Here is a 72,089-nt window from a genome sequence, read left to right as displayed (position 1 = left end):
TGCCTGGATCAGGAGGAAACATATAAATATCTGGGAGTAACATTAGATTGCCACCTAAAATGCAAACAATACCTAGAACAGCGGGAAAAAAAGCAAAACAGCTAGTATTTGAATTTAAAACCTTGCATAAAAAACTTAGTGACTGTTCAACAACTCACTTATTAAAGGTTGTGGCAGCAAAATTCTTGCCATCAATCACATATGGTTCGGAACTCCTAACACAAAAGACGCAATCATTCTGAACATCAACCAAACCAGCCTCTTAACAAATCTATTTATAAGTCCGCACCACATTCCTCAAGGCTGGATTAGATTAGAATTTGGGTTAAAAAACCAGACCCTGTCAAGACAAGGAGCGCTGGTGAAATACTATTGGAGAATGCGGGCAGCGGAGAAAGAGTCTTCGGCATACTACTGCTGGCTAGAGGTTGAAAGGTAATCCAGGTTGAGTAACTCGGTTTATCCATCTCTGAAGCAATTGATTGAAGCTCTAAAGTTAGAGGAAGCTTGGCACAGAATACCATCCTATCCAGAGATCAAACGAATAGTCAATAAAATGATCAAGCAAATATTAAAAGAAAAAGATAAAGCCTCATTGACCACGAAAATCAACTCAAGGATGGTGTTGCCAACATATAAAATGTTAAAGCCTCAACCATACCTGACTGAACATTTTGCAAATCTAATAAAGCAGAAATTGATTTTACTGAGACTGGAAGTTTATTCATCTAAAGATCTAATGCCAAAGGAAACGGGCCTGGCCCTCAATGGACTGCCGCCTTTGTGGACAAGGAGATGAATCATTGCTCCACCTACTTTGCATTTGTCCTGTATTATTATCCATATGGAAAGAACTCTTGCGGCCAATAATGAAAAGAGAACAAAACAGGACTTGTTGATCCGCCATAATAAAATGCTTAGAAGGCTTAACAGTACAACTGGCATGTAAAGCAATAAAGGTGTTGAGCTTAGCTGCAAACGAACTAGAAAAGAGAGACAGGGAACTTGAACCGGCAAGGCATGCAAGGTGATAAAGTGCAATTAATCAGTCCCAGCCTCATTGCTTGCAGCATGATGCATTTTTCCTTGGAGAAATAACAGGGATTCGTCAATGGCACCAGCATTTTATCTAAGATCACCAAGCTGAACTTAAAAGATCTCTTACAGGAAATATACACACAAAGACATACTGTCTAAGAAACACACATTATCTTTAAATGAATATCGCCACTTTATTTGATAATCACTCCAGGGCTAGCCCGAGAGATCACTTAATTAACCCTGCCGGACAGCTCAAGTATAACCATCTAAGAACTATGTATTTATAGCACGACTCGCTATCACAAGACTGAAGGAATCAATTGCACTCTGTTTTAAAATGCTTTTATTATACATTTCAATGAGAATTTATCAATTAATTTGTACCTTGCTCGTGAATTTTACGTGTATTAGCGGTTATGCCGCTCTTTTTATGATTTAAATTAAATCAAATAAAGTAATTTCTCTCTCTTGTTTTGTACGAGTGAAATGTCAGCCTAACTATAAAATCTCTGTAACCTTTGTTTTTTTCCTGTGAATTTCTAAGGTTTTTTAAATATATGGCTTAACAAATATTCAGCAGCTATTATGTGCATATTAGGGTATAACAAAACAAACAAATATGTGCCAGTTCCCTTAAGTTGATTTTTAATGGGTGGTGGGAAGAGGATGCCTTCCCTTTTAAATATGACACTCTGTACATACTACTCTATGACAAAGTTGAAGGCTTGTTGCTGAATCGCATAGGTCTTGTTTTTCTCCCCTATCACACAGGCACTTTCGTTTGAAGAATGTAATAGATTAAAAATAATAAACAAAATGAAGAATCCATTTGACTATGAGTGTGCCATCTTCCTAAGCTGTCCGTGTTGGTTTGGAGGTAAGAATAATTGGACAGTGGCTGGGAGCGGGTGTCCTGTAGTATGTGGTGTCAGACCACACAAGACAAGCATCCAAACATGAAGCAGCTTTCTCTTTCTTGCATATTTGGATGTTTTGAAATAATGCCATCTCCAGTGTCATCAGTAAGGGATTCAATTACAGCGGAGAGTCGCAAAGGACCATAACAAGATGGTAGGGGGCCTGTTTGGGGTGGGCGGTGTTTTATCTACCTGGGGGGGGTTCTTCAGAGGAGGCATGTCTCTAGGGTGGGTCCCTGCACATCTCACAACACCATCCCGCCACTATCAATAACGGACCTAGGCTCAAGAGTAGAGAAAAATAGGAAACAAATCGCAGTTTTGACTGTAGTCCGGCTCATGCAATTTCTGGGCAATGAGCATTGAACATTGAAGTTACCAGTGAAATACTGTCTTTGCAAAAAAGGAGTCAAACCAACTAGTTAGAAAATTAAATTAGTGCACTATTGGGTGTGTTTAGTTGGGGAAATATAAACTATAAGTAAGGAGGCTGACTCTTAGGATAAAGACACTGTAATTGAGATATAGTTCACTAATAAGAAGCGGAACCAAATTCATAAGGGAAATATCCAGCATTCCCGGGAAATGGCAGACAGGTGGATTAAATGTGAGCATCTCCTAAAAGAGATGTTTGATGAAAATAAGGACATGTTGAATACACAGGCTGATAGATGCTCTACAAACTCAGGCATTACCAGTACACCTAAACAACAACTAAGGGAGCTGGAGCAAGCGAGGATTATAGAAATAAACAAATGGTGGTAAAGTGTAACTTTAAAGAAATACATTGATTGTACACATGTCCCGAGGGGTTTAAGAATTTGTGTTCTTCCAACTTTCAGTGATTTGGATTCAGATCTATTATCTCAATGACAAACAGACACAACAGAATGCTCCATAAAGCTCATCAATACTCTGGTATACATGCTAAAAGAAAATTAACTCAAGCAATGGAAAATATTTAAATCCTTTCGAAATCACTTTGAAAATTCCAGGAATGTGAAGAAGGGATGACATTTTTTTGAGGAATTGGAGAAAGGATTGGAAACATATGAAAAGTAGATACAAGCTAGGAAAATGAGGAAATTCCACTGTGATAAAGTTGATTTTTCCACTGGCAGAGTCTACACCTTTGCTATGATATGAACTACAATAGACAAACAATGGATCACATAGAGGAACGGGAACAAACAAAAATGTCAAGTGCTGAGAGCAGAGAAGGGAGATATGGGACAAGGGGACTACCAATATTCTACAAAGAGTGGACTTTTCAAGAGAGATGTGTCTCCTCCAGATGACTACACAAGAGAGAGGCCGAGGAGCACAGATGGGGGAAAACAAAAAAATAGTCAGACGGAGCTGTAAAAAACAAAGTAAGGAGTGCCAAAGCTGGAAAGAAATAAAAAAGCTTGAGAAGGATACCAATCAATTGGTAAAAGATGATTTAGTTATCAATTTATCATCAAAGAACTTGAATCAAAAACATCTAAACTTACTCAACAAAGGCTTGACATTTTTCCCCTCAACTGGATTGGATCTAGCTACAACGAGGATGGATCTATAGACATTTTATCATACGTTGAAATTAAAACTAGGGCACCTATGATTAAGTATGTCGCAAATCCCCAAAAACTGTCAACTTTTACATCTGAGGAATAATACCATTGAAAAAACTGTACAGTTTAGAACTTGAGAAAAAAAATCAAGAAATAGCAGAAACAACAGAAGATTTAACAAATGATGAATGTTGTAATAGATTGGGCATTGAAATAATAAAATCTGTAAGTAGTAAATGTAAGAAGAAATCTATATTTTGCCCTCAGCTTCCACATGGCAATTGTCAGATTATGATCAAGCACTCACCTGAAAACCAGGACCGTCTGCAGGGGCGATGCTTGCTCTCCAACCCTTCCGGAAAACCTCTCAAAGCTGCTGGTGCTACAGGAGCTGTGGCAGGTGTTCCAAAGGGGAAGGGGAATGGGATTGAAAAAGAAACAAGAGGTTGAAGACTTCCTTGTATACTGCTTCTTCACACGGACCAGCTGCGGTTTGTTTCAGAATATGTGACGGGGATGACGTCTTTATTTCCTAAGAATAACCATAAGAAAAGGTCTAATCAAAAACTCCTCTATTCTCTCTGTATTGTCTCAGTACCTATTTAACAATAATTATATTCTCAGAAATACCTTCTAGTCTCTTGCACTGATAACTGGCAATACCTTCTTGTTCAACAGTTTCAGAGATCCTCTTGTTCTATAGTTTCAGACCTTTTTTACAACGCTCTTTAGGTACAAACACTGTAATAATATAATTGAAAGGAATTTAGATCAAGGGGTCACATGAATAATCAACCAGTTATGCTGTTTGAGTATGTTGTTCTTACCCTACTTCTTATTTTGTAGATTTATAGTAGTCAGAATCTCTGAACATGCTGTTTCCTTCTTCAAGTAGTTTTTTCTGTTAAAATTGGTCAACATATACTGTTTCGTGAATAGTCTTTATAAGTTACATCACTTATAATATATATATAACATGTATATACACAGGTGTTACTGTTTTAGGTTCTCACAAGGAACAGAACTCACAATTTAACCTTAATTAGGAATCCTCAATAAAGTCTGTCCTTTTAAATACATAAAATACAACAACAGAGTTCTCTTTTTAAGTGCCAGGAAAACAGGGGTTAAATTCCAACAAGAATTGCCTTTGCTGAAATCAAGAGGAATGTAGTTCACTTAGCTCACGTAGATGTCCGTGTCCTAACCCGTTCCTGATGTCCATCGCCAGACGCTGATTCCCAGGACTCCGAATCGGGCAGAAAACAAGAGTCAGAGCTAGCGCTGAATCAAAAGAAGAAGCCGCAATGCCACTCCAAGCCGTACCTGGGGATAACCAGGAAGCCAAGCATCTTTCCGGAAAGGGTCTGGCTATTTATAGGAAAGCTGAAGACGTAACCACGCTCTTATTAAATACTCACAAGTCCGTGCGAGCACTTTGTTTAATTAGCATCCACTCGTAACCTTGACTATTAGAATGCTCTTGGGATTCTTTTTTCAGTGAGCTCGGTTTCAGAACAGGAACCATGATCATTTATTTTCTAGGAGGTCTTAGTTCATTATACCACAATATAAGCTAATAGACTCTTGACACTTCCTCAGTAAGAAAAAAACACCGAAAGACATGAAAACAAGCATTGGCAGAAACAAGTTTGTCTTCTACATGGTCTTTGACAGAAGAAATCACAGGAAATGTTTCTAAACATGTTTATAAGCAAGGGGGAGCATAGAGAACATGATTCAATGAAGTACCTTTACTGTGGTGACAAATGATACAGGCTGTTTTGCCGGTAGCAGGAAAGCGATTTCTGACAGCAATAGAGTGTATATCTTCCTTGAACTCATGATTGAAGATCTCAAGGATATTCTGTTAAAAGAGAAACAGTTGAGCCATTCATATACAAAAAACAGGAAGGCTCAGGATTGGTGGGCCCAAACAGATTTGCACAGAGATGTGAATAGCATTATAAAACCATCAGACAAGGGAGGAATCATTGTGATGATGAATTCTAGAAAAATCACCAAGAAGTTAAAAGGCAACTGAATGATTCTGTAAATGATGAAAAGGATTTTAAAGTTGTATCGCACCAACTTACAAGATTGGGATACACAAGTGCTATTGGATGTTGAGGAATTGCAGTACCTTTTAACCACACACCCTACTAGTCACACGATTTTTGTGCTTCCAAAAGTGCATAAAAAGTATTGACAATCCCCCAGGGCAAAACATTGTGAGCTCTCTTGGCTCCTTATTGGCAAATTACATCAAGGTTTGTGAAATTTTTTTGTTTCCATATGTTGCAAATCTACCATCATACATTTGCGATTCGATTGATTTTTTAAATCGCATTGGTGATATACCTTATAAGAAGGAATATGTGATGTCCACAATAGATGCGTCTCGCTGTACACTGCCATCATGCATGAAGTTGGAATAAGAGCAAGCGAAACATAATTGAGAACACTATCATTGAGCCTGCTAAAACATACACGGATAATTTTGGATATGATGAGCTTCTGCTTAACTAATATATTTTTTATTTTCGATAAAGAGTTTTACAAACAGAGCAGAGGTACGGGATGCCTGGATGCTTGTTTCTGGTTCAGGGAAGACCTGGATTGGCAGTTCGGGCTGGGCTATTCCCATGAGGTGCAGGGTCAAGGCTGATTTGCATATAGCTGGGTCTAAACTGGGGTGATGAAGTGAGCTACAGAATGAAGATGGATTCAACCCAGTTCTAATACTGGGGGTGAAGGGCTGAAATGTTTCAGCGCTACATCCATCTCCTTGTGTTTGCTTTGTTTGCCCTAAGTTGGCAGGGTATGCCCAGACGTGGGTCCCTTACTCACTTTGCCACTAGATTCAAGCTAGCTTGGCTGATGATGGGTGTTATCACAAAACCGGTCCCAGGATGCTTGTTTCCGGTTCAGGGAGAATCTGGCATGGCAATTCAGGCTGGACTGTTCACATGAGGCACAGGGTCAAGACTGATTTGCATATAGATGGGTCTGAATTGGGGTAGCGTAGTGAGCTAAATAATTATTATGGCTTCAACCCAGATCTGTGACTGGGGGTAAGGGTCTGAAAAGTGTATGCGCTCCGTCCATCATTTCCCTGTGTTTGCTTTGTATGTCCTAAGTTGGCAGGGTATGCCTAGAGGTGGGTCCCTTGCTCACTTTGCAACTGGATTCAAGCTAGCCTGGCTGATGAGGGTTGTTACCATGAAACAACTCCCAGGATGCTTATTTCCGGTCCAGGTAAGGCCTGGCTTGGCATTTCGGGCTGGACTTCGACCATGAGGCACAGGTCAAGACTGAAGTGCATATAGCTGTGTCTGAACTGGTGTGGCAAAGTGAGCTAAAGAATGATGATTCAACCCAGATCTGTGAGTGGGGGTGAGTGTCTGAAAAGTGTCAGCACTCTGTCCATCACCTCCTTGTGTTTGCTTTGAAGGTATGGCTATGGGTACATCATTTGCACCTACCTATGCAAATCTGATGATGGAATACTGGGAGGCAGAACATGTGTGGTCAGAAAAAAACAAGAGGAAATAGAGAAAGGGGTGTTTTGAGTTTGTTACTTTGATGGCCTATTTATAATATGGTAATGACAAATGGAAGAACTGGATGGTTTCTTAAAATCCCTTTCTTTGGAATTAAAACATATCACACTGAGAATCAGAGGAGAAGATCAAGAATTGACTCTGATAGAGGCAGAATCCAAGTGGATTGTAAAAATTGGAACTGAGATCCGATGGGGTCTTAACACAGATGCGGAATTGCACACCTTTTTATAAGCAAGATGTGAATGATCAAACTCTTTGTCCCAGGAACTATGGGGTCATTTAGGATGACGGGCAGACTTTGTCCGCCCGCCATCCTATCGGATAATGGGACCACCTGCCATAAAGGTGGGGGTCCCTTGGGGGTATTAGGATGCGCCCGCCACAGTGGCAGGCACATCCTGCATTTTTAACATCACAATGCTAAAAATGCATGTGCATGCACAACGTGGCAGGCACCGCGCAGTGCCCACCATGTTCTGAATGCACATGTAGGGGGGTACCATAGGTACTCCCCATGTGCCTCCCCCACCCCCATCATCCTGGGGGCCCGCAACAGACCCCCAAACTGAAAGACTGCATGCCTTTCCGTGGCGGCAACGCCACCACAGAAAGACACCCTCCTGCCTGCATCCTAATATGGATGGCGGTGTCTAGCAGACATCACCACCATATAAACCCTTTTCCCGACGCGGTCGCAAGGGGACCGGGGTGGAAAAGCGGCGGACGGTGTTTACGTCCACTGCGGTCCCCCGCCATAGTAATATGGCGGGGGGAAATGGGTGGCGGGCGGGCAAGGATGTCGGGCGGAACGCCACCGCCTGCATGGCGGTAGCGATTTGCCCGACATCCAAATGGGCCCCTTAGTGTCTACCATAAATTCCATTAAAATGACTTTCTGGTTTAGTCTCTATTCTATTCTCTGTGCATGCTGTTCTTTTCTTCTCTCTCTCTCTCACAGTTATACACCAAATTTAGCTCTCAGGGTCCATCGTCATGTGCTAGAAATAATATGGTACTTTACAGATATAATTTTGGCCACTGATGAAATGGAGAGGTTATAATCATCATTTTTAATATCATCATCCCCCTTTTTTACCAATATCTCTTTCTGTATGATAAGATGTATAGATTTTAGGTCGCACAGCATTTTTATACATTGTTGTGCTTCCTAATTAATGTAACTTTTAGGTGTAATATCAACACAATGAACTTAGTATGATACAACTACTGGTTTGAATAGGCTATTATTATGAATCAATTGAATTGTATAGGGTTCACACTTGAACTTTTCCATGGTGTTTTGCTAAATAAATGATCTGCAGTCCACCATGAGGGACATTTGAATTTGCACATTGGAAGACATATGCACTTTAATAGCGATCAATTGCAGTATTATACACTGGCACTTTATAGTTAACTAAGTATTTTTGAGAAGTTTGCACCTGGCCAAGGGGCTTGAGAGACAGATGATTTATACTCTACTTAGAAGGATGTGCGAATTTTGCATATTACCTGAATCAAACATTTTTGGAGTCATTATGTGCAATATAAAGCATTAGCACTTTCAATGTACTTTCTATTTTTGCCATATATTGCACATTTAAAAGATATTGTGATGGTAGAGGGTACTCTGAATACCAGAATGTGTGATTTTCCATGCAGCAAAAAGGGTTTGTATTCATGGAGAATAATCATAGAAAAATCTTGCACACTATCAGAGTATTGCATAAATCACAAAGGTTTGGACATATTTTGCGATTTTTAAGCTTTGAGATGATATTGAGAATCTATAGACTGTTATTTTGGGTTGCACTGATATGGCTACCAAGGAGTATGAAAGAAGGCAGTACTAGAGCTTACAGTTAAGATCCCTAGTATAAATTGTGCATAAACTGCAGTATTGTATTGATGTCATCAGTGATGTCACTTACCATGTCATGAGTGATGTAACATGTGAGGTCATAAGCAGTGCATTGCAGGGGCATACGTTATAGTTAGCTCAGGTATCTGTAAATGCTAATTGTCTCTGGTTTTGTATGAGTGGAATCTGAGCCTAACTATAACGTATTGTATTCTTTGTTTTTTCAGTGAAATTCAAAGGTTTTTTTCATTTCATTTCTTAATTATAATGTCTCTAAAACCTTTGTTTTTCTGAGAAAATATCAATGATTGTTTTCTTTTATTTCCTAACTGTAACCTGTCATCTTTGAGAGTTGGTGTGTGAGTGGATGTAGGTAGATGAGTGTATGTGAGTGGCTGCATGGGTCTCTAACTGTGTGTGTGTGTGGGTTTAAAGGTGTATGAGTTGCTGAAAGGGTCTGTGAGTGGGTGTGTGAGTGATTGTATGTGTGTGTTTCCACGTTGTGTAAATGGGTGTATGAGTACCTGTGTGGATTATGAGTGGGTGCTTGAGTGTCTGAGAAGGTCTGTGAGTGGGCACATGAGTGTCCGAGTTGGTTTTGTAACTGGATGCATGAGTGTCTGAGTGGTTCTGTTAGTGGGTGCATGAGTGTTCGAGTGGGTCTGTGAGTCAGTGCATGAATCTCTGAATTGGACTGTGAGTGGGGGAATGAGTGTCTTTGAAAGTCAGTACGTGAATGGATAAGCCCCTGAATTGTTAAGTGAGTGAGTACGTGAGTGTCTGAGTTAGCCTGTGAGTGGATGCATGAGTGGCTGAGTGGGTCTGTTAGTGGGTGATTGAGTGTCTGAATTTTTCAGTCAGTGGATGTGTGAGTCTCTAAGTGGATCTGTGAGTGGGTACATGAGTCTATCAATGGGTCAAAGACTGGGTGTGTTAGTTTCTGAGTGGCTCTGTGAGTGGGTGCATGAGTGTGTGAGTGGGTGCATGAGTCTATGAGTAGGACTGTGAGTAGGTGTATGACTCTGAGTGATACTGTGACTGGATATATGAGTGTCTGAGTGGGGTCTGTGAGTGACTGCATGAGTGTATGTATGGGTTTGTAAGTGTTGTGCGACTCTGTGAGAAGGTCTGTGAGTAGGTACATGAGTCTTTGATTGGGTCTGTAGGAGGATGCATTAGTCTCTGAGTGGCAGTATGAGTGGTTGTATGAGTATATGAGTGGGTCTGTGAGTAGGTGAATGAGCTTCTAAGTGTGTAGGTGACTATGTGTAAGAGTCCCTGAGTGAGTCTGTGAGTGGGTGTGGCAGTGTCTAAGTGGGTCTGTGAGTGAGTGTGTCAGTATTTGAGTGGGTCTTGGAATGGGTGTGTGAGCCCCTGAGTGGATCTGTGTGTGGGTGCATGAGCCTTTAGTTTGCTGCTTTCTGCTCATTACTGACCTTTAATATGCCTCTTTCTTCACTCTTGTCACCTTTATCTAGCCCCTTTCGGCCCACTGATGACCTTTATTATGCCTCTTTCTGCTCGTTTCTGGCCTTTAGTTTGCTGATTTTTGCTCGTTGCTGACCTTTATTCAGCCTCTTCCTTCTCGCTTCTTACCTTTATCATGCCTCTTCCTGCTCATTGATAACCTATATTCTGCCTCTTTCGCCTCATTTCTCACCTTTATCATGCCTCTTTCTATTTGTTTCTGACCTAATTCAGCCTCTTTCTGACAGAAGTCTGTTCCCTTGGGACAGCGTGGTGAGCCTCAAGGCCCCCGCGGTCAGAGTCTGGTGCCTGCCTCCTGCGGGAGCCGGCATTGCTACTGAAAATGCAGCTCTCTGTATGCAGGAGAAATATTTTCATCTCTTTCCCTGCCCTCATGTCTTTGGGCAGGAAAACTGATGAAACCTCCCCTTTCAGCAGGCTGGAGCTTTTTGACAGCACCTGCCCGCTGGAACCAAAGTTTTTAATTTTGCTTCACAGCACCTGTCAGCTCCTGCCAAAACAGCTATGTCCCAAGGGTGGGCACCCCAGAACAAAGCAGAAGCCATTCCTGGGGAGTGGGGGTCCCCAGGGCCACCAAAGGCTCAAGTGGGGGCCACGTGGCCCCCTCTTTTCTTACAGTTGGCCTTGGTAGTTGGTGGTCCCTGGTGGTTGTGAGGTTTGTGTGCACCCCCACATTTAATTTAACAAAATGCCCGTGAGGCAATGTTCCCTGGGGCTTGGGGGTTGCACATGACCCCCCATATTCATTTTATTTAAAACCATGGTGGGGTGGTGGTCCCAAGGGCCTTGGGTACCTGCACAGTGCGTAACATAAAGACATATAAAATACATAGTAAAAAACATTACATGAAATACACATAAAATACAATCCAAATCATAGTAGCATTCAACAACCCAGTACATTCTAGTCAATAGTGCAAAGTGATTTGGTAAATGCGGAGCTGCAAGACCAGATAGCCATTCTCAAAAAACACCAATGTGAAAACCTTTTTCATCAGGGAGTTGTAACTGGAGGCTAAGGTTATCCTGAAGTTCCTAATGTTACATCTTTTAATAAAAGGGAGTAACGAATGTGTCATATACCTAATATAAAACATACAAACAAGTGTAAAATGCTGTACGAACTATCCTGAGCTCCCATCGCAAAGGAAAGTACTTGAATCAAGATTATTTTGGAAGTCCAATGGTAATCACAGTAAATATTTAGCTGTTCCAACCCGAAAATAAAACAACAAGCTACGTTTCCAACGTGCCATAACTCTAGTAAGAAGATTGAGCTTTTGATACCATATTCCTATGGTCTGCCACACTTGTCTTCCCACTCTCAACAGTCATTCTTGCATTATAATCCAAATTATATAAGGCTTGCTGTATTTGTTGTTGTTTTCATATTTATTTTTAAGTTCAAGAAAATTTTATTAAGGATAAGCAGGATGTCAATACAAAATACAAAAACAAGTCATGAGTAAAAAACATTAACAATCAAGTGAGTCGTCCGTCAAAAAGCAAAGAAAAGAAAACCATATTAAAAGAAAAACGGGTTTGAAAACCAAGCAAAAAGTATACAATAGTTGTCGATATTAAACAATGCAATAATAAGGGGATAAAATAGAGTAATGAAGAAAAGAGGAACAGTTAGGGTGATTAAGAGGGTTTGGGGACTTCTTGTTGAGCAGGCAGCAAATGAAAGGAACGTTTGGCACAAACATTGTTGCCATATGGAGAGGAAAAACAAAAGCAGTATCCAGTCTGTGGTTATGGCACATGCCATACCCCCACACCCTAAAGGAGATGTTTGAAAAATCCTTCCAATTGGCTGTAATCTGTTGAAATGCAACGGCCAGTAACAAGTCAATAATTCGGACATTAAGGGAGACATGCTCCCAGCAAGAGAAGAGACTACCTAGAAAAATGTGAGTATAAGAGAAAGAGATATGAGTGTGAAAAATGGTATTAATTTGGGTCCAAACCTGAACCCAGAAATTGTGAAAAGGTTTTCATGAGAATAACATGTGAAATAGAGTAGCGTGTGGGGAGGAGCAAGACCAGCATAGGTGAGGGATTATAGGGAATCTCTTACTAAGGTCAGATGGTGTAAGGAGAAGCCTGTTGTAAATGAAAAACAGGGATTGTGTCAGATTTGCTGCCCTGGAAGACTTACAAAGTTTGGTCCAAAGCTTGGTCCATAAAGACGTTGGCCAAGATGTGGCAAAGTCGCATTCCCATTGTTCTTCCACCTGATCTTAGGCCTAGTAGACGGTGTGTGATGGAGGTATTTGTAGATTACAGAAGCTTTAGACATGGTGCGCAGGAAAGAATGGAGTTGTGAAGCGGAGGTAGGAAGTATGGGAGAAGCACAAGATTGCAAAAGTCGAGTGTAAGTGAGTAGTACTGCCTCTTTAAGCGACAGATATTTTCAGGCAAAAGAGGCAGGCAAATCAAAAGATTGTTGAAGAGTCGGGAAAGGTAAAAATGTAGAGTTGGAGAATAGTTGAGATACCCATATTAGCCCTCGTTGCCTCCATCACTGCCAGTAAAAGGGCTTTTTGTTGATTAAAATATGCAGGTTGTGCCAAATGGTAGAGCGAAGAAAGCCCGCTACCGTAGTGATAGGGAGTGGTGTGGAGGATAAAAGTAATTTGGTGGTGAATTTGTGCAAAGGAGAATCTATTGAGGGTGGTTTGCGGGAAAAAGATAAATATTCAGCAAAAGAAAAAGGGGAAAGTGAAGACCTCTCAATCGTGACCCAAAGAGGACATGGATCGGCAGAGTCTTGTAACCAAAAAGAGGCTTTTCGCAAAAGGAATGATTTCTGATTACCCGGGAAATCCGGAAAATTAACTCCACCGTCCTGCTTTGGACAAATTAGTCTGCTAAAAGACATCCGAGGATTCTTACCATTCCAAAGAAAGGAGGATAAAATTGAGTTAATTTTCCTGAAAAATTTCAAGGGAATGGGCACTGGGATGTTAGAGATGGTGTAAAGAACTATAGGGGAGAGCATCATCTTGATGGTGTTGAGGCGCCCCCACCAGGAGAGATGAGAAGATGCCACCTGGATGTTAAATCCGCTAATTTCTGGATGCATTTGTTCAGGCATAAGGAAACTGTGTCTGGAATTGAGGGAGTAACATGCAATCCCAAGTATTTAATGTGTTAAGAGCTCCAAGTGAAGTTGGAGGCACTAAAATCAGGTTTGAAAGTAAACTTTGTCAAGGGCAAAATTTCACATTTGTCGTTATTTAATTTATATCCGGAGATTAGGGAGTATTCACGGACTACGTTGAGAAAAGCAGGTATAGATTCGGAGGGATTGGATATAAAAATTAAAATATCGTCAGCATAAGTGGCCAATTTGATATGAGACTGAGAGGTTTGAAAACCATGGATATTAGGATGCTGACAAAGTTTGGAGAGGAAAGGCTCCAGAGCCAAATCAAAAAGGAACGGGGACAAAGGGCACCCTTGACGGACACCTCTTCCCAGGTCAAAAAAAGAGGAAACAAAGCACAAACAGCTGCACTTGGATTAGAGTAGAGGAGGGAAACTAAAGAGATAAATTTAGGGCCAAAACCAAACCATTTAAGGGCTGCAAAGAGGTAAGTCCATTCGACCCTATCAAACGCTTTCTCCGCGTCCAATGCAATCGCTGCAAAAGAGTGTTGTAAGCGCGAGGACTTTGATAGGACATTGAATAAAAGTCTGGTGTTATCAGTAATAAAGTGGCCTTTAACAAAACCCGATTGTTCTGCCCCCTATAAGTCAGGTAACAGAACGTCTAATCTCGCTGCTAGTGATTTGGCAAAAATCTTATAGTTAATGTTGACTAGGGAAATGGGCCTATCATTTTTGCAGTGTGTAGCATCTTTCCCCTCCTTAGGAATGAGACATATGTGGGCATCAGAGAAGGAACCGGAGGATTTAACTAAAGTGAGGAATGTGCCTAAGAGGAAGTGTAGTTTTGGTATGAGAAGTTAGGAGAAGTGTAGATAAAATTCAACTGTGAACCCGTCTAGTCTGGGAGCCTTGGGGCATATTAGCAAGCAATAGCGATAATTATCGCTATTGCTTGGTTAGCGAGAAAAAATTATCGCCGAGTTGCAGCGATTTTTAGCTATAATGCATGAATATCGCTGAAAAGTCAGCGATATTCAGGCATTATCGAGGCATTATCGAGCTAATGTTTTTAGCCATGTTATCCACCTACCATTGGATAACATGGCTAAGAACTGCTATGGGGCAGGTGTTAGCTTTTGGAGATATTCGCGCTTAGCGCGAATATCTCCAAAAGTTGGTAATAGGAGATAGCGATGTTAGCGACTGTTTCCAGTCGCTAACATCTTGGCATGCCCACTTTACATGTCATTAGTGATAAATATCACTGACATGCAAAGCGGGGCCAAAGATGGTCGCTATCTCCTACTAGCTGTCGCTAACTGGTGTTAGCGACAGCTAGGTAATAGGGAGATCATTTTATCTCCGCTTTCTTGGCTTTTAAAGCAAAAAAAGCGGAGATAAACCCCCTTGATAATATGCCCCCTTATCTTTTTTAAGGTGTTGAAGTGCAGCGAGTAACTCTTGCTGGGATATATCTGTTTCAAGAGATGTGAGATCAAGGGGAAAATGTTGGGGTTTATGAATACTGGAAAAGAAATGGGACAAGGATTGGGGTGAAGGTTGAGTATCAGAAGAGTAAAGAGTTTTCTAAAAAAGGGAAAATTCCGGTAAAATGTCAGCATCTTTGTGTTTAAGAACAGAATTAGCATCATAAATAGACTCAATATTCAACTTGTTATGTTTAACTTTCAGATAGTTGGCCAAAATCTTCCCAGCTATATTCTTTCCCCCAGGGAATTTTGCACTAGACTTCAATAGATATAGGGAGTCATCATCCGTAGATTTTTTTGTTAAATTGCATCTTAGCATCAACAAGGGCCGTCAAACTATCTTGAGAATGCGACGTGTAATAAGTGTGCTCCAGTCTCTTGATCTTCTGAAGAAGATCGCTCGTGAATTTTCGGGCGTTCTTCCGTTTAGTGGCCACGTTAACAATTACAAAGTCTCTTGCTGATGCTTTGAAAGCATCCCAGATAGTATGCTTGGGTATAGAGGGAGTATCATTAATCTAAAAAAACTCGGTAAAAAAGTCAGTGAAAGAGGCGGCAAACTTAGGGTCCAGTAAAAGAGTATGGTTGAAACACCACCTCCTGGGGCTATCCGCCTTAGGGAGAATATCAATATGAATAAGAACAGGAGCCTATTCTGACAGTAAGATGGGACCAATATCAGCATTAGTAAGAGTCTGGACAATGTGGTGAGAAACAAAAATGTAATCAATCCTCGACTGAGATTGATGGGAAGGGGAGTAAAAGGTGATTTCTTTTGCCGTCGGATTGCAGATGCGCCAAGCATCAATGAGTTTAAGTTGCGAGATTGCCTGAACAAAAAGTTTATGAGATTTGTTTGGAATAAATGAGACTTTAGAATTTCTATCAAGAATGAATGAATGAATACTTTCTTTTAGAGCGCATGGCTACCCTCGAGCATCCCAGCGCTGTAAGACCAGAGGACGTGAAGAAGACATTATTGAAACAAAAATGTCTTTAGTCGCTTCCTGAAAGCCAGTTGGTTGGTTTCATGCCTGATGTTATCTGGGAGTTTGCTCCATCCCTTGGCTGCTTGAAAGGAAAGCTGGCGGCCTCACCCTGGGTACTACCAGCAAATTTCGCTGGTTAGATCTGAGAGGTCTCACCGATTGATAGCGACGCAACAGGGGACCGAGAATGGTAGGGCCGACTTTGTGGATGGACTTATGCGCCAAACACATGATTTGAAACATAATCCTCTCCTGAATTGGTAGCCAATGAAGCGACCGAAGTGAGGCCTTTGCTGAGCATCGTTTAGGGACTTTCATGAGCAGACGAGCTGCACAATTCTGCACAGATTGCAGAGTTTTTATAGGACCTGCTGGGGCCCCCATATAGACAGCGTTTGCATAGTCCAGCCGCGAAAGAATCAACGACTGGACCAGCACGCGTCTGGCTTCAAATGGAAGAAGATCCAAAACTTTCTTAAGGACCCTCAACAATCCGTATCAAGTCGCGGCCACCTTCTTGGCCTGGTATTGGAATCCTAAAGAGGAGTCCAGCCAGACTCTCAAGCTTTTTATTTGGGTCTTAGGCACCAGAGGGGGTCCCAGACAATGTGGCCACCAGGGGTCCAGGTTAATTGGGGCTTTGTAGCCCAAAAGCATGATGTCCGTTTTGGCCCCATTTAACTTTAAAAAAGAGGAGGTCATCCATTCCAGGACTTTGGTGAGACACAGGGTCAAATTGTTGATCCCCTGATCTAAAGCATCGTCCCTCACCAGGGAGACGACCAGCTGCGTGTCATCGGCATAGGTGACAAGTTGGATTCCCCAGGGAAGCACCACCTCAGCCAAAGGTCTCATGTAGATGTTAAACATGGTAGGGCTGAGCGATGATCCCTGGGGAACACCGTGATTCAATTGCAGCTGGCTCGATGATACCTCTTCCTCAAAGACGGAGAAACATCTATCCGATAGAAAAGAATGGAGCCATTTAAGGGCCAATCCGGAAACCTCTGCAAGACATGGCCGGTGCAGCAAGAGGTAATTATTCAGTGTTGAAGGCTGCGCTGAGGTCCAACAGGAACACCGCAGAGCAGCCTCCCGCATCCACAATGCCCCTGGCCGCCTCCACCACTGCCACCAGAGCCGTCTCCGTTCCTTGCTTGGCTCTAAACCCTGTCTGGGTAGGATGTAGTGAACCCGCGGTCTCAGCAAAAGAAGACAGGACCTGATTCACGTGTTTTTTAGCTATTTTGCTGAGACCCGTAGCAGCGAAATGGGCTTGTAATTAGCCAGGTCTTCAGGGTCCAAACTAGATTTTTTTAGCAGAGCCCTGACTTTTGCCATCTTCCAGTTGGGGGCACTACTCCTGAGGCCAGAGACGCGTTAATGACCTGCATTATCGCCGGGAATACCGTCCCCGATACCTGTTTGAGAACCGCCGGAGGCGCAGCATCCAGAGGGGAGCCCGATTTCAGGTTGCTGAGGAGTCTTTCCACGGTAGCCAGATCTAGTAGCAGGAAGGCTTTAAGACCTCCAGACAAGTCTGGGGCTACCTCCTCAGACATCCGGTTTTCGCTCTCCATCCTATCTGGAATATGTGCAGTTGGCGCAAAGCTGGAGTATATGTTAGACACTTTGGCAGCGAGAAAAGGGTCAAAGGGCTGATTACAGTCACCTGCCAAAATAAAGTTGTCATCCACATATTTGGTTATGTGGGCGGAGAACTGATGCCAGAAGGTGGGATCACCACCAGCGGGGGCATAAATGTTAAGAAGAGAGATTGGAACACCTTTTAAAGACAGTTTGACGTGAGCCCATCGACCATCAGGGTCAGATTCTTGTACTAGGACAGTATAGGAAAGGAACTTGCAACACAAAATAGCAAACCCATTGCGTTTACCATCTCCAGGGAAATAAAAGACTTTGCCCACCCAGCCCCTCCTGAGTTTGTCTGATTCTATGTCTGAAGAATGAGTTTCTTGCAGGAAGGCGAAATCAACATTCAACTTAGCTAGATGAGATAAAATTCTTTGTCTCTTAATGGTGGAATTAACATCCTTAACGTTCCATGTAACAATTTTTAACGACATACAATACAATATCAACAATGATGAACAAGTCAAATTAATTCAAAAGAAGGGCAATAATAAACAAATTGAACAAAGTCAAAAAAGAAACCCGTAATAAGAGAACATGCAACAAATGAAACATTGTGAAAAGAAGAAAAAAGGAGAAACAAGATCTGTTTGCTAAAACAGAATGTAACAAAAAGAAGAGCAAGGAAACGAAGAGTAGAAAAGAGAAAAGAAATAAGAAGAGGAGAGTCAGTAGTATGAGATAAAAACCTAGAGAATAAAAGATGAGGAAAAAAGCACAAGAGAGAAATGAATGTACAGATGTTAAAGCATGAGAAGAAGAGTGGCAACGAATAAACATAAGAATGCAAGATAGAGAAGAGTAGAGAAATAGGAGAAGTTGAAGAGGAAATGACACCTTCGAATAAGAGAAAGACAAAAAGAAGAAAGAGGGAAGGGAAGGTAAGGACTAGAACAGACGTGCTAAAGCGGTAAGGCAAAAACATACCTACAAAGGGGAGAGGAAGGGGAGCACAACCGGGAACAAAACCAGACGTGAAGAGAGGAGGGGTGGAGCCACATGGAACAAGCGGGACAACTGAAGTCAGCGAAACGTCCAAACGAAAGAACAACGCAGAACAAAGTTTGCAATCTATGAAAACAAGAGGAAAACAATAGTGAAGTACACAAATGAATGAAAACAGAAGGAGTAGAAGAACATTGTAATCAAATACATTAGGCAAAATAAGAACAAACAGGAAACAAATCTGTTGAGAATAATGTCATTGTTAAGAAATTAAACAAATATGTGAAAGGACAGAAATCACTACAAAAAAGTAGAGTGACAAACATAAAGGAACACAATTAGATGGAAAGAACAAGTAAATCAAGAAATTCAAGTAGGAAAGGAAGAAGAAGAACTAGAAAGATCCATCTCAGCTGCTTGACAAGAATTCAAGAAGCTCCGGAGTCTCACAGGATCTTCAAATGTCGTTGTTTTGTTATTGTGGGTGACCTTGAAGAGACATGGGTGAAAAAGTTCGTATCTGGTTCCGATGGAACGAAGATCAGGACGCATGTCCAAAAAGGCTATGCGACGGTTAGCTGTGGCTTTGGAGTAGTCCTGCACGAAGAACAAGGAAGACTCTGACCATGTAAGACGAGGAGACGCTCTGGCAGCTGACAAAACTTTGAGGAGATCCGTGTATTCAGTGAAATACATGATAACACCTCTAGGCCTCAATGCATTAGAAGTTGAGGAGGGAGCCAGGCCAAGCCTATGTGCCCGCTGGATGTTGAGCACAGTGTCCTCTGCTAAATGTAGAAGTTTGGGGAGAAAAGATTTGAAAAAGGCAATGGAGTCGGTCCCTTCACATCCCTCAACCAGGCCGTAGAGACGCAGGTTGTTACGTCTATTCCGGTTTTCAAGATCCTCCACCTGCCTTTAAAGAGAAGAGATCTGGGAGTGCATGTGGGAGACTTTGGTGGATGATTCCTGAAGTGAAGAGACACTTCGTTCGACTGATGTGACTCTTGCATCAATTTGTGACCAATTGTCTGACAAAATTTGTAACTTGGAATTAGTTTCCTCCATAAAGGGGCAAAGGGCTCTTATTTCCTCCAACAGAAGCTCCCTTTATATTGGCGATGTGGACTTGGGTGGTGAAGGAGGGTCTTTTTTTAGTCTCTTGGAATTGGCCTTCCCTGAGGGCAGCACAGAATGTTCCATCATAGACAATGTGTCGCTAGTTTGAGGCGGTTGATGAGCCTCAAACTTGGTGAATTGAGAGAATAACTTTGAATTCTTAAGAAAAGAGCGCTTCGAGGATATATTAGCACGAGGTGATGAGGTTCTGCCCATAAGGTATTAACCACCACTGAGGAAAATGCCTGTGAAGCAGAGCGAGAGGGTTCTCTGTCACACGTCAAAATATATGCAAAACAGCAAGAGAGTGTGAAGTTAAAAATCAAATCCAGCAAAGGACAAGGAATAGTGCCAGAAAACAGTCCCATAAGAGGCCAGGTGAAGAAATGCTGATGGCTGATGAAAAAACAAAAGGCCAAGCAAGTAAACTGCAGTAAATGTATGAGGCGCTCTTTAAGTGAAAATAAGGCGTCAAACTCCAAGAGGGAGAAGCGTCACAGACATAGCCACGCAAATTTAAATGCAAACATCAGTTTTTTAATTAAAAAAGCAAGGAAGGCCGAAGAATAGCTAAAATGGCTGCCATGCATGAGAGAAGGTCGCAATCCATAAATAAAGAAACAAGAGCAGAATGGTGAAAAGTGACCTCCAGTCACTAAAAATAGCCCTCCTTGTGAGAATAAGTTGCAAGGCCAGACATCCTGAGGAAAGAGGTCAAACCGGAGAAAGGAGCTTCTGAGGCGGTATTCAGAGTGCGATTCCGACGCACTTGAGAAGCCCAAAATGGCCGCTGTGGCGAACATTGAGCAGCGACCAGGCTTCTTTCATCCAGAAAACAGCGGAGAAAGCCTCAGGGACTCTCAAATCAGTCCCGCGGCATGCCCATATCCTTCCGACATCAAAATCCTCTGTTTATTCGGGGGTGAAGGGACGCCAACCGCTGGTTCTATCCGATGTCGATGGATCGCTCACATCAGCGCCGCCGAGTTCACTGGGCACCAAGCCGCGCCCCCCCTGTTTTCATATTTATATTAAGCTTGGGATCTGAAAAGTACAACAGCTAGCCATGGCATTGTTATGCGCTTTTCTCATTTGAGGCAGACCATGATGATGGCCATAGTCAAACTGACCTCCTTATTTTTGTATATGTCTAGCCATAATAAGGTGGGGTGTGCTCAGATGTAATCCTCTCTATATGTGACACCCTGTTCTTCATGGCAGATTATTGGGGTGGGGGAGCGAGAAACAGAGACTGCCAGGACTTTTCTACAAAGCCTGTTTTCTTCAGAATTAATTGCATCACTTTTGGAGGTGCCCCACACCCAAGACCGATGTGTGGCAACCAGAGGTGTGTTTTATAATTTGGAGCAGCAGGGTAAGAGTTCACCCTCCTGATGGTTGGGGTAAGTTGAGTAATGACCCAATCGTGATAGACAACTTCACACTACACTGATCGATATGTGGTACCCACGATCCTGTTGCAGAAAAAATTAACCTCAGGTATCAAAAGGGCTGGTGCACTTAAAACTGTTTGACCCAAGAGAGAGAGTGGACTATTCACATCTCTTTAGGCCACATGCCATAATATAGGATTTAGTAAAATTGGTTCGTAAATCCAGGGTGCAAATAAAATCCATAAAACTATGCACCAAAAGGCCAAGGTTTAGCGTTGGTGCTATCCACGTCCACGTAGAGGAGCGAGGGGGTGATAAACCTTTAACTTTTTGAACGTCTGGAGTAGCAGAAGTTAAAAAAGGATGAAGCTTATAAATGGATACAATGAATGAAAGAGGGGCTAATACACACCCTTGCCTCACTCCCCTTGCTCACACACAGCGTTTCTACTTGTGCGCAACCTTAGCGTACATTCCTCAGCTAGGTTGTCATGGCATCCGCTGACATGAGGGCTGACGGCTTCTGCATCTTCAAGCAGATAACTGACTCTACACTAGGTTGGACGAGCACGCTTAGTCTGAGGCAATCCTTTTTAACCCTGTTCTCCGCTGGCCCGTGTCTTCCGAATAGACCTGATTCAGGCAGCGGGTCAGACGGATGCAGACACATTGTCTTCTGAAGGTAATCTAAGGGGATTTTTTTTCAAGCTGATATTTACACGTGGGGTATAAAAAAAATTTAGCCTAACTATGGGAATATCCTCTTTTGTGTCCTCTGTAGAATTACGAGGACGTAAGAAGCTCTTTCGGGGCATTTTTTTTCCATCATCCCAAGATAGACAGAAATTCAAGAGATGTTGATCCTAAGTCACTGATTACAGGAATATGGTATGAATGCAAACACTGTCTCCTGAAGGTATCTAAGAAGCTTTTTCCAAGCTGATATTCACATGGGTGATATATCATTATAATATTTGGGCCTAACGGCAGGGAATTTCCTTTTCTGTGTCCTCCGTAGAAATATTACGAAAGCGTTTGAAGCACTTTTAGCGCACTCTTCCTATCATCCCCTGATAGACAGGAAGTCTAGGGGTTGTGATCCTGAGTCATGGATTACTAAATAAGGTACAAGTACTGCAACATATTTACTCACGTAACACACTCTGTGTTGGGTATGTAGAGCTTATGCCGCCCCCTATATACATTTTTCTATCCAGTCACCCTCGGATGAGGCGCTACAGGAAAGTTGACCTATTTTGGATTCCTATGGGTACCATGGTGGATTTACTGAATCATTTAGCAGCCCTCCACCACTTTTAGCAATCACAAGGCCCATACGCAGATGAGAGGGGTGGCGAATATCTCCTTATTTACCTTATTAAGATTAGGCATACTATATTGTTATTGATATCTTGTTTCTTTAACATTCACTCTACATTGAAATATATTCATAGTCCTGAAAAGGCCATGGGAAAAGTTCATCACTTACACTCTTTGAATAGGGGTTGAAACGCCGATGTACAGTGCTAAATAATAAGGTTATATGTGTTAATATATATGCTAAATCACAACGGATGGCAAATTAAGTGTTTTTCTTCTACCAGTATTGTAAATGGTAAACGTTTGGATTATGTTGATTGTGAATTATACGGCACTGATTTATGAATGTAATGATATTTGTTGTTGAGCTTTCTTGTGCTTTTACATATTTGTTTATGTGCTTTTACATATTTGTTTATGTTGTGTGCTACACAGCATATGACTGATAATATATCAATCACTTTTGAGTCTGTAACATCAGTTTTATTGTTTTTGGGGTTTATATGGTATTCAATGTTGACTGTATACCATTGATTTGTTTTCCTAGTGGTCAGGACAAAGAAAATGTTTAAAAGCAATTCTGTCTCTCAACAGAAGCAACCGTTAGCATATACTGTTCTAGTTCCCCAGGCTCTGTGAGACACTGGGTTACTCCATTGGTCTTTAATGGTCACTCCCCCTTGGATATCTATGTCAGCTGAAACATCTTTGTGGGTACTAGATAGATAAAAAGATAATCTTTATTTCGACTGTAAGAACTAGGATGGCTCCAATGATGAAGCATGTCACCGTGAGAAATCGCCGGTGAGTGAGGGGACTCAAGAAAGACATTTTTTCTTTCTGTTTTCGGCTACACTTAATATTATTTTGTGGTTAGCCACTACACAAGACAGGTCTCCGAACCCAGATTCTGGGGTAATTTTTTCATATGACTGTAAGACACTGCCATAAAAGTACAATTCAAACATAGAATGTATCATTAAACCATATCTCATGGGGGGGGGGGGGGGTGACCAGCCAAGATGGCCGAGCGGACGTTATACACAACGGCTCCGTTGCATCTTTGCTAAATATGTAAGATCAATCAGCAAAACTGGAACGAAAATGGGCCGCAACAGATGTACACATCATACCAAAGGACAAGTCAGCCTGAACTTGGATCATTGGGCAGTGGAGGCATCGGATGTGGCTGGATGATCAGTGAGCCAGGCTCCAGGATGAGCGGAGACCGAGGGGCCCGGCATTGACCGCATCGCCATCTGGGCATAGACAGACCCATAGTAGCATCATTAAGGGGCCTCTGGTGAACTGAAGGGGGACCGACACATTGTGAACATGGATGGAAACCATGTCAGTGCCACAGCACAGAGACATGGAGCCGTGCTAGAGCCCCCGCACGGAGAGAAGCACACCAGAGCAAACCAGGGCCTCACAACTAGTGTGCACCACCACAGGCTGAGGCCCTAAGGGAGGTGAGAGGCGTTGGGGACAGGGTCAGGATTAGGAGCTCAAGTCGAGCGCATTCCCCTATAACACAAACCAGTGGAATGCCAGGTCTGGTTGTCAGAGGGCAGAAACACCAGGCTGCTTGACTCCAAGATGGCAGCTGGCGCACAACAGTGAAACCAACAGAGGGCTCCACAAAGCTAGAATCTAGACACATTCCAAGGGAAGCAGACTGATGAGAGCCTGGGCATTCAACCAACGAGCTGGGGGAAACACCAGAGAGCTGCCCAACCAATTGCTTTGTATAAATGGAGATACCCCAGTGGGCACTTGCCTGACCCTAAGATGGTACACAGAGGAGGCATATAGAAACCCAGGAGGGAAAAAATCAAGGCTCCCACACTGGCAGATAAGGAAATAGTTCCCCTGCAGAATCAACAAACAAAGCCCCATAATACTTTTCTCTACTCACAGAGGGTCTGTTAATAACAGGGGGCAACAAGATAGTCCACTGCTTGGGAGTCCCACAGACATCACCTCCACCCACATCAGGGCAGATGAGTGGCTCACACTGCATTCCTGGTGAGCTGGGACTGAAATTCACTAGCAATGACAGCCCTGCACCTGAACATATATGGTTTGGAACACCTGCCTCATTTATGCTTCTAGAAAAAAGAGCAAAGCAACAGGGTATCCAACTATTTTGCCCCATCGGAGGTGGATGTATACCTACATAACATGGTAGACTCCGACCCTATGGTGCTCACGAAGGAGGTCCTCCTTTCTTCCCTCAATTACTTCAAAAAGGAGCTACGTGAAGAGCTGAGGGGGGATATGGCCTCCTCCATGGCAGCACTGAAAGCTGACCTCTCAAAAAAACTATTGGCATTATGAGACAATGTGGACTCGACAAGAAGAAGGGTGCTAGACCTGTAAACTAAAACAGCAGAGCTGGAACAAACAGCTGATTGTATGAGAGAGACAACACCAGAGCTTCAGGCATAACTACAAGATGCAATTCTTAACGGCCAAGACCTGGAAAACAGGTTGTGCAGGGATAACATAAAGATCCGACACTTGGTAGAGGGAGTGGAGGGCCCAGATCTGGAAGCCTTCGTGAATGGTCCACTTGTGGAACTGTTAAGTGCCCCCACAGCAGACATTAAAATAGAAAGAATACACACGGTGAGAAGAGCATCGCCGGGTGAGAAACAGCAACCAGGGGACATTCTAGCGAAATTGCACTCATTTAAAACTCAAGAAACAATTCTGAAAGGGTCAAGGGAAAGAGAAGCAGTGTCCTTTTAAGGAGCTGCCTATCTTACTATTTCAGGATGTTTCCCTGGCAACCCTAGCTCGACGAGAGCAATTCTGTCCTGTCACGGATAAACTCAGATCCTATAACATCAGATACAGATGGACTTATCTGTTTGAGATATCCTTCCAATACCAAACAGAAACCACCTCTTCACAGACGTGATAGAGACCCATTGACTTTTGGGGATATCCTCTACTCAAGATGGAAATGCAGACAATGAAACCGCTACAACAGAAGTACCCTTCCCAAGACCTTCCGGGATGGCTCATGGCTTTCTCAACTATCCCCTAAACAAAGGAAATGATAAATAAGACATGTAGGGCAGAGAACCTTCATTGGAAGAGGAGGGTCTCCCTATGCAGCTACGATGCGAAGGGGGTGTGAATGACCAGATCCATAATACAAGGGACCTGCAAGGCATCTCTGAGCGGAAGATATCTTCTCAATAACCATTCTTACACTTTCTCCACGTCGGTTAATTTTCTACTCCCACAAGCGGCAACCCAGAACCCCAGGCAGTCAAGAAGAGATCTCTTACATTAAATCAGAACACTACGAAGTAATGCAACGTCATTGGGTCAAATTGCCCACCATGGACATGGCAGTTAACCCCTATTGACCGAACCAGGGACCTGTTGCCCGATCTGTTCTTGTTGAGAATTATCTTTCTTTATTGGTTAACAGGTACTCAGGGTATAAAGGATGAGGTACAATCAGGGTCTTTCAATATCCATACTGTTACAGATAGGATAGTGGGGCAAATGGGGAGGAGGGAGGAAAGCGTACAGAAGTCAAAGGGCAGACCGGGATTTCCAGACAGGGGACCAGAGCACCTAAGCATGGGGGACCTCTACAATAGCTGCTATGACACTCACTACACTTACATGGAACATAAGGGGACTTAACTACCCGAATAAGATACACAAAATCTGGAAACATGTCATGACTACCACATACTGGCTCTACATGAGACACACCTAAAAAGATCGGAGGACCATAAACTAAAATACAGAACATTGCCCCTGATATATAAGTCGTCAGCAGCTGCGAAAAATAATGGGGTGGGACTCCTATTCCACTCCACTTTAAAATTCCAACCCGAAGCTTGCAAAACAGACAAGGAGGAAAGAACGGTAATGGTGAAAGGGAAAATACGGGGAAGAATGTATACAGTGTGCCACCTACGCTCCAAACATAAACCAAGGGCCACACATTAATAATCTTGACACTCATTGGGGTTCACAGAGGGAGATATCATACTCACGGGAGATTTTAACCTTTGTGGCATCCAGATTTAGACAGCCTGCATCCCCACAGAATGCAAACAAGCACCTTTGCCAACAGTATTAAACAGGCCTTTCAAGACATGGGAATAATAAATACCTGGAGAAAGCAACACCCTCAAGACAGAGACTATACTTTCTTCTCCCATGTTCCCGGTTGGATTATATACATTATATATATATATATATATATATATATATATATATATATATATATATATATATATATATATATATATATATATATATATATTCACTGGAAAAAAACATAGGTTTCACACCAGTTATAGTTAGGAATTAGCATTTAAAAAACCTATTCAATTCACTGAAAAAACCATAGGTTTCACACTAGTTATAGTTAGCTGGAAATTTTACTGACATCAAACCATTGAAATTCCACGTTATAGTTAGTTGGACTCACTATAACTTGCGCGCCTGCAATGCACTGCTGATGACGTCACATATTACATCACTCATGACATGGTCAGTGACATCACTCACTGCTATGCTGTGAGATTTACGAATAAAAACTAATTGAAAAAACACCCCCATGAGTGCTGCGATCCTTTAACAGGGTGAGAACCTGTGGATGTTGTGAGCTGGACTCCATCAATTCCTTCCGCACGAATTTTATTTAAATTTATAATAAATTTTTGAACATTTGTAAAATGACGGGTTTGTATTTTCTGAAACCCAGTGCTGAATGCGCAACCCGATCTTGCCTCTCACACTTGCGTTTATATGTTACAAACATTCACTAATACCTCGAATTCTAGTGCCTTTCCTGACCCCCAAGCCTGTGTCCGGGTCCGCGAAAATAAACATTTACTTTGACAGCCCAACCCGTGCAGTCATTCATGCACACAGTGCGGCCCCTCGCTTCTAACTGAAACCCCTTTAAAACACCAAAAGGGGAAAGCGTAACTAATCGCACAATCAGCTTTCACTCAGCCCCCTCAGGCTCAGTCCAAGGACACACCAGATCGGCTTGGCATGTAGCACAGGCACACGAGGTTACAGAGTGAGGGCAGGTAGACTCTTTTAAAACATGCCGTGTTAGGAACTTTTCCATTTCTTAACCAACACGTGTGAAAACACAAATGATGATCGTATGACTGTTTGGTCTGGTGTAAAAGCTTAAAAAGCATTGTTGCATGTTTTAATCATTTATCACACTTTGACAAGAACAATTACATGTAAAGACGAATTTACAAAGTATTTACAAACATTTTATTTATATGCATTTATGCTGTGTCATGATGACTTATAATTACAGAGGCGCTTTTAACTCTTCTATGTCCACGATCACATGCTACTTTTGTCACATGGCCTTTTCACTAATTAATCAATGTGCACCAGTATATAAACAGCTAGCTAGCAAGGTGTTAACAGATGTAGTGAGCAAGGCGGTTCCATCCGCCGAAACGCGTCTGATCGCTGTTATTGGTGAATAAAGAAACCTTTGATTACATCCACGGAGTTGATGCCTGTTCTTCTTGAATGCTGAATGCCAGGATTGGGAGACTATATTGAAGGCGATCTGGAGCCTTCTACACCGACCCTCCTCGATCAAGAGCACCCCGCACAAACCAGAGAACCGAATCTTGGATGAATTTTCTTCTACACGAGGAATAAGAGGTGCCCCCCGCAGTGAAATCCGGATTTGGCAGACACCACCACCGTAACGCAACCGTGAGTAATCCCGATCCAGTGGCGGCCGGAGGGCTGACAGGGAACTGGGGTCTCAAGGGGCAGCGTGAGGTAGGGAGTGCAGAAGCCATTTCGACTAAGGAATATACTAGCGGGAGAGGGAGTCCTTAGCGTGCAACGCGCAGAAAAGGCAGTGGTTGTTTAAAGGAAATCATTTAATACCAAAACAGCGATGTCAGCAGAATGGGATAAAGAACGGGAAGAGGCTGCTCTTGACATCTTCAAAGAGCAGGCTGAGCCAGCGATAACACCAGCAACTAGCACTGGGGCACAGCAGACACCCCAAGGAAATGAGACCAAGAGACTTCTGAATGAACTTGAGAAATTGCGAAAAACTGAAGTAGCCAAGTGGTGGGAATGCACATCACTCAAAAAATATATTGATGTTGGCAGAGTCCCCAGAGGCCTAAGAATTTTGGTAGCACCAACATATGAGGATCCCGACCCAGCGATGCTGCAGGAATGGGCTGACAACAGCGCTGAATCGTCGCGCACCATGCTACGCATCCTGGTAAAATATGCCTCTCCTGACAGAGAAAAGCTACTCCTAAAAATCAATCACCTTATGGAAGAGTTGGCAAAAGCGCCGAACCAAGAGCTGGTGAAAAAAGGATTGGAGGATATCAACACAAGAGTTCTAAAACTGGAAAGCACCATCAAAACCAGAAAAGCTGAAAAATTCCAGAGAGATAGAAACGACTATCTGCAAGGCCGAATCTACACCTTTGCAAGGAAATATGAAAACATTCGCAGGCAACAACTTTCTGGCACAAGTGGTGCTCCTCCTTGCCCCCAAGTACTAAGTGAATCTGAAATTAGCTCTGGTGCAGAATCAGAACCAGAAACAGGAGCACATGCAAACTCAACAAAAACCATCCCAACACCCGTGGATGAGTTTGCTTTTTTACGGATGGAAAGACTATTGAGCCTAAGACCCAGAACGCAAAGAGGAAACACGAACATAAATATCCAAACCAATCAACCAGCAGAAGGAGAAAAGACAGGCGCTGGGGCAGAAATGGCAAAAAGAACAAAAACAACTTACAGACGCAACAGGAGACGATGAATGCAGACATCCCAACCACAAATACAGTCATCAACCTAACTACAATGGAGTTGACAACTGAAGAAATAAAAACTCTGACACTGGGAGTGTCTTTTTGCAAGGAAACCAATTTTAATTATGCTGAAACAAGGATTGATCTCTACCAATTCACACGCAAACTGAAACTACAAAAACACTTCTCATCGCTTAAAGAAAGATCACAGGAAAGCGGAGGGGCAACGAATCAAATGGTGAATCCGCACCCCATGACAGTGGCGGACTTTGAGACTTTGAGGGATATCACTGAATTGGAATTGAATTTGGAGGATGGCAGTCTGACAAACACCCAAACAGGGCAACTTTCCAATGTCCAAATCCATGCAACTGAAAAAAGTCCATTCAGACCAAAATCAACGTTTTATCCACCTATGCCCAGAGACAACATTGACAGTTTTGCGGACAAAGTTATTAATGACCTCAAGGAATTAGCTATCATGAGCAGCAGTCATTTTAACAGAAATACCAACAACCAGAGACAAAAATACGATACGCTGATGGAAAAGCTGAGACAAAGACCAGACATCGTAGTCCGGAATGCTGATAAAGGAGGAAACATTGTACTCTGGCCTTTTGAGATGTTTGACAAAGAGGCCCTCCTCCAATTACAAGACAAACAATGCTATATTAGAACTAACAGCACAAACATCCTTAACATAAAGGAAAGATACCATACATGCTTGTATAATTGGAGAGGAAAAGGACTCATATCCAAACAAGAGCTGGATTTCCTTAAAAATGACTATCCCGTTATACCGCAATTGTACTTACTCCCTAAGGTCCACAAAGATCCCAGCTGCCCACCTGGAAGACCTATAATTTCTGCTATAGGCAGTCTCTTTGAAAATACAAGCAAATACATAGACTTTTTTCTTCAACCCATTGTTAGAACTTTGCCTGCCTATCTTCAGGACACTGGTGATTTATTAAATTGTATGTATGACTATGCTTGGGATCAAGACTTTTGCTTTGTCACCTTAGATGTCCAGAGTCTATATACTAGCATTAGACACGGGGATGGTTTAAAGGCAATGCAACATTTCCTTGGCAATAGAGACATTAGTCTTTTCCAACACACGCTAATGCTGGTACAGATGGCTGAGTGGTGCCTGGAGAACAATACTTTCATTTACAACAAGTTACTGTACAAGCAGATACAGGGGACTGCCATGGGTACCTGCTTCGCCCCCAGCTATGCTAATTTGCATATGGGCTGGTGGGAGGAGCAAGTACTCATGACCCAACACCATGACACCACCACCAATAATATTGTCTTGTACAGACGTTACATAGACGATATATTCATTCTGTGGCGTGGTACTGAAGAAAGTGCATTGCAATTCTCCAGAGACATCAATTGTAGCAATCTGAATCTAAAATTTACATGCACAGCCAGTAAAAACAGCATTACCTTCTTAGACCTAGAGGTTTCTCATGAGGGAGGCAGAATACACACCCGCACCCACAGAAAAGAAACTGCAGGGAATACCATTTTGCACTCAACAAGCTTCCCATCCTCTAAGCCTAAAAGAGAGCATACCTTATGCTGAATGCATAAGGATGAAACGTAATCATAAACCGGGCGCAAAACTCAGTACGCCGTCTGCCGCCAATTTTGAAGGAAGATGAGAGTAGACTCCGCGACGCAAGACGTTCGGATGTCCGCAGAATAGTGAGCGGCGTCACAAGCCTTTTAAATATACTCTCCATGAAAGTATCCTCCCGGAAGTAATAAATATTGCATATGTCAAGACCAAGTCTCGCTAATTCAGGAATCAATTTCAACTTTACTCGGGTCGCATCGTTGAGGGCATTACCAACTATCTAGGAGCCAGTTTGGTTGACGGGAGAACAGACAACTATTATCACGCAGACCTGAGTAATCGCTATCATCGCACCCTGTCTTTCACCATGACCTGGTGCCTCTTTGCATATATCCTGTTTTAAAATCGGTCATCTTGTATGAAGAGAGTATCAAAGGAATAGGAACTTTTCTTGCTTTCACTGTCCCCTGATATCTTTGAGTTGAATCAAAAAAGAAAAAAGGTCCTGAGGAAGGTGGCATTCCCACCGAAACGCGCGTCGACCGACCTGGTGCAGGGGTCTCGAATTGCCTTCTGAGACCCTAGTATTGGCATTTTTGATCCTGCCAACTAATACTCAATTTTCCCTTTTTCCTTTTGATGGTGCGGATTGATTGTAGTATGTATGTGTGAGTGTTAGTGATCTGAGTTGGGTGTTTGATATCAGGTGGTGTTTTCTTAAAATTAATTGTGTATTATAATTTTGTATATATTTACAATCAATGTTGTGTTAATAATTGCACTTGTTTATAAAAGCAAAAAAATATTCACTTTAAAAATGTATTTATGATGAACTGTCTTTTTTAGAAAAGAAAAATGAGAAACTATATTAAATGAAAATAAAAATAATGATAAAATAAAAATTGTCAAACTATTTTGTCACCATATTCAAATAATAATATGTATATCGACAATTGAAGCTCATGACCATTGAAGGAACAACTTCCCTAGAGTGAAACGTAATTGCAGTCTTGCTGCAGACCTCCAAAGGAGTGCAGACAATCTTTGCACCAGACTCAAGGAAAGAGGGTATAGCCTTACCACTCTGAACAAAGCAAGAAAAAAAAGTGAATGCCTGGATAGGTCAGTCCTGCTCCAGAAAAAGCCAGTGACATCTAAGAACAAAAAATCAACTACCACCGATGGCACGCCTAGACTAATCACAGGGTTCAACATACATCACAAAAACATTAGAAAAATCCTGTATAGGCACTGGCATCTAATTAAGAATGACACTGTCATAGGTCATAACTGTGCTAACTACCCCAACTCACATTCAGAAGAGCAACCTCAATGAGTCAGGAACTCATCAATTATGCGCCATCAGCCCCAACAAAGAAAACCTGGTTACATTCCCAACCGGGTTTCTACAAATGCACCAAGTGCAAAGCATGCCAACATGGGGTTAACACAAAAACCATCCAGTTCCCCTTCAGAAAGCCCCCATTCAAAATTAGACAGCACTACACATGCAAAACAGATTTTGCAGTGTACGTCCTCAGGTGCTCCTGTAACTTGATATACGTGGGGAGTACCATTCATCCAGCTCATGTGAGGATTCTCCAACACCTCCGAGCAATAACCAACGATGACCCCACGTACCCTGTGGCTCGCCATATCAATGCACACCACAGTGGCAAGACAGAAAATCTAACGTACTTCATACTAGACAGTGTAGCACCCAACCCCAGGGGAGGGAACAGACAGCTTAAACTTAGACGGCTCGAATCCAAGTACATTATCGAGCTCAACAGCAAGATCCCCAATGGGCTGAACGCTGATGAGGCGCTCAGTGTACATCTTTGATCTGGAAACCCACTAACTACAAAGTAACCCTCTCTTCATCGTCTTAGTCAGTCTCCCCTTTCTGCAGATAAACATCTAGTTCCACCATCTAGGTTAAATCCTTTTTAAAACCACCCCACAGTGCACTTTTTAATATGATTAAATGCATTAATTTAATCATTGTCTCACAGGATCCCAAGTCCATTAGAATAGTTAAGCGCCTCACAACTCTACTTAACCGCCCAGACCAACCCTAGTTCCTTAACCAATCTGAGAAATAGCATAACACCTAATACATCCCCTCATCTGCCATTTTCTTAACCACGTGTATATACATTGGTGCTAGGCCTTTAGAATTCATACGGAGGATAACATGGACATGTGTCTACCAAGCCCACTTGGGCTGGACTCCATCAATTCCTTCCGCACTAATTTTATTTAAATTTATGATTAATTTTTGAACATTTGTAAAATGACGGGTTTGTATTTTCTGAAACCCAGTGCTGAATGCGCAACCCGATCTTGCCTCTCGCACTTGCGTTTATATGTTACAAACATTCACTAATACCTCGAATTCTAGTGCCTTTCCTGACCCCCAAGCCTGTGTCCGGGTCCGCGTAAATAAACATTTACTTTGACAGCCCAACCCGTGCAGTCATTCACGCACACAGTGCGGCCCCTCGCTTTTAACTGAAACCCCTTTAAAACACCAAAAGGGGAAAGCGTAACTAATCGCACAATCAGCTTTCACTCAGCCCCCTACCTTTCCTCAGGCTCAGTCCAAGGACACACCAGATCGGCTTGGCATGTAGCACAGGCACACGAGGTTACAGAGTGAGGGCAGGTAGACTCTTTTAAAACATGCCGTGTTAGGAACTGTTCCATTTCTTAACCAACACGTGTGAAAACACAAATGGTGATCGTATGACTGTTTGGTCTGGTGTAAAAGCTTAAAAAGCATTGTTGCATGTTTTAATCATTTATCACACTTTGACAAGAACAATTACATGTAAAGACGAATTTACAAAGTATTTACAAACATTTTATTTATGTGCATTTATGCTGTGTCATGATGACTTATAATTACAGAGGCGCTTTTAACTCTTCTATGTCCACGATCACATGCTACTTTTGTCACATGGCCTTTTCACTAATTAATCAATGTGCACCAGTATATAAACAGCTAGCTAGCAAGGTGTTAACAGATGTAGTGAGCAAGGCGGTTCCATCCGCCGAAACGCGTCTGATCGCTGTTATTGGTGAATAAAGAAACCTTTGATTACATCCACGGAGTCGGTGCCTGTTCTTCTTGAATGCTGAATGCCAGGATTGGGAGAATATATATATATATATATATATATATATATATATATATATATATACATATATATATATATATATATATATATATATATATATATATATATTTGAGAAAGCTACACTAGCTCTCCAAATGAAAGTGAAGGCCATATGGGGAAGCTTAATGCTATATACACTAACAGGGCTGAGCTAACACTTCTAAGGCTTAAGCATGCATCATATACACTGGGCAACAAAGTAGGCACTCACCTGGCAAGGTAACTTAGGATACAGAGAACATGGGAATACATAGGAGAGCTGCGGCTACCATCAGGGTGGACGCACAACTTCTTAATGGGAAAAAGCACAATTCTATGCAAATCTATATACAGCTGACATGACAAACCCAAGAGCCCAAAAGGGCTATTTACAAGGGACTCAAACACAAAATGATGGCCTGGGAGATACCATCACAGAAGGAGAGTTCATATAGGCAATTAACTCCCTGTTATGACTGTCCATAACCAACAGCTCCACACCCCCACCTTTGTTCCTACTTGGTCGGGCAGATACCACCAATGGCAGTAAAGGCACTACTTTGAGGTTCCCCCACTCCATGTCCATAGGGTTGAGGCCACTTGAAACTTATCTGCTAGCTGTATGCCTGTCTGCCCATGTTTTTTCACATTGACTACATTTCCCTGCATGCATACCGCTTACACAGGAAGTGAGTCATGCGCGCTTGGCTGATGGCCACCCCGTGGAACGGAGGGATTATATACCCACGCCCAATGACCACGCCCTGCTTGGCAATCCATCATTGGGAGAAGGCAGTCTCCCTGTTTCCTGTTTCACCTTCATCTTTGAGCCGCTGACAGAGACCGCCCACAAGAGTCTCCTACAACAACTAAATGTAAATGTAAATGTAAATGTATAGGCATTTATATAGCGCACTACTTACCCGTAGGGTCCCAAGGCGCTTATACCGCTGCGAAACCCTTCCTGGCTTCCCTGAGAGATGGCCCCTTAATGGGTATCTCCAGGGTGAGACCAGGCATCCCCGGCGGTCTGGTGGGGCCGTTAGTGAAGATGAGGCAAGCTAATGCCCAGAGTTGCCGAGTGTGATCGCTGATCAGAGTGGGCACCGAGGCGAGAGAATTATCGAGTCCACTGACCCTGGTCCAGAAACCTGCCGCGCCGGGAATCGAACCCTGGTCCCGGGCCGTCCTCTGCTCTCGGATCTGCCTCTAACCAGTGAGCCACACTACTTCACTAGAGCCTTCCTTGCTACGACGCAAGGATGAAGTCCCCGACCGGGGCTCCATCATCTGCCCCCTCACCCTACACACTTCAGCAAAGTTCACCACGAGGCTCGTATGAATGTACGCCCATACTGTCAGAAATGCGATACAGACATCGCAACGCCCTACGCAACTCTGCTAAGTGCATTAACTTTTAGTGAATGCTCAGTCTTCAGAGTCCCTTCCTTCGAGACATTATCCAATGCTCAGCTGCCATGCAGCTCGCACCTCCCAGTATCATAGCATAGACTTACAGTGACTCTTCTGGCTGTTTATTCAACTACAAGATGTACCTTTTGGACTTCACTCCGACCTTAGACAGGCGGTACATGACATCAATCATGAGTATGACTGTGCATGTGTGCCCAAGGTGTCAAAGGTAAAAATCTATAGTTGAATGAGAGTCTTGAGGAGAGTTTGCGCACAACTGTTGACTAATGCTCATGACTTACTAAAGCTCTGGCATTAAAGTGGTGCAAAACCCAGAATCTAGTGTGAAGGAGTGGTAATCCAAATTCCTTTCTTCAGCCTGCGAATTAGGCAATACTGCCTACGAGTGTACTAATCAGATGCCTGTTTGAGTGTGTGTCATGTGAAAGAGTTTAGAGTGTCACACGTTCACTTATACCATTACCTATATTTCATTATACAGATACCAGTGGCAAGCACATTGATCCAGAGTACACTAACCTTTAGAGACGCAACAGGGTACTCACCTGCAGCTTCCAGAGTGCAGACCACAGTAGGCTGTATGCTTTCTTATTTTATCCACACACCCCTTCCCTTGAGTGTGCTGCTTGGTCGAACAGTAATATCTGTTCCCCTCGCAGAATGTCTTCTCACCATTACTCCCGCTGGTCCAGGAAATCGGGTTAGTGCTCGCTCATGTGTACAGGTATCTAACACTCCCTAAAACTACATATATCTACAGGTACAGATGGCTTAACAGCACATTTTTATAAAACCTACATCCAGGAGCTGGTTCCACACCTGCCAACTCTCTTTAACCACATAGCAACAACGGGGAAGGTAACACCAACAATGAGTGAGGCAGTGATATCGGTATTTCTGAAACCAGTTAAAGACCCTAAACTTGGACTCTAAACCCTTTTCTAAAATCCTGGCAACATGTTTTGAAGACGTATTACTCAAACCCATCCACCCTGATCAATCAGGCTTTATTAAGGGACACCACACACAACAACGTGTGAAGGGTAAACCACCTCATTGAGAAGGTCAATAAAAAGAAGGTCCCGGCTATACGGCTCGGTCTGGATGCCAAGAAAGCTTTCAATCACGTAGACTGGCCCTAATTTATTTAACACCCTTAAGAGGTTCGGATTTGGTGAACCCTTTATTAGAATGATTTAAGACAACTATAGAGCCCCATATTCTAGAGTATTGGTAAATGGGGTGAGCTCTGATATTTTCTGTCCAGAGAGGGGAACGAGACAGAGGTGCCCACTTTCCCCCCTTTTATTCTCATTGAGCATAGAGCCCCTAGTGGAAAAGATTAGAGCACACCAAGCAATCAAAGGCATACATTTCGAAATTACAGAACATACGATTTCCCTCTTTGCTGATGATGTTCTAATGACTTTCTCTTACCCTCAAAACTCCCATAACGTACCACAGGAGGAACTTCAAACATTTGAGACGATTGCAGGATACAGCAATAATCTAACTAAATCCTATATTCTTAACCTGACCCTACCCCAGGGAGAGGTGGAACTATTAAGGTCCATTACTCCCTTTCAGTGGGCACAGAAAGAGCTTACCTACCTAGGGATTAACTTGATACCCATAATTACCAACCTGTTCTCGGCCAATTCCCCCCTGATGCGGGAACTGCAAAGGGACCTGAAGTGCTGGGCACCAATGTGTTTCTTCTGGATAGGCAGGTTACAAGCAAAGCAAAATGGTAGTTTTTCCTACGTTTCTCTATTTTTTTCAAAGGCTGACAACCCCCATGGAAAGGGAATACTTGAACTCCTTACGTACCCTCTTAACAAGGTTCACATGGCAAAATAAAAGAGCACGACTATCCCATAAACTTCTTAGACGACCAAGGGATGGGGGGGACTGGCCATGCCAGATTTTCACTGTTACTACAATGCATCACAGTTACGGGTAATAACAGAATGGTCACAAAGAGAATCAGACAAACACTGTCTACACATGGATTGAGCGATCGCAAGGAGGGTCATATGGGACCTTTTATGGAAACCAAATGTGGACCGATCACATAAAACCTATCTTTGCACACCAATGGGAACGAAACTGAAGGTTTGGGACAAGGTGGTCAAGGTAGCAGAGTGGAGTTTGTTCCCTATCCCGTTCTCCCAAATATATTTTAATCTGGCATTCCTGCCTGCCCAACATCAAGGGCATTTTGAGGCTTGGAAGGAGGGAGGTTGCCTCATTCTGTCACAACTCTTCCACAACTGGTATTTACTTACCTTTGAAAGCTGCAAAAAAGAATTTTACTTATCAGATAATGAACACTATCATTACCTACAACTAAGACATTGGACATTACAACCAAAGGTGAGAGAGGCAGCAACAAGGGGTTTGACATGAATTGAGAAATTCCTTAAAGGGATGGGGGAGCAGGAGTACAATATTCTTTCTTTACTCGCTACTACTACTACTACATTGCACTCCCCAAGACCACTCTACATGACTTTTTGAAAATGAACCCTTGGACACAAAATGCAGATAGACAGTGGAGAGCATTACGGAAGGATATAGCACAAAACAATCAGTCTATGGACATGAGAGCAGCCTACTATCAATTGTTCTTTGATTGGTACCTTTACCCCTCCAAACTGTATGAACTCTTCTCTAATATATCAGAGCTGTGTTGCAGGGTGTGCGGACTATGGAGTTACTTTCAACATATATGGATGGATTGTCTCATGATCTGGCCTTTCTGGGCAGATATTCTGGCCCAGCACAAAGACAGGTTAGGCTAGCCACTCCCGCATTTGTCTTTCTGGGCCTTCGAGTACATCCTAATGCTATCAGATGGATTCTGGACAGGCGGTGGTATGACTATGCTTGGGGGTAGCTGCATGGAAGAAAAAAGAGGCTTCTACTTTAACACAATAGCTTTCCAAACTCTGGTAAACCATTACAATGGAAAGAATGAGCACCATCTTTCCGGGATGAGTTCAAGATTTTAGAATATGTCTTGGGACCACTAACCACCTACTCACTGCATGACCTAGTAGGACACAAGTTGTAGGCAGGGGAAACCCAATTAACCCTTGTAGGCTTGGGCACTGTATGGTTAAAGTCAAAATGTGCTACGAGGGATTTGATTCAGGCAACAATGGAACTTAGTTATGAGTTGTACTGATGTAACACACTCAACGGAATCCACAGGATATCATACTAAAAATACAGTCGAAATAAATCAATGGAAGGATGAACAATGGAACACACAGAGATGAAAATCCGGAGAAATTTATATTTACTCAAAAAACATATTATTGGGGAGACAAATACAGAAAATTAAGTCAAGCAAATAGTTATGAACAGAGATGAATAATAATTAATCTGCAAATTCACAACTAAAAACATCAACTCCTGGTGGATTAAATGAACAACCAAAATTAATTGACAGTATTCAAATGAAATCAATAATTTCAATACTGCGGACGGACTTAGGACGTTACCCCCGTAATCGCCTACAAAACGAGTGCATCACGTCGCTTTCACCGAGTGCTTCTCGAGATTCGGCCAACGGAAGTGGCCCTATTTCTTTTAATTATTGATTTCATTTCAATACTGTGCCTCACGTTCATCCATCAACCCATGTGGTCACATTCCTTCTAAACCCAAGATTTTGCACCGTGATATTGTGTTCTGCGCCAACCCACTGTCCAAGGCCACAACGCTAAAGCACATATATTTCAGGGAGTATTTTCAGCAAAGAAAGATTCTGTCCGGATGATAGTCTACATGACAACTGCCCTTTTAGACCGAAACGTCGACACTCCTGTGGATTCCGTTGAGTGTGTTACGTCAGTACAACTCATAACTAAGTTCCATTGTTGCCTGAATCAAATCCCTAGTAGGACACCAGCATTACATCTATTGCATATCTTAAACAACACTCAGTCATGTTTAAACCCTGTCACTAACAACTGTATGGATATCACACCCCAAGTAGACTGTTTTTCCTTATTATCCTTACTATATTTAGTGACTAAAGGGGGATGGTAAGGAGGGAGGGGAATAGATGCAGACAGTGGGACTTATAGAAGTTTACACTGTTTACACAGGGAGATTATTGACCTTGAAATGCAACATCTAGTGGAAAAATAAATAATGCTGTAAGTTGTAGTAGAATCTCAAAAGGATCACTTGGGACACAGAAGATATCATGTATGCCTCCTAGAGTTAATATGTATGTTAATTATCACAAAATGACAATCAAAACATTTTTGACACAAAAAAACCATACTCATGGTCTTATCAAGAGAATATGTCTAAAAACAGCAGATAAAATAATCATTCAAAAGAAAACAATCAGTGTCCCCAGCGAGCAAAGTAAGTGAGTACTACCATGGGCTCCATATCCCACAATCATCGCATAGGAAAGTCAAACTAACAAGATCAAGCTATCCACATGTAAATTGTTTTCTCTTAGTGATAGCACCCATTAAAAATACATATATAGGTGAAGGTAAGTTTAACCCTTGCAAATACAACAGAGGCTGAGTACATCTACTGATGCCGCAAGCTCGGATTAAAGGAATTAAAAAACTTCTAGAGTATACCAAGAAAAACTTGCAAAAGAAAGAGAATTGGAGCAAACTCTGAAGCGAGGACTCAGCACAGGGCCAAATTAAAACATTATTGGCGTCGAACCGGCCGAATGGGAAGCAAAAATGCCTCCTTGTAATTCCAAATCTAAATCAAGTTAAAACCTCTCTGTCCCAGGTGGCGTCCACCCATGACAGATATCCTTATTGGGCTGGTCTGCAGAAACCCATACTCCCATGCTGAGGTTTTACAGAGTCCCCCTTCCTCTCTAAGCTGCAATTTCCTGGTTTGAAATGCTTTTTTGACCCAGCTAATATCAGCCTTGGTGATAATAATGGTAGAAGAGAAGAGTTCGGGTCTCCCCAGAATAGACAGTTCATGCTTGACATATTGCAACCATGGTATGTCCAAGCCACTATCGCAGGCTACACAATCGGAAATCACCTTCCTAATAAAACCTGCATGCAAATTCATCCAAACGGTACGCCATAACACAGGAGGAGCTAATTTGATTCATTCTTCATTGTACTCAGCCCCTAGCTCCTGATGGACCATGTAAACGGTGAAGGCCTGGGAATGCCTGTGATGACGCTCAGAACTCTTTTCTCCTCTGTTTGGAGGGTGGTGATGTTGGAGTATCCCAAAATGCCCTATATGTGAGGACATTTGCTCCTAAAAAACTTAAAACAGGGGTGCCACATGCTTATTGTCAATACGTGAGGCTACGTTGCAAATATAGCCAGCAAAATGATCAAACCTTTGAAAGGTTTTGTATATACATGGACCCCAGTTACCCTCTGCATCAAAAACCACAGCCTGGTAATAAAAATCCTAGTAGTAGCAACAGGGTGATCCTGCAGAAACCCACTGTTCACCTTCAGAGATTTAGGGCAACAAAACATAGTGACGTTTTACAGTGATTTGTGACGAAGCCCAACATTTCTATAGAGTCGACTAATTCCTGGAAAAGGATATTATGTCTCCGATGTGTTCCCCCATTAAAATATCATCATCCGTGTAAAGTAACATAAGAACTTCTTTCTTACTAATGTAAGGTGCAGCTGCAGCACAGGCAGAAAGAACATCCTTGAGACCATTGATGTACAATAGGAATGGTATAGGGGCCAATACACACCCTTGAAGTGCACCATTCTCCAACGGAAAGCTACTGGTGCGCTGACTAGCAGAACTATATCTTCCAGACGCTGAGAGATTGAAGTGAAGAGCCCCCAAGAATTTGACAAGCCCTAGGTTCAACCCCATACCATACAGCAAGGCCCACAGTTTTGATCTTACCATACTGTAGAAGAAACTCAACTGATCCATTAAGGCTAGGCAGATGGTGCCCTGCTTTGCAATTTTATATTTGCTAAAAAGCAAGTGGACGTTTAAGTATTTACCACTGTACACAGACCCTCCAGAAACCCATATTGAAACTCTGTCAGCATATTTGTGTCCCTGACCTAGGTCAAGAATCATTCCAACACCACCCTCGCTGTAATCTTTAAAGCAGAATCCAGCAAGGAGATTGAGCAACTTGAAGAATGCAAGTAACTCTTTTTAAAAATAAGCACAATGATGGCAGTTTGCCATGAGTTGGGAGGTCACTGCTAGTAAAGGCATTGAAACCATTACATGGGTACTAACTTGAATTCTCACTTTTATATTCCTGTGCAAATAAGCTAAAAAGTGTCACCAGTGCCTCATCCACCCCACAGGAAAGGAGATTAGTCCATAGCTTTGAGAGACTGACACAGGTGAACGCTGAGGTCAGGTTGATAAAAGCCAAATGTAAAAGGGATTCTTTTACTACAGTATATTTCTCATTACTCATTATGTCATATGAGATGTCATCAGTGATGGCATAAATGATGTCACAGAACATGTCATGACTGATTTCATATGTGAGGTCATAAGAAGTGCATGGCGGGGGCGCAGGTTATAGTTAGTGCTTCTAACTATAATTGCTGAATTTCTGTGTTTTTCTTAATTCAAAACAATAATGATGTTATTGAGAAATTCACGCCCCCACTATGCGCAATTTTACTTGTCAATAAGTTAATTCCAAATGTTGCACTTATATTATCAATGATATCATGGAAGATATCATGAGTGATGTAATATTTGTGATAATTAGCAGTGCATAGCGAGGGTGCGAGTTATAGTTATCTTACGGAATGAGTTATAGTCACTTAAAAAAACTACAACTGGTACATTTCTGTGATTTTTAGAGTTTAAACTATTACCTTGTTACTGAACATTTCACCCAACTATAACTTTACTTCAACCTTTGGAGTTTCAGTGAATTTCTACTTTTTTTTTCACTGTAAGTGATATTTTATTACTGTATCTAAAGCCAATGTCCAACCGCTCACGGCCTTCAGCTGGAGGAGGATCAGCAAATCTGCAGCCAATTTTCTTAAAAAAACAAGGTTGTACAGGGCCCAGGGGGAAGATGCAGTTTATTATTTTGGGGGAGCGGGGTGCATGGGTGCATGAACTATATGAGAATTTTCAACCCACCAATCTACATTTGACTACTTTACCAAAATCATTTTAACCACTTAAATGACTATGTCTATGGAGCATCGAACGGCCAATGGATGATACCGGAGAGGGCTTTAAGGAATCCTCCAGTGTAGAGCATTGGAGGATTCTTTTTTTTTTGTCCCCCCTGGGAGAAACATGGAATTGCTTCCGAATCTCTCATCAACCCTGTGTCTGGTAATTTGTGACAACAGCACGCTGCGAGGCATGATGACGTCACAATTTTCCCCTTCGGTGTTGTGGAAGCTGCAGGTAAGGCCACGTTCAACTCCAGTGGGGTAAACAGGTTGAAAAAGGTCTCAGGAGCTATCAGGGAGGCCTCCAGTGAAAGGAGAGAGTCTCCCCTTTCAAACAAGTCCTTCCTGAAAGGGTTTACTGGCCAGGGATCATGGCTGCGCTGCAATCCATGGCCAGGAAACTTCACTAGACACCAATGATTTCATCTGGGGGGGTCAGTCCTCATGAAAGTGTGCAGCACACACATCCTGGGGGGGGTATTATATTATTGTTATCAGTGATGCCATTTGAAATGTCATCAGTGATGTCACTGACAAAGTCATGAGGGATTTAATATGTGAGGTCATAAGCAGTGCATTGTAGGAGCATAAGTTATAGTTAGCACAGGTAATTAAAACTGCAACATTTCTCTGGTTTTGCAAGAGTAAAATATAAGCCTAACTATAACATCCATGTAGCCTTTGTTTTTTTCAGTGCATTTCTAAGATTTTTTAAACTATTTCCTAAATATACCGTCCCAGTAACCTTTGTTTTTTTCAGTGAATACCTATGCTTTTTAAAATATGTTTCCCTAACTATAACGTCCTTGTAACCTTTGGTTTATTCAGTGAATTTCAAAGTTTTTTAAATTGTATTTCCTAACTGTAACCTGTAACCTTTGATAGTGGGTGTGTAAGTTGCTGTATAGGTAGGTTAGTGGGTGTATGAGTTGGTGAGTGAGTGGTTGTGTGAATATCTGAGTGGTCTGTGAATGGTTGTGTGAGTATCAGAGTCGGTCTGTGAGTGAGTCCATAAGTATCTGAGTGGGTGTGATAGTAGGTGTTTGAGTCTCTGAGTGGGTCTTTGAATGGTAAAATTAAGCTCCAGTCAAGGAGTATGCAGAATTCGGCAATGCCTTGTTCCAAGGAAACACAGAGTTGCTGATAAACTTTGCACTCTGCAATGGAGCAGAATTTTTTTAGTGCAATTGGTCAGCACGAACAAGCGCTAGTATCTGCGTCTGCAACCTGTAGTGCACCAGGATTCCCAGGCCCTTTGCAGAGTAGTTGAGAAACAGGTTGGGGCCTCCTACCACATCTCATCCATCTGGCGTTGGAGGACTTACTTGCAGCAACAATGGGGGTTCCTTTCCCCCAACAACTCTCAGCAGCCAAGGGAATTTAATCCTCATCCAGTAGTGCTCCAGGAGGCCCCTGTGCAGAGTGGCTGAGAAAGGGGGTAGGGCCTTTGATGTAGTCTCAGCAATTCTCAGCAAACTTGTTTCTGACCTTTATTTTGCCTCCATCTGCTTGTTTTTAACCATTATTTTGACTATTTCTGTTTGTTTCTGACCTTTATTTTGATTCTTTCTGCTCATTTCTCATCTTTATCATGCCTCTTTCTGCTCGTTTCTCATTTTTATTAACCCTCTTTCTGCTTGTTTCCCACCTTTATTTTGCCTCTTCCTGCTCCTTTCTTACCTTTCTCATCCCTCTTTCTGGTAGTTTCTGGCCTCCATACTACCTCTTTCTGCTAATTTCTCACCTTTATCTTGCCTCTTTCTGCTCATTTCCTCTTTTTGCTATTTTCTGAAGTTTGTTCTGACTCTTTCTAATTTTGTTTCCTGTGCAATGGGACAATGGGGAAGTCTAAAGGCACTTGTGGTCCCAGCCGACTCTTCGCTTCCTGTGGAGCCGACATTGGTCTGAAAGGCAGGGGTCTGCTCCGTGAGCCCGCACCTTTATATATTTCCTATGTGGGAGCAAGCTCTTTTTTTTTTTGCTGATAGCTATGGACCCATTGTGGGGACACGTTTCGGTGTTTAGCCTTCTTCCAGCTTGCATATGAATACAACAGCATGATAAGTATTCATATGCAAGCTGGAAGAAGGCTAAACGCGTCCTTGCGAATACATATTTTGGAGTGGCCTCGCGAGTGCAGCGTGTTTCTTTTTGGAAGTGCACCAGTCAGGAAGAGTGCAACAGATGCCTAAGATCGAAAGTGGAGCTGAGTGTTATTGAAAATCATTTGCACTGCCACAATGGAATTTAGGCACCACCGCCGACGAGTGTCGACAGTAATACAAACTTGGCGAGACACGGCCATCTGACCGGCTCCCGCACTAAGTGCTCTAAAATCCTGTGGTTCAACGAGGGGCCCTCCATGCCAAGCCATGTCTTCCCTGGACCGGAAACAAGCTTCCGAGGACCGGTTTCTGGCATTCCAGCCGTCTTAAGCCCGGCTTGCTTGAATCCAGTGGTAAAGTGAGCAAGGGACTCACGTCTGAGCATACCCTGCCACACTTATGGCGGCCAAAAGCGGTACAAAAGGGGGTGATGATGGACGGAGCATCTGAGTCAATCAAACATTCACACTCAGTCAAAAGATCTGGGTTTAATCCATCACCGTTCTTTAGCCCACTCTGCCACCTCAGTTCAGACATGGCTATATGCAAATCAGTCTGACCCTGTGCCTCATGGGAACAGTCCAGCCCGAACTGCCAAGCCATGTCTTCCCTGGACCGGAAACAAGCTTCCGAGGACCGGTTTCTGGCATTCCAGCCGTTTTCAGCCCGGCTTGCTTGAATCCAGTGGCAAAGTGAGCAAGGGACTCACGTCTGAGCATATCTTGCCACACTTATGGCGGCAAAAAGCGGTACAAAAGGGGGTGGTGATGGACGGAGCATCTGGGTCAATCAAACACTCACACCCAGTCAAAAGATCTGGGTTTAATCCATCACCGTTCTTTAGCACACTCTGCCACACCAGTTCAGACATGGCTATATGCAAATCAGTCTGACCCTGTGCCTCATGGGAACAGTCCAGCCCGAACTGCCAAGCCATGCCTTCCCTGGACCGGAAACAAGCTTCCGAGGACCGGTTTCTGGCATTCCAGCCGTCTTCAGCCCGGCTTGCTTGAATCCAGTGGCAAAGTGAGCAAGGGACTCACGTCTGAGCATACCCTGCCACACTTATGGCAGCCAAAAGCGGTACAAAAGGAGGTGGTGATGGACGGAGCATCTGAGTCAATCAAACACTCACACCCAGTCAAAAGATCTGGGTTTAAACCATTACCGTTCTTTAGCCCACTCTGCCACCCCTGTTCAGACATGGCTTTATGCAAATCAGTCTGACCCTGTGCCTCATGGGAACAGTCCAGCCCGAACTGCCAAGCCATATCTTCCCTGGACCGGAAACAAGCTTCCGAGGACCGGTTTCTGGCATTCCAGCCGTCTTCAGCCCGGCTTGCTTGAATCCAGTGGCAAAATGAGCAAGGGACTCACGTCTGAGCATACCCTGCCACACGTATGGCGGCCAAAAGCGGTACAAAAGGGGGTGGTGATGGACAGAGCATCTGAGTCAATCAAACATTCACACCCAATCTGAGAAATAGCATAACACCTAATACATCCCCTCATCTGCCTTTTTCTTAACCACGTGTATATACATTGGTGCTAGGCCTTTAGAATTCATACGGAGGATAACATGGACATGTGTCTACCAAGCCCACTTGGGCTGGACTCCATCAATTCCTTCCGCACAAATTTTATTTAAATTTATGATTAATTTTTGAACATTTGTAAAATGACGGGTTTGTATTTTCTGAAACCCAGCGCTGAATGCGCAACCCGATCTTGCCTCTCGCACTTGCGTTTATATGTTACAAACATTCACTAATACCTCGAATTCTAGTGCCTTTCCTGACCCCCAAGCCTGTGTCGGGGTCTGCGAAAATAAACATTTACTTTGACAGCCCAACCCGTGCAGTCATTCATGCACACAGTGCGGCCCCTCGCTTCTAACTGAAACCCCTTTAAAACACCAAAAGGGGAAAGCGTAACTAATCGCACAATCAGCTTTCACTCAGCCCCCTACCTTTCCTCAGGCTCAGTCCAAGGACACACCAGATCGGCTTGGCATGTAGCACAGGCACACGAGGTTACAGAGTGAGGGCAGGTAGACTCTTTTAAAACATGCCGTGTTAGGAACTTTTCCATTTCTTAACCAACACGTGTGAAAACACAAATGATGATCGTATGACTGTTTGGTCTGGTGTAAAAGCTTAAAAAGCATTGTTGCATGTTTTAATCATTTATCACACTTTGACAAGAACAATTACATGTAAAGACGAATTTACAAAGTATTTACAAACATTTTATTTATGTGCATTTATGCTGTGTCATGATGACATATAATTACAGAGGCGCTTTTAACTCTTCTATATCCACGATCACATGCTACTTTGTCACATGGCCTTTTCACTAATTAATCAATGTGCACCAGTATATAAACAGCTAGCTAGCAAGGTGTTAACAGATGTAGTGAGCGAGCGGTTCCATCCGCCGAAACGCGTCTGATCGCTGTTATTGGTGAATAAAGAAACCTTTGATTACATCCACGGAGTCGGTGCCTGTTCTTCTTGAATGCTGAATGCCAGGATTGGGAGAATATATATATATATATATATATATATATATATTCGTTTCCCAACAGAACTCCTTCCGGATCCCTCGACCCGTGAAAGGTGGCGTGGACGCCGGCGGAGTGAAACCGACTAAAATAAGTTCTCAATAAGCACAGTCCATATCCCACGCTCTCAGGAAACAACTCGGAGACACCACATTAGAGCCAGTGCTGTTTTAATTCACTAGTGAATTAAAACAGCACTGGCTCTAATGTGGTGTCTCCGAGTTGTTTCCTGAGAGCGTGGGATATGGACTGTGCTTATTGAGAATATATATATATATATATATATATATATATATATATATATATATATATATATATATATATATATATATATATATATATATATATATATATATATATATATTCACTGAAAAAACCATAGGTTATAGACCATATATAGTTAGGAATTCGCATTTACAAAACCTTATTTTACTCACACAAAACCATTGAAATTCCATATATAGTTAGTTGCACTAACTATATATCGCGCACCCGCAATCCACTGCTGATGATGTCACATATTACATCATTCATGACATGGTCAGTGACATCACTGATGACATCACTGATGACATCTCAAATGACATCACTGATGACATCTCAAATGACATCACTGATGACATCACTGATGACATCTCATTTGACATTACTGATCACATCACTGATGATATCATTCATGTGATAATACGATGAACCTCTTCAGACTCTAATATAACCTTAGATACAATCAGTGTAAACAGACACTCACAGACTGTCACTCATCCATGGAGTTACTCACACACCTAGTCAGTCATGCAAAGAATCAATCACACCTCCATTTCCTCAACTATACAGTTATACAAACTTTACTTATTCAAACATATACTAACACATATTTACTCTCTTATACAATCCCTGATACAAGTTCACAATGATCCATACAGCCACTCACACATTCACTGGCTCTTATGCACAGTTATTTATATATGTCAACTCTCACATGTACTGTGTTTTACATATGTACTTACTTTGACATGTAGCACTGAGATATCCATTCACTCACCAATACACTCATGCACACAGTCAACCGCCCATACAGCTGTTTCCACATGCACTTTTGAAACCATACATCTAGTGAATCAACTGCTCACACATCTATGCACAGAGTCATACACCTCCCAGCCACCCACACACACACTCAGTCTCCCATACAAATACTTGGCAACCAATCAATAACCCATATAGTTACTCATATAGCTACGTATCAACACATGCAACAGTTTACAGAACAACAGACATAATGATGCACAAATTAAGACAGTTTAGTCACTAACCCATGCACTCAGTGAGACACATTTAATCACTCACTCATACAGTCAGTCATGCACCTACTAAATCCTTCATCCAGACACTTATACATCCACTCATTCTTCAATATGTAAGACATATTTTAACTTTACAGAAACATACAGTCACTGGATGTTGTCATCAGTGATGTCATCAGTGATGTCATTTGAGATGTCATCAGTGATGTCATCAGTGATGTCACTGACCATGTCATGAATGATGTAATATGTGACATCATCAGCAGTGGATTGCGGGTGCGCGATATATAGTTAGTGCAACTAACTATATATGGAATTTCAATGGTTTTGTGTGAGTAAAATAAGGTTTTGTAAATGCGAATTCCTAACTATATATGGTCTATAACCTATGGTTTTTTCAGTGAATTTTCAAGGTTTTGTAAATGCTAATTCCTAACTATATATGGTCTATAACCTATGGTTTTTTCAGTGAATTTTCAAGGTTTTGTAAATGCTAATTCCTAACTATATATGGTCTATAACCTATGGTTTTTTCAGTGAATATATATATATACATACATATATAAACATATATCATCTGTATATCTATATAAATACAAACATAAATGCATGCATACATATACTTATATGCATACAGATGCATGTTATTTACATGAAAGTTGAAAAAACACTAATAAAAGCAAAGCTAAAAAGCCACCTCATTACAAAAAGAATGGCTTTAACTTAAACGAGGGCGAGATCTATTGCATTTTCAATGCTTGTTTACTTTGGTTCCATCAAGAAGGCATTCAGATGTGTCACACATTTGCCATAAATTCTGAATGTTAGCACTCTAGTTGCACATTAGATCACTGTAGTAAAGCTACTGCTCACCAGGGACGTCTGCTGCTGGTATTCAAAGTGCATGTTTCAGTCTGCATGTCAGAATTTTTTTAATGAAATAGAAGAGGATTTGAGAAGTCACTCAAAATGATCCCTAATTTTTCTTTCTGAAGCACTAATCATACTTTCTATGGCAAAATTAACCCCCTCATGTTGTTCCTTTTTAAATTGAGTGTTTTCAGACTTACCACTTCATTCCAATCAAGATGGCTTCTGGTGTGCCATACTTTTGTCATAAGTAAGACTGTTAGCGCTCTAGTTGTTCTTTAGAACACTCTGGGACATTCTGTCATTGGGCTATACTTGGGGTACATCTGGGTGATATTTGGGCTACATTTAAGCTCTTTTGTCTCTGGTGGCCATCTTGGGAGACTGTATGTCAGAATTTTTTAATGAAATTGAAGAGGGTTTGAGAAGTCACTCAAAATGTGCCCTAATTTTTCTTTCTGCAGCACTAATCATAATTCATATGGCAAAATATACCCCCTCATTTTGTTCCTTTTTAAATTAAATGTTTTAAGAGTTACCACTTTATTCCAATCAAGATGGCTTCAGGTGTGCCATACCTTTGTAATAAGTAGGACTGTTAGCGCTCTAGTTGTTCTTTAGAACACTCTGGGACATTCTGTCATTGGGCTATACTTGGGCTACATCTGGGTGATATTTGGGCTACATTTGGGCTCTTTTGTCTCTGGGGGCCATTTTGGGAGACTGCATGTCAGAATGTTTTAATGAAATAGAAGAGGATTTGAAAAGTCACTCAAAATGTGCCCTAATTTTTCTTTCTGCAGCTCTAATAATACCTTCTATTGCATAATATACCCCCTCATTTTGTTCCTTTTTAAATTAAATGTTTTAAGAGTTACCACTTTATTCCCATCATGATGGCTCCAGGTGTGCTATACCTTTGTAATACGTAGGACTGTTAGCGCTCTAGTTGTTCTTTAGAACACTCTAGGAGGCTGCAGTAGAACACAAAGGAATCAACTGACAGTCTCTGTCCTTGTTGGATGTACATGTTTTACTGAGAATGTCAGACTTCATTTTCACATGACTGAGAAAGATAATGTGAATTTACAGAAAATATGCTTTCAGTTTAGCTTATAGATCCCCTTCCAAACCACTGTGGGAAAATCATGAGATATTAGTTTTCTTTCAAACAATATTCATGATATCACAGCAGAAGGTTTTTTCACATGGTAAAATCACCTTAGAACCCACCACAATTCCTAAAACGAGTATGGTACTATCAACAAATGATTTATAATGTAACTAAAGTCCTAAAACCCTCTATTAACTACAATGCTTTTTAATGAGGTGCTATCATGTATATTGGTCCCAAGATGGCTGCCAACACTTCTTGGATGAAGTGCTGACAGCCAATCAGATCAGATGTGTGGTTAGGCTCCGCCCAGATATATATCTTTTTTTGAACCTAAATTACTCAAAATCCACTGGAGCACATATATTGAGACCTAGCAAAGGCACATCGGGCTAACAGTCCCTACAATTTTGCCAAGTTTCGTGCAAATCCATTCAGCCGTTCGAGCTAAAAGTGAGGCCAACCGCCCTATGGAAATTAACATGGGAAAAACGCGTTTTGGGACCCCCCTTTTTTCTCTGCCCCCCCTTGATGAAACCCCCCCAAATTGTCAGGGGCTGCTCAGAAACAAAATGTTCCATTTTCCTGAAAATTTCAGCCAATTCCGTCCACAAACGCCAAAGCTATTAGACATAGAATTTTCAAAAATCCCATAGAGAAAAAATCCTAACTATATATACCTACTGGCGACCCCCAGTAGGTAATATATATTATATATATATTACCTACTGGCGGTCGCCAGTAGGTAGTTATAGTTAGGATTTTTTTCAATGTTAAATCTCAAAATTCTATTTGGAATAACTTTGGCACCGGTTGACGAATCTGCTTGAAAATTTCCTCAAAATGGCCTCGTCAAGTTCCGGTCTTTCCCTGAAAGTTTGGGGGGGATTCGTCAAGCGGGGGCCGAGATAAAAGGGGGGTCCCAAAACGCGTTTTCCCCATGTTAATTTCCATAGGGCGGTCGATTTCACTTTTAGCTCGAACGGCTGAATGGATTTACACCAAACTTGGCAAAATTGTAGGGACTAGTAGCCCGATGTGCCTTTGCTATGTCTCAAGATATGTGCTCCAGTGGATTTTGAGTAATTTAGGTCCCAAAAAATATATATATCTATAGGCGCGCTCCGGTACGCGCACCGGGGAGCGCACCAGACGCGACACGCAACTTGCGCGCGGAAAGCTGATTGGCTCTCGGGTGTCTGTAAACATTCTAAACAGTCCGGAGCGGCCGCCATCTTGTGTCTCGGTAAAATCGAGACACAAGAGGTGGCAAAAACAAAGGGGGGAATTGACCATAAGGGGGCAGGGTAGACCCCCACCTGACCCACTAGGTTTAATGTGGGGGCTAAAATAGGGTCCCGCGGGGCATTTTAAAGAAATATTTTTTTCGATTTGCGCGGGGGGAGCCCGGTACGCGCACCGGGAAGCGCACCGGGGAGCGAAGTAAGGGGAAAATCCAGGATCATATTTATGAAGGCCTTGCGCTGCCAGTTTTGCGCCGCCTGTGCGTCACTTTTTGTGACGCACCAGCGGTGTAAAAAAAAAGCGCCTCGTTACGCTATATTTAAAAAGTGACGCATCTAGGTAGATGGGTCACTTTTTAAAACCCTGCGCCACATTATATCTGCGTCCGGTATAATGTATGCAGTGGGGGCGTTGAGATTTCACTGCGTCACTTTTAGGATGCTGTTGCGTCAAAATCTTGCGCCTGCCTCACAGCAGGTGTAAGACTGACGCAATACCTTTCACATGGTGCTTTCCCCATGTGAAAGGACGCATTACTGGAGTTGCGTCAATTTTGTGACGCACTCCAGCAATGCGTCACTTTTGTGTTTACAGATACGTCAGAATTACTGACGTATCTGTAACTCCTTGCTACATGATTCGTCATATATTAAATATGACACATCTGGAATGTCGTAAGGAGTGCGCACAAAAAAGTGACGCATCGCACCAGCGGTGTAAAAAAATGCGCCTCGTTGCGCTATATTTAAAAAGTGACCCATCTAGGTAGATGGGTCACTTTTTAAACGGTGCGCCACATTATATCTGCGTCAGGTATAATGTATGCAGAGGGGGCGTTCCCCCGCAAAAAGCTTGGTAATAGCGACGCAGTGAAATCTATGAGATTTCACTGCGTCACTTTTAGGATGCTGTTGCGTCAAAATCTTGCGCCTGCCTCACAGCAGGTGTAAGACTGACGCAAGACCTTTCACATGGTGCTTTCCCCATATGAAAGGACGCATTACTGGAGTTGCGTCACTTTTGTGACGCACTCCAGCAATGCGTCACTTTTGTGTTTACAGATACGTCAGAAATACTGACGTATCTGTAACTCCTTGCGACATGATTCGTCATACATTAAATATGACACATCTGGAATGTCGTAAGGAGTGCGCACAGAAAAGTGACGCATCGCACCAGCGGTGTAAAAAAATGCGCCTTGTTGCGCTATATTTAAAAAGTGACGCATCTAGGTAGATGGGTCACTTTTTAAACCGTGCGCCACATTATATCTGCGTCAGGTATAATGTATGCAGAGGGGGCGTTCCCCCGCAAAAAGCTTGGTAATAGCGACGCAGTGAAATCTATGAGATTTCACTGCGTCACTTTTAGGATGCTGTTGCGTCAAAATCTTGCGCCTGCCTCACAGCAGGCGTAAGACTGACCCAAGCCCTTTCACATGGTGCTTTCCCCATGTGAAAGGACGCATTACTGGAGTTGCGTGACTTTTGTGACGCACTCCAGCAATGCGTCACTTTTGTGTTTACAGATACGTCAGAAATACTGACGTATCTGTAACTCCTTGCGACATGATTCGTCATACATTAAATATGACACATCTGGAATGTCATAAGGAGTGCGCACAGAAAAGTGACACATCGCACCAGCGGTGTAAAAAAATGCGCCTCGTTGCGCTATATTTAAAAAGTGACGCCTCTAGGTAGATGGGTCACTTTTTAAAACCCTGCGCCACATTATACCTGCGTCAGGTATAATGTATGCAGAGGGGGCGTTCCCCCGCAAAAAGCTTGGTAATAGCGACGCAGTGAAATCTATGAGATTTCACTGCGTCACTTTTAGGATGCTGTTGCGTCAAAATCTTGCGCCTGCCTCACAGCAGGTGTAAGACTGACGCAAGACCTTTCACATGGTGCTTTCCCCATGTGAAAGTACGCATTACTGGAGTTGCGTCACTTTTGTGACGCACTCCAGTAATGTGTCAATTTTGTGTTTACAGATACGTCAGAAATACTGACGTATCTGTAACTCCTTGCGAATTGATTAGTCATAAATTAAATATGACATATCTGGAATGTCATAAGGAGTGCGCCCAGAAAAGTGACGCATCGCTGTTTTCACGTAGCTATGCGTCACTTTTCAGAAATGAGGCCTCCAGTTTATTCACTGTGTCACCTCTACGACCCTTTCTTGCATCAATACGTCCCTTTTGCATACATTACACCTGACGTAGGAATAATGTGGCACAGGGGTTTACAAAGTGATGTATTTACCTAGAAACGCCACTTTGTAAATATGAATAAATAAGGTGCATTTTTTATTGGACTGTTGTGTCACAAAAAGTGATGCTTTGGTGGCGTTAAAGTGATGCATGGCTTCATAAATGAGGCCTTCTACCTTCAACTCCAGCAATGCATCTTTTCTTAACCTTCAACACTCCTGTTCCTTTTCAACATTTTCATTGAATATCAACATTCCCCATATTCACTCTTCTTCTCATAACTTTCTTTCCTAACACTCACCTTCTTTCAGTCCTCCTACTTCACTTCCTTTTTCCTCTCATACCTTTATGTTCTTTCTTACTCATTCTCCTTTCCATTATCAATGCACTCTATTTCACTTACTCTTTTTCATTTTTTTAAGAATATAGCTCTTTGATGAGAATTGGAGGTAGTTCTGAAAAGAACTTTTGGTTTTCTTCTTTTTTCTAAACAGGAACAAAAACAGGGAATGGAAACTGCTCAACAGGAGCAAAAAAAACAAAAAAAATGAGGGGTGGGAAGGGCAGTGATGGTTCTCCAATGCTCGAACCATGAGCTGGACACTTTGCTCCCCATAGGTGAGGAGTTGATTGCAGTATCTGCATCTGAGGACACCATGGTTAAATGCAGGTTGAATGTTTGGCACCTGCTCCTGTGATTGCCCCCTCCCAGAAGAAGTTGCTCCTCCGGTGGATGTAGAGACCCCATCACTGGGAACCTCTTGTGCCAGAGCCCTGACACTTTCTCGGGCAAAATTCTGGGGGTGCTTCCTCTGCACATGCCGGATCATTGTGAAGTTCCCAAAAGAGTACTTTTTCAAAGGGTTACCTCTTGACAGACTTTTGGAGCATTTACCTTTTTTTGTCCAGGTGGGATTTCAAAAAATTTCCAAATGAAATGTTCCTTAACTTTACGTTGAGGAGGCTCTTCATTGATGAATTCTTGGTCATCCTCACTGCTGGATTGTCTGGCAGCCATTGTAAAAGCAAGAAATATCCTGGAGCAAAAAGGCAGGTCTTTCAGTCACAAAAGTGAAAGAAGAAGTGAAGGAAATGGGTGGGGATTTCATTCTTTGTAAAAAAAACTGTTAGCAACCAATGAAAAGTGATATTTTAAGGTCACATGACCCGACGCGCTTACGCTGCGCGCTCCAGAGCGCTTCCGGGTGCGTTTACGCGGCGCGAACGTAGGCGCTTCCGGGGCGCAAACATGGCGCGAACGTAGGTGCTTCTGGGTGAGTTTACGCGGCGCGAACGTAGGCGCTTCCGAGGGCACTTACGTTGCGCGCCGAAGTGACGTCATCAAACTTTTACAGAAATGCATAATCATTTTCCTTATAAAAAAAAACTGATTTTATTTGTATGGTACGAAATGTTTTGCATTATTATTAACTTTTCATTCATATTTTTTTTCACGAACGAAAGTAGCGCTCTGGGTGCGCTTTCAGGTGAGCTCACCGGTTAGCTTACCGGAAAGCTTACCGGAGAGCCTACCTGAAAGCTTCCCGGAGCGCGCACCCAGAGCGCAAAAGAAAAAAATTATATAAAAAAAAAAAAAAGAATACTTACAAAAAACAGCAAATTGTAAAAAAAAAAAAAGGTTAGAAACTCGATATAGAAAGGAATTAGCATTTAAAAAACCAATGAAATTCACTGAAAAAACCATAGGTTTCACACCAGTTATAGTTACCTGGAAATTTTACTGACATAAAACCATTGAAATTCCCACGTTATAGTTAGTTGGACTCACTATAACTTGCGCGTGTAATGCACTGCTGATGACATCACATATTACATCACTCATGACATGGTCAGTGACATCACTCATGACATCACTGATGACACCATCCTTGTGACAGAGAGACTGACCTACTTTCACTGTAAAGTAACCCTTAAAACACATTTTGAAAAATAAAAAATAACATTTAAAAAAAAGTGGACATACCTATACCAGATACAACAACCAATTCAGTAATTCCACCATTTATATACACATCCACTCGCTCACCAACACTTCTATATAGTCACTCATACATATACTAACTCATCATATGTAGTGAGACACCTATACATCCGTTAACACACTGACAGTCTTCAAAAAGTTGCTCACACACATACTCCCACATGCAAATAAACTATTGAACATCCATTTATTTGCATATACAGCTATACATACACTACCACCTTACTTCTAAGGAAACTTACACATACTTACTCTCTTAAACAATCACTTATAGAAACACATACTTATTAAAACAAGAACTCTTTCAATCTCTCACTCTCACATATACTCAATTATATACACCAATACTCACAAATACTACATTAAAACATATGTAGTTACTGATAAAGACACTAGTGAGACAGTCATTCACTTACTAACACATACATATACACACTCATTCACCCTTACAATCCTACACATATGCTGTCTTCAAAACACATACAAACAGTGAGTCAGTCATTGATGCATCTTTGTGCTAAGTAACACCCCCACCAAATCAAACAGACAATTATAAAGATACTAAAAAAAACATCTAATAACCCATATACACACACATGTAGCTACTCACCAACCCATGCAGCCACTTATACACAAAGTGAAACACTGATACATATATTTAAATATTTAAACATTACTCGCTAATATATGTATTCACTAAGATACACTTAATAAGGCAGTTATCCAATCTTTTTTTAAAAAAAAACATCCATTAAGACAATAATTTAAACAAATATTCTTCCATCGACCTTAACATACATATATAAAACATATTTATTTATCTGAAAGACACACATTCACTGGATGGTGTCATCAGTGATGTCATGAGTGATGTCACTGACCATGTCATGAGTGATGTAATATGTGATGTCATCAGCAGTGCATTACACGCGCAAGTTATAGTGAGTCCAACTAACTATAACGTGGGAATTTCAATGGTTTTATGTCAGTAAAATTTCCAGGTAACTATAACTGGTGTGAAACCTATGGTTTTTTCAGTGAATTTGATAGGTTTTTTAAATGCTAATTCCTAACTATAACCGGTGTGAAACCTATGGTTTTTTCAGTGAATATATATATATATATATATATATATATATATATATATATATATATATTACCTACTGGCGGTCGCCAGTAGGTATATATAGTTAGGATTTTTTCCCTATGGGATTTCTGAAAATTCTATGTCTAATAACTTTGGCGTTTGTGGACGGAATTGGCTGAAATTTTCTGGAAAATGGCACATTTTGTTTCTGAGCAGCTCCTGGAAATTTGGGGGGGTTTCGGCAAGGGGGGGCTGAGATAAAAGGGGGGTCCCAAAACGCGTTTTTCCCATGTTAATTTCCATAGGGCGGTTGGCCTCACTTTTAGCCCGAACGGCTGAATGGATTTCCACGAAACTTGGCAAAATTGTAGGGACTGGTAGCCCGATGTGCCTTTGCTAGGTCTCAATATATGTGCTTCAGTGGATTTTGAGAAATTAACGTTTAAATCAAGATATATATCTGTAACAGCGGTCCGGGCAGCGATCCGGTTCGCGTACTTTTCGCTTATCGGAACTTTGCGCACGGAAAGCTGATTGGCTCTTCGGTGTCTGTCAACATTCTAAACAGTCCGGTGCAGCCGCCATCTTCTCTCTCGGTAGGATCGAGAGACAAGAGGAGGCCAAAACAAAGAGGGAAATTTCCATAAGGGGGCATAGTAGATCCTCCCTGACCCCCTAGGTTTTATGTGGTGTTTTTAAAAGGGCCCAGCAGGGTCCAAAAAAAAATATATTTTCTTTTTTTCGCGATGAGCGTCTAGTACGCGAACCGGAAAGCGTTCTGGGCAGCGTACTATAAGGATAATAGAATGATACACTTTTCAAAGACTGTATGTTAATTGTTTGTTTTTTTTTCTTTTTTTTTTTGTTGTCTTTATTTTTAAAGTTATTTTTGTTATTTTCATTGTTTTTCATACTTTATTAAATTTTCTAACATTTCATTGTCAGAAATGTCATAATTTATTATAGGGTGTAATTGTTTTTCATTTTGAAGCAAGTTGTCTACTGCTTCAACACATTGTAGAAGTTCGTGGTCTCTACTGTCATCCATAAAGTCATCAAGTTTGTCTTGGCTGCTCTCCTTCAGTTCAATCGAAAATGAAATTTGTTGTTCGCCTTCCATTTTGCCTGAAATTTTGAATAAGAAAATATATATTAGTAGAGATAGGGCACTGTTGGGATTAATTTTAGATAGTCATTTTTTATCAGTGAATTTATCTTTTGGCAGTGTATAGTATCAGAGTGGAAATAGGACTATAAAAAAGTGTATGTGATTTAACCAAGACAAGCCTAACTCCATTCATAACTATAACAGAGAAGTCTATCTAAATACATTACTACTACAGAGGGATAGTGTATATGTAGCAGAAAAATTCTATTATATTAAGTTATAGTGCACAATATATTTCGTTTTTAAAAATTATATCTTACCTTCACAAAGAAGTTGAAGTTTTTGGAAGCTATTAAAAGGTGTTGTACAACAAGAAGTAGTAGTCAAAATGGCTGTGTTTTCTTCTCTTCCTTTATATATATTCAAGTATATAACCAATCAAATGTCAGGTAATAAAAGTAGAAAATGAAAGTAACATTTTCATTGGTTGTCAATTCCAACAGTTCAGATGTGTTTTGTGAAGTAATTTACCTCACGGTATTTGGAGAGGTCTAAAGGCTAAATGGCTAAATGAAATTTCAATCAAATTTGTGAGAATGAAAGGGATTGTTATGTAGTATGAGCTAATTTATATTTGGTGAGAGTGTCTCTAGTCGTTTTTCTGTAAATTACTTTCCCACCTTTTTTTTGGACCGCTTCCCGGATAGCAGTCCGGTCCGCGTACTTGGAGCGTAACGGGAGTCCACCATTTTGTGTTTCGGTCGAATCAAGGTATAAAATGGAGGGTAAATAATGTTCTGAATGGGTAGAAGGGGGCATGGTACAAGTATTTTGCCCCCCTACGTTTTCTGAGGGTGGCTGAGGAGGACTATATTTGCGAAGAAAAAACTTTTTTTTGAAATTTTGCGCGGTTAGCTTCCAGTTCGCGTACCGGATAGCGCTCTTTAAGCGTAGTTTGTTGAAAATTACAGAAAAAAGTTAGAAAAAAAATAATAAAAGTGTGTGATCAGATGAAGGGTAGCTCTGAGAAGAGCTTTTGGGTTTATGGTACATTTAGGTACTTATAAGTAGGTACCAATGCACAGTCTTAAATTCAGAATGAAAATTCTGTTGCCCTCATCTGAGAAGTGAACTCCATCTCCTCTGTAGATATCTTGCATGTAGTAACGCAAGTTATTGTTGTACAGAGAGCCCATTCCATGGTCTCTCATGAAAGCTGACACAGATTTGTTTACATGCTTCCTCGCTTTCTCAATTTGTGGACAAAATTGGTTGGACCACCTCCATTTCTGTCTTTGGCATATATTGGAATATACCAAGGCAGTTTGAGGAAAAAGTGCCATTAATTGCTCAAAGGTGTCCTTTAAAAGCATTTCCAGACCTACCCCTGTCAAAGTGCCCAAATCATTACCTCCACAGTGCACTATTAACAGGTCAGGTTTTGGCAAATGCATAAAGGTTTTCACCAATGGTATCAATTGGTGACATTTTAATCCTCTTTGGCCCAACCACTTAATTTCCACATCTTGTAAATTGAGGTTAGGTAAATTTCTGTTCTCAGCATACCTTTGAGCCCAGTGGATGTAACTATGTCCAACAATCCAGACGTTAAACATGGTGGCTGAAGGTTGTTCTGTAGTCAGATGAAGTGTGGTAATGAAAGGGCAGTTGAAACAGTAGGAGTTTCTAAAGAAAAAAAACTGTGGATTTACAATGCTAATGATTCATTAGCAGTGATTGGTGCATTTCCATTTCTGAAAACAGAAAGTTAGGGTGCATGGATGTGTTCTTTGAAAGATGTAATTTGAATGGTCAAGGAAGAAACATTTAATGAAAGATTGCACTGGATACGCAGGTGCACTGAGAGTTCAGAGTTCAATTGAAACATTGTTGTGTGAATTTGCAAACATGAGAGGTCTTCCAGGAGGTGGTTGCTATGGATACAAGGCAGACAGGGCAGAGGGGGGAAGGGTTTTGATTTGAAAAAAGTGAGGGAAGAGGTATGATTGGCTAATATGAGAGATATGTGAAAAGAATATCTGTATTTCTGTGCTTTCAATAGCTGCAGCCTTTGGAGTGCATCCTTTTTCTTCTGCTGAAGACAATTTGGTGTATTTCTCAGACTGTTTTCAAAACTCAAAAAATATTTGCTAAGGTGAGAAAACATTTATTTAATTTAGATAGAGAATAGTATGATTTAAGGAGAAAATGATGAAGAAAGCTGTGTTTATAAAATGTGGTTTTGTCTCTAGTGATATACTAATAGAATTAGTTTCATAGAGAAATTGTAATTGCATATTTGGTGTAACATTCTGGCATGCAGTAACACAAGTTATTGTGGTACATGGAGCCCATTTTATGGTCTGTTATGTAAGCTGAAACAGAGATGTTGCTTTTAAAATCGATTTAAGAAATCAATTTCATTTCTGGATATGTACTGCTAGAGCTTCATAGGTTGTTTTGAGCCATATTTATAAGGTATTTGAGTGTCTAAGATGTTATGTTTTCCTTTTAAAATGTAAAGTGTTCCTCATGGGGCAAGTGTCTTGTAAATACGCTCCCACTTGTGCTTGGCAAATTTAGATTTTGATTATGGGAGTTACCTAGCCATGTTAATAGTGTCCCAAAAATGGTGCTAGTGAATTGCAGAAAACACTTTCATGTGTCTCAAGGACATTTTTAGTCATTTCTCCATGAATGCAGGTATACAATTGATTTATATGCTGTGTTTAAAAACGAATTTTGAAATCAATTACATTTCAGGATATGTACTGTTAGAGCTTCATAGGTTGTTTGGGGTCATATTTAGAAGGCATTTTAGTGTCTTTGATGTTATTTTTCCCTTTTTAAATGGAAAGCGTTCCTCATGGGGCCCTGAGCAGTTCTTAGCCATGTTATTTAATAGGAAGTGGATAACATGGCTAAGAGCATTTGCTGGAAAGTGCATGAATATTGCTGACTTTTCTGCGATGTTATTTTTCCCTTTTTAAATGGAAAGTGTTCCTCTTGGGGCAAGTGTCTTGTAAATACGCTCCCACTTGCGCTTGGCAAATTTAGATTTTGATTATGGGAGTTACGTAGCCATGTTAATAGTGTCCCAAAAATGGTGCTAGGGCATTCCAGAAAACACTTTCATGTGTCTCAAGGACATTTTTAGTCATTTCTCCATGAATGCAGGTATACAATTGATTTATATGCTGTGTTTAAAAACGAATTTTGAAATCAATTACATTTCAGGATATGTTCTGTTAGAGCTTCATAGGTTGTTTGGGGTCATATTTAGAAGGCATTTTAGTGTCTTTGATGTTATTTTTCCCTTTTTAAATGGAAAGCGTTCCTCATGGGGCCCTGAGCACTTCTTAGCCATGTTATCCAATGGGAGGTGGATAACATGGCTAAGAGCATTTGCTTCAAAGGTTGTTTGGGGTTATACACCATTTTTGGGAAATTATTAACATGCCTATCTAACTCCCATAATCAAAATCTAAATTTGCCAACCGCAGGTGGGAGCATATTTACAATAAATTTGCACCAGGAAGAACGTAAAATAGCATACTAGATACTCAAATGCCTTATAAATATGACCCAAAACATCTTATGAAGCACTAGTAGTGCATATTTCCAGAAATGTATTGGTTTTCATTTAATGATTTACTTCATTGGTAGGCCTTCACATGTTTTTTTATTTTGATATTTTTCAGTGAAAATCTTATCTGCAACCATGTGTTGGCCTCACCTCAAATAAACAAAACAGGTGATGGACTGAATGTGGATCAATGACACACATTTACCCCAGTCTAAAGATCAGGGCCTAAACAAATCTTTAGATAGGCTACATCTTATCGTCATCCTGAATTAATGATTTAAAATATTAGGGAGTGATTTATGAGTGTTGTATGCCTTTTTTGCACCATTGAGTGTCATTTTTGTGATGCAGTGCTGGTGGAAAACATTTGCTATGTTAAATAATTAGTACGGCATTAAGTTTTAGATGATTGTTATTTATTTACTGTTTGGTAATAGTGGTTAATAACATTTTATATTATATTTTTCCACAGATTCAACTGCAGATTCTTTCATAGTTTGGAAAATGCCTTCCAAAAGTCGAATACGAAAGGCTAGAAAACGTCAAAGACAGCAGGATGATGTTTTATTGCAGCAGTCCTCTTCCCCAAATACTTGTCAAAACACCAAGAAAGGTCCGGGTAAGAGCACGAAATCATTCTTAAGAAATATTTGTCATAAAAAAAGTATTTCTCCAAAAAATGTTTCAGTCCTCAAAAAGAAAAGCAATTTAAATGGAAAGGAGAGACCCATCAAAAATGTTACTGGTAGAGGAAGAGAGAACTCTGTGCATGATAGTAGAAGGAAACAACAGTTTAGGGACATTCGACATCGAATGTTCCGTAATAGGATAATAGTTAATTTATTGAAAAATATTAAAAAAAAAGGCCAACAGAAAGCGGCATTTTATAAGAAGAAGAAAAATGTAGAGAAAATTATTGATCATGCTTTTGAAATTAAGCGAAAGTTGTTTATTTTGGTAATCAATAGAATTAGGAAACTAAGCAAGGTAATTTCTGATTTCAAAACTAAAAGTAGATGGAAGAGAGTAGTAAATCGTACTAACTTTTGTGAAGTTTTTTCCGGAGAATGGATGCATAGTTCTAGTTGTGAGGCATTTTTTAATGAGGAGAGTTATTTTCAGGATAATGATTTGGTGTTTGCAGTTGACACCAGTGGTCGAGCTTATGAAGTGAAGGATGGTTGTCCAGTTGAAAAAGAACAACTTGTGACAACAGAGACAGAAGAGGCGCTAAGTGATGAGGTTTTAGGAAGACGTCCTAAGGGTCCTGTGTACATTTGGAAGTGTAGTTCTATTTGCAGTGTGCGACAGGTTTCCATCAATTTGCTTTGTGATTTTATACGGACATTTAATAAGAAAAGTTTGAAGCAGAAAATGAAGTTGTTGCAAGATTTAGATCCTTGCAGAGTGAGACAAATGACAGGTTTGCGTGGTCATTCACTGGCTTGTCTTTCCAGGAGAGTATGCCAGAGTGTTTTTCATCATTTCAGGATGCTAGCAGTGCATCATAATAAAGTGAGAAAATTAGTGAGAATGTTGTATTATGCTAAGAGTCCAGCAATTATGCTTAAACAATTATGTGCTGCTCTTTTGCATGGTTCTGAAATAGATGTGAAGAATATTTGTGAAGAAATTGAGTTTTGTTACTTTGGTAGTAAAGATGAGAATGTTCAAATTGACCCTGAAGTAGAGGGTAATGTGGAAGATAATGTACAGGTTTCCAGTACAGATAATTTTCAGAAGGAAATTGCCACGTTTCAGATGAAATCAAGTGAGAGGCCTAATTTCACTTGTGTATGTTGTCGACGCACTTATTATAAGAATCAGACTAAGGTAGTGGATTTATATGCAAAAAGTGAAAGGGAAAATAATAGTGAATGGAAGGATTTTGCCACATACTTGATGGTAGAAAATTATTTTGATTTGGGATCGGATCAACGTGTGTGTACTTATTGTTGTAATAAATTAAACCAAAACCAGATGCCTGCTAGGGCAGTTCATAATAATCTGGAATTGGTTGAGATTCCTTCTGAATTGAAGGATTTAAATACTTATGAATCTATTTTGATTCAAAGTATCCATCCCTTTCAGGCTATTGTAAGAATGGAGCCAAAGACAGGGAAGTTGCCTCCAGCAGATTTACAGAGAGGATTAAAGGGAAGAGTTGTTTATTTGCCTCTAGATTTGAAGAAAAACATTAACACAATTGGAATAGAAAAAGTGGAAGAGGAACCTCTGGTTATCTTGGTTAATGGGGTTCCGACAAAGAATAAGAAAATATGGCAAGATTTAGTGGATGTTAGGAAAGTCAAAAAGGCAACAGTGTATTTGAAGAAAAATAATAAGTACTATAAGAATGTATATGTTGCAGAAGAGGAAGTAAGTGATGAAGAGGATAGCGATTTGTGTGCTGGCCAAATTGAGAAAGTAGAGGCCTCTAAAAGTGAAGAAATATATGAACATTATAGTGTTCATCCTTTGCATTCCAAGGAAGTCATGGGGAATGCTATTGAGTTGTTTCAAATGAAACAAGCCAAAGGGAGTCCCATTAGTGTTTGGGAGGAAAGTTTGGAAGCTCGGTGTTTCCCACAGCTATTTCCCACAGGTCAAGGAGGAAGATATGATGAGCGACCTCATCAAATTCCTGCGTCTGAATACCGGACTTTACGATTGTATGCAGCAGATCCTAGGTTTCGGCAATGCATTCCCTATTTGTTTCATCTCCTGTTTGAAAGCGATCTGTCTGGACTGTCATATGCAGTGAACCACATCTTAAAAAGTGGTATACAGATGCGAAACATCTCGGCAAGTGACTTTATGCATAAAGTCAATGTCCAAGACAGTATTTTGGATTCTCACTTAATTAATCTCATGGCGTGTCAGCGTGGTACTAATGAGTACTGGTACCGTTGTCATGGTGATTTAAAATGTATGCTGAGGAACTTAGGAACTCCAACATGGTTCCTCACTCTGAGCTGTGCCGAGTATGGCTGGGAAGACTTACTTGAATTTTTACGAGAGGCAAATGGAAACATTGAAAACATCGAATTCAAGACACCCGGAGAACTGTGCTCTTTGGATCCAGTCAATGTATGCAGGTACTTCAATCATAGATTTGAAGCTATGATGTCTTTCATCACAAATAAAAAGAATCCACCTCTTGGACAGGTGTTGGATTTCTTTTGGAGAAAGGAGTACCAAGCAAGAGGTGCCCCTCATATACATATGTTGTTGTGGATCAAGGATGCACCTAAATTTGGAACAGATCCGGATGACTTAGTGATGAATTTCATCGAACAGTATTCTACGTGTGCTGTTCCAAACGCAACGGAGAAGAAAAGTCTAAGAGAACAAGTTCTACGTTTCCAAAGCCATCGTTGTGGAAAGTACTGTCGTCGTAAATTCAGAAACAAGGACAAGTTCTACACCAAATGTCGTTTCAACTTTCCACGACCGGTGATTTCTAAAGGAAGAGTGAACAGTTTGATGTCTTCGCTGCGACATAATGTGACGAGGAAATCACCCAAGAATACATACAATTTGAAAAGGAACGAAGAGTCCAAGTACATCAATGACTACAACCCAGTGATTTTGTCCATGTGGAATGCTAACATGGATATACAGTTTGTGGCTGACAACTGTATGGCTGTGGCTCGGTATGTGACATCTTACATCACCAAAAAAGAAAAGACCGAACTGAAGGATATGTGGGAGGACATTTCTCATGAAAAGAGCCTCAGCAAGAAGTTGTACAGTTTCAGTCTGAAGATGTTGTCGCATCGAGAAATCGGAGCTTACGAATGTTCTGACCGGTTGTCTTCAGCAAGTCTCTATGCCAAATCCAGGAGTCTCGTTTGGGCGAGTCTTGGTCTTGCTGCAACGCGAAATCGAGTTCTAAAACCTGTCCGGGAAATTGAGTATTTGGCAGAAAAGGAACCAAACAGTACCGACATTTTGAAGACCAACATGTTGGATACATATTATCCAAATCGAAGCAGTCACCTTGAGAATGTTTGTCTATATGAGGTTCTCCAAAATTATATATTCAAGAGGAACATCAAAGAAGATATTGAGAAAGGAGTGTATGCTGTAATTGGAAGTGAGGGATGCCTGGTCAAGCAAAGAAAATGCCAATTAGTAAACCATCGAAAATTGAGTGGTGAATCTCCAGAAAAAAAGGAGTTTTTTTATTTAGCACTTTTGCAACTTTTCAAGCCTTGGCGTGCAGAAGAGGAACTGCTTGGAGATTTCCTCTGTTACGAAGACTCTTTCAATGCAGCCAAGGAGTCCATAGAATGTCCTGCTTTTTCTAAATATCAAGAAATGCTAACTTTGGAAATTGAGCAGGAAGCAACGATTGCAGCCGAGATTGCCAGAGACAGTTCTCAGGACAGTCAGAGTTCTGTTTCATTGAGTCAAGATCCACTTGGAGGACCTATTATCGAAAATGAAGCTGCCACTGCTATGAATGAAGTGGAAAGAGCCATGGCACATGCTCAGGAGGATTCAGTTAACTTAGAAGACTTGGAAAAACAACTCAACGTTGAGCAGAGGAAAATATATGATGAAGTTACCACGGAAATTGAGCACGGATTAAGTCATGAGAAGAACAAGTGCTCATGTACATCGTTGAAGCCTGTCCGACTGTACGTGAGTGGAGAAGCGGGAACTGGAAAAAGTTTCCTCATTAAAGCAATCTCTTGTTATTTGCAGGAAAGGACTGAGTCATCGCTGTCTTGTGTTGTCACCGCTCCTACTGGACTGGCAGCACATAACATTAAAGGTATTACTTTGCATCGTCTACTGATGCTGCCGGTGGAGCATGACAACAAATTACAATACAACAAGTTATCTGGAGATGCTTGCTGTGAAGTTTCAAGAGTCTTGAGGAAAATGAAACTACTTATCATTGACGAAGTAAGCATGGTTTCCAATGTCATGCTTGCCTTTGTGCATTTGAGAATGCAAGAAGTACTTAAAACTGAATATGATGTGTTATTTGGTGGGAAACACATCATTGTTTTCGGAGATCTTCTGCAGCTGACACCAGTAAAAGGTCAACCTGTGTTCAAAATACTCACGCATGAAGATACCAGGAAGTGCCTAGGGAGCATTGGCAACGTCAATATATGGTTAAACTTCAATTATGCAGAACTGCATCAAAATATGCGTCAGGCAAAGGATGAAGATTACAAGAATATTCTACAAGATATTAGAATTGGAAAAGTGACCGAGCATGGGAAAGAAGCTTTAAATGCACGATTACTGTCAAATTTATATCCCAAACAAGAGATTGTGCCTGAGAATATTTTTCAGAAAATTACTGAGAAGAAATCCGGGATATGTCTCATGCCAACTCTTGCAGAATGTGCCATCTTCAACAACAAAATGTTGAATTTAGAAAAGCAAGAGATTGTGAAACTTGAAGCTATCGACAAATTAGAGCATATGGGATCAACAATTATTTTGTCAGACAATTTGAAATCAAAATTGGATTCATTAGAGAAGACTATATCTAAAACAGCGGGTTTTGAAAAGACTTTGAATGTGTGTTTAAATTGCCGAATTATTTTGAGAAGGAATTTACATGTAGAAAGAGGTCTGGTAAATGGATCAATGGGTAATGTTGTTGATTTTGAGAAATACAGAAATAGAGATGGAATAGAATTTTTAAAAATTAAATTTGATGGCATTGAGGAAGTACAGCAAATTGGTCGTTGTTCTGCTAGGTTTTTGCTTGTTAAAGATTTATATGTTCGCCGTAAACAGTTTCCTGTTTGCTTGGCATATGCGGTGACAATCCATAAATCGCAAGGTTTAAGTGTAGACTGTGCATTGGTGAATATTGGCAGTTCTGTGTTCAAGGAGGGTATGGCATATGTGGCATTGTCACGAGTTAGAACTTTATCGGGATTGTACTTGATTGACTGTGATGTCACAAACATTTGTGCGGATCTAGATTGTGTTAAGGAATACAATAGGTTAAGAAGAGAGTATGCGCCACATTTGCCTCAATATCCTTTGTTTGAGAAACGTGTGGTAGGCCGCAAACGTAGAAATAGCAGTAATAGTAGGGAGGTTGTTGCAAAAAGACTAAAAGTCAATGAACCGAAAATTGTTAGCAGAAAGAAAGTGGATTCTGTTGAAGATGTTGTCGGTTTTCAATTTGAAAACAGTTCTGGTGTCAACTGCTATGCAAATGTAGTGGTTAATGTTCTCTTTTCACTAGAGAGTTTAAAAGAACAGATTCTGTTGAATTCTGAACAAATTTTATGCTGTTTGTTGAATTCTGTTTTCGAGAAATGTAGCACTGATCGAACAAAAGTAGAAAGTGTGTCTGAAGTTCGTTATCTGTTAGATGAATGTTCAGGTCAAACAGACTTCTCTGAAAATAATCAGCAAGATTGTCAGGAGTTTTTAATGTATATGCTTGATATATTGCAAGTTGAGGGTGTAGATGTAGATCACCTGTTTGGGCTTTCTTATCAATGGCAGCATGACTGCGAGAACTGTATGGTATCAAGTACTACTAGTGTAGACTCAGAAAGATTTATATATTTAACTTTGCCAGACAGTAAATCAGTCTCCTTTAATAAGCTAGTAAATGCAGCGGATCACAACATGGAGTGTAGCCAATGTAAATGTGATATGATGTCAACATTATTTATACGTAGATATGGCCAGTATGTCATTTTAATGATCCAACGTTGTAGGCCTGATGGATCAAAATTGTCAACTTTAATAAAAAAATTTGTGGCTTCTCAGCTGTCAATATCAGGGAGGACTTTTGTTACTGTAGCAATTATCTATCACGATGGTCCATCAACAACATCAGGACATTATACAGCTTACTTAAAGTCTGGAAACGGCTGGTCATTCTGTAATGATTCCGTTGTAACGTTCAAAAAAAAATTGCCGTTTGACCTTAAAAATTCTTACCTGGTGTTTTTAAAACCAAAATTTTAAGTAGAGGGAATGTAAGTCTGCAATGCTGTCTAGATTAAAAATCCAACTATATAAACCTAATGCAAGTAAGTCTGCTTCATAGTAAGCAGTATCAGTGTCATAGGAAAAGGAGAACATGAGTGACAAAGAAGAGTAAGTTATTAGTAGTCCAGGATTGTGAAAATAATCTCAAATATTTTATTTTTGAAAGTTGCGAAAATAGAAAATGTCGGGATTTGATTGGAAGAATAACAAGACTTGCGAATCGCGGCAACATGATTTGGCCTAGTGGAAACATGTGATATAATGAGAGAAGTCTTTTTTTCTATGTAACATATTTTACGTATCGATGGAGGTTTTCTTTCAGAAAGTGGCGGGCTGAAAATATTTGTAGCACAACAGAGTGGATGCTGTTCATAGGAGATCGTTCGACGTCATTGAAAGTAAGTTAATTTTAAGGAGTTTTGAAATCAGATTTCGAAGGTTGTATGGGTTTTTTAAACACAGTCATTTTGATTGTGTTTTTTTTTTCCCGCTGTTACATGATGAATACCTTCAAGTCACTGATTTAAGTGAAATTTGATACATTCTGAGAACAGCAAAAATAAACCATTTAACATGTATAATTAATGTTATGCTTTTTGAAATTATGATATATATTTAGAAATGTGAGGTAGATATGGAGAAGCAGAGTCTTCTGTAAGTGTCAATTTTAATGCTTACAGTGCTGTACTTCTAGGTATTGTTTTTTTTTAAAAAAAAGAAATAGGCCTCACCTCAAAGAAAGCTCTTGAAAGCACACATCTTATTTGCATCCTAAAACAATCATTTAAAATGTTTGACACAATTTTATGATGGCTTTACATCTTTTTTGCGCTGTTATTGCATCACTATTGTGAGACATAAGCAATGCAAAAGAAGCATCATGTTTCAAAATAGGCCTCATTTCATCAGCATGAAGATACTGTTTTTTTAAAATAAATATCTTTAGGATTGTGTAGGGGTCGTAGGGAAGTAGAGGTTTCTGTAAATGTCAAAGTTGTTTAAAAACTGTTTCTTCTTGAACCTTTTCCCTTCTTTTTTCTAATTTTTAAATACATGTTTTAATATTTTTGGAAATGTTTGTTCTCTCTTTTACAGATTGAATGTATGAAAAATTTGCTTGAAAAGTTAACATGAATTATAAGGTAAATGTTTTCTACTTTTTTAACCTACATTCCACTGCTGATGATGTCACTGACTATGTTATGATTGATGTAATAAATGGGCATGTTTTACTGCAATGGTAGGTCTTCACATCTATTATCTCGTCTGTATTCTTCAACAAGCATAAATTTGATATGCAACCCAGAGTACGGTTCACCTTAAACAAACTTTTAGAGAGGACACACCTTATCGTCACCCTCACTCAATCATTTAATCTATCACATTTAACATCTATTAGTTCTACTGCTTCATTTCTTTAATCTTTACTTTCCTGTGTTTGCTACTTCTCTCCTTCCTTTCTCTATTACTTAATTTTTCTATTCCTTCCAGTATTTTTCTCAGTCCCTCTCTTCTCATACTTCTTCATTATTATTCACTAATTCTGTCTCTATTAATGTTACTGTTTCTGAATGATCTCCAAAAATTTTTAAAACAAGAACAGTAAGTATAAGGATAGGAAAAGACATTTATGTTACAAGAAAGACAACTATAGGAAGTAAACAGAAAAAACTGTTACTCGCAATCCACTGCTGATGATCTCACTGACCATGTAAAAAATTATGTAATATATGACATGATCAGAAGTGAATTGCGGGTAACAGTATCTTTTCTTTACTCCCTATAGCTGTCTTTTTTTGTAACATAACTGTCTGTTTCCTTTCCTTATACTTACTGTTCCTTTTTTTAAAAAAAAATTTTTGGTACGCTCAAAGTACGCGTACCGGAGTGCGAACTGGGAGCGAACTAATAGAAATAGAGCTTGGCAGAGTTCAAAGAATTCTACCAATTTTTTTAATAATGGGGAGGTAGTTCTGAAAAGAACTGTTTTTTTTTGTTTTTGTTGTTTTAAATTTTTTTTATTAGTTTTCTGAACATTTTTTATATTTTTTTGTTTTTTTCTGAACATTTTGTATTTTTTTTATTTTTGGGGGGGAGGGGGGAAACAAAAATGATTCATCGAAGACGGCTCAACAGGAGCAACAAAAAAAAAAAGAATTTACTTTTTGGGGCGTTTTGGGCACACATGATTGGTGATGGCTCTCATTATCAGGGTAATGCTACTTTCGCGGTAGCAAAGTGTCTGGTTGCACCACACACAGACTTGCTTCACTTCTCCCATGTTGATTTGGATGTTCGGGATCACCTCCCTCGCCTCCGGTCCCGATACCTCCTGAACAACAGATCTTCTTGCCATTTCTGGCGGATTTTGTTGTTGGTCGCGAAGTTGGGCATTGCTGTAATTGTTAGGGTGCCATCGACTCATGTGCCTGTGCATTGTATGATTGCCAAAACTGTACTTTTTGTCTGTGCCCCTTGAAAGTCGTTCGTCGCAAATGCGACAAAAGACGTATCTGGCATTTACTTTCTTTTGGTCAGCAGGAAATTTAAAAAATTGCCAGATATAATTTTCTTTCCTATTATATCTTCTGGGCTCCTCTGGCAAAAACTCGTCATTTTCTTGCTGTTCTTCCTCTTCTTGATTTTCCTCCTCTTCTATAATTAGTGAAGCAGGTAGTCTTTTCTTCCCATGAGGAGGTGGAGGAGGTGGTGGGGGCACACTGGCAGAAGCAACCATTGAAGCCATTGCTGATGAATCAAAAAAGGTCTTTCTCTCACCAAGATGAAAGTCAGAGTGAGGAAAGAAGGAGGGGTTTTCATCATTTGGGAGAAGGAAAAATTCTAAACCAATGAAAAGTGTTAATTTTATATCACATGACCAAGTATTACATCATTAGGAAACCAAAAGTGAAATGAACCAATGAAAAGTGTTATTTTCGAGTCACATGACCTGCTGTGTTTACGTTTCGCGCTTTGCTCCGCTTTCCGGTCCACTTCCGGGTCCGCTAACTTGGCGCGTCCAATGACGTATTACGCGATAACGCAAAACGTCATGCAAACGTAACAGTTACGCTAAAGGAACGTTGACCGGTTCGCGTACTAAGCCGCGGCTTTAAATTGAGCTAACGGGAAGCAGACCGGTTCGCGGACTGGGAGCGGAACAAAAAAAAATGTTTTAAAAAAATTGTCTAAAGAACATGAAAAATATATTTCAAAATTTAAAGAACAATACATTGTACAGCTACAGATATTAGCTTTTAAAAAACCATTGAAATTC

The sequence above is a fragment of the Lissotriton vulgaris genome, chromosome 10, assembly GCF_964263255.1.
Source record: "Lissotriton vulgaris chromosome 10, aLisVul1.2, whole genome shotgun sequence".
Classification (NCBI taxonomy): Eukaryota; Metazoa; Chordata; class Amphibia; order Caudata; family Salamandridae; genus Lissotriton; species Lissotriton vulgaris.
This window is presented reverse-complemented; position numbering follows the sequence as displayed.